Here is a 72,089-nt window from a genome sequence, read left to right on the forward strand (position 1 = left end):
GTTTGACACCTGTGTTTTATACTATACTATATACTAAAGATGCCACAAGAGTTTTACTTTTATTTCAGTTCCTGAAATTTATAATAAAAGAAATAGGACATATAAAGGACATACTTCTCCTTCCTACTGGTTCCACTACTAACATGATCAAAAATTTACAAAAAAATTGTAATATGTGACTTCAGCCAAGTGGAGAACTGAGAAGAGTAGGTTAGTAGTGATGTGGGAGCCGGTGAGAACACACTCTATCTCTTCCTGTAACTAAATACGTACACATGTCAAGTGGTATTTACAAGTATAGACTGTCAATTCCCAGAACACCATTTACATTTTTTTAACCCTTTCCCAGTACAAAGTTGTGGTGGTGGTGTTTTTTTTTTCTATCTCTGCTGTTCCGTGAGCCATAACTACAACTTACTGTACCATCTTATGTATTGAAAACATATACAGCAGTACCACATTTAAATCTTTTCTCCTAGGTGTTCCTACTTAAATGAAAGAAATTGGTATGCATCACTATATTCCAACACCCCCAACTTTTTACTATTTTTTTTTTCTTGGAGAAGACTAATTTTTTAGTACGTATGTACTTTTGGTGACTTTCAATTTCAAAACTGTACAGGTGCACTGGTTACATCTACAGATCAAGGAGGGTCTGAGTGTTCAAAACTTTTAACATGTCTTTATATGTCAAAAGTTGTTTTTTTTTTTTTTTTTAAGTGATAAGGACAATGTAACCTTGGGAAATATAGGATTGGAAAAATAAAACCTAGCAGATCTACCATGAGCGGATAGAATAATAATAAGAACCACTATTTCCTGCAAAGTCATTACTTTACACCAGGGGTGGGGAACCTCCGGCCCGCGGGTCGCATCCGGCCCCTGACACCTCCGGATGCGGCCCGCGGCACCCCTGTGACATGCGCTGCTCTGGAGGAGAAGGAGCCGGCATTCACAGCTTCCTCCTGTGTCTGTGACAGTTACCAGACACAGGAGGACGCTGTGTATGCCGGCTCCTTCTCCTCCAGAGCGGCACACGTCTTCTGCGGTTTGCGGCTCTCCTGTCATGTGCGCCGCGGTGGTGAGGCAGGAGCCGGCATACACAGCATCTTCCTGTGTCTGTGCCGGCTCCTTCCCCAACAGAGCGGCGCACGTCTTGTGACTCCTGCGGGCCGCGCGCGATGACGTCATTTCACCGCGCGCCGCCTGCAGGAGAAGACCGGCACAGAAGAGAGGAGGGAGAAGAGGACCTGGATAGCGTGGGAGCGGAGGAAAGGTGAGTGGGATGTTTACTTTTTTTTTTATTTGGGGCAGGCACTGGGGATTAACTAGGCCACCAGGGACATGACTGGGGGGATGGGGGGTTAAGAAGGCCACCAGGGACCTGACTGGGGGGTTAAGAAGGCCACCAGGGACCTGACTGGGGAGTTAACTAGGCCACCAGGGACATGACTGAGGGTTAACTAGGCCACCAGGGACATGACTGAGGGGGTTAAGAAGGCCACCAGGGACATGACTGAGGGGCTTAACTAGGCTACCAGGGACATGACTGGGGGGTTAACTATGCTACCAGGGACATGACGGGGGGCTGACTAGGCTACTAGGGACATGACTGGGGGGTTATCTAGGCTACCACGGACATCACAGAGGGGCTTAACTAGGCTACCAGGGACATGACTGGGGGTATTAACTAGGCTAGCAGGGACATGACTGGGGGGATTAACTAGGCCTACCAGAGGCATCATTGGGTGTGTGTGTGTGTGGGGGGGGGGGTAATTAGGCTACCAGGGACATGACTGGGGGGTTAACTCAGGCTACAGGGTATCACTAAGGATTCACATCAGGTACAAGGGGCATCACAGAGGGTTAACTACAATAGCAGGGGCATTAGGGGAACAATACTTTGCCTTGCCCCGGGTGCTGCAAACCCACGCTACCCTGCTGTGCACAGTATGCGGCCCTCGAATGATTTTATAAATGCCCGACCGGCCCTCGACATGGAAAAGGTTCCCCACCCCTGCTTTACACGTTGAACCTGGGACTGTCCCTATAAGGGTTTGCACTGTATTCGTATAGTTTCCGTTCACCCTATAAGGAGATGCTGAGAGGTGTAAAGCCTGTACTTACTTTATAGATTATTGGGTTTTTTTACCATGAAAAGTCTGGTTTCGGGACTAATATTTTCTCAATTAAAACATCACCAAAGCTCGCCATTTGCCTCTTAGTTTCCATAGAACGTCTGCCTCTGCCTCCTACAACTTACTCATTCTCACATTTATGAGGAGGGGGATTTACTTGAACGTCTCTTCTCAGTTTCTGTCTTTCATCCTCCTTATGACTTTTCTACCTATCACATATACATACTCCACATACCATTAAAGGGGTTAGAAAAACATGGCCACTTTCTTCCAGAGACAGCACCACTCTTGTCTCCAGTTCAGGTGTGCTTTGCAGTTAAGCTCCATTTACTTTAACGGAACTGAGTAATGCTGGGTTTACACGGAGCGATAATTCGCCCAATCGTACGACTAACGATTTCTAAGTAACGCTTTTTTTTTTATAACGATCAGCGTTTAGATGGAACGATATATCGTACAGAAAATCCGTTTTCCGATCGTTTTGCGATCACTTAAGCCTATCTCGCACATAGGTAAAATCAGTGAACGACTGTTTACACGGAACGATCGGCAATTTTTTTTACGAACGACGATTTAAGAACAAGTTAAAAGATCAAAATGAACGATTTCTCGCTCGTCGTGCGATCGTTCACTGCGTTTACACGTACGATTATCGTTCGAATTCGATCATTATCGTGCTAATTCGCACGATAATCGTTCCGTGTAAACCCAGCATTATGGTCCATTTACACAGAAAGATTATCTGCCAAAGATTTTAAGCCAAAGCCAGAAATGGATTTGAAAAGAGGAGGCTTTCCTTTATGACCTGATCTCTGTTTATAGTCTGTTCTTGGCTTTGGCTTCAAATTTTTGGCAGATAATCTGTCAGATAATCTTTCTGTGTAAATGGACCCTTACAAAACCTGCACCCAAACTGGAGACAAGAGTGGTGCTGTCTCTGGAAAAAAGTGGCCATGTTTTTCTAACGCTGGAGAACCCCTTTAGGGTAGGTTCACACGTACAGGATCCGTAACAGATTTAATGGCGCAGATTTGATGCTGTGTTCAGTTATTTAGTTACATTGATATAAAGTCTGCTGCAGATCCCGCACATGTGAACACACCCTTAGGGTGCGTTCACACCTACAGGATCTGCAGCAGATTTTATGCTGTGTTCAGTTATTTAAATGAAATCTGCTGCAGAAAATCAGCTGCAGATCCTGTAGGTGTGAACGCACCATTAAAGGGATTTTCTGGGCGGATTTTTTTTCCCACTAAATGCCTTTGGGTCCTGTAAAATCAAATAATAGACCAAGTAAGAACATAGCCAAGGATCTACTCATTTTTGTATTAACTACTACAGTCCTGCCAAAATATGCACCTCCTCCAGCACTGTGCACTTTCATTCACTTGGAGGACTGATCGCATTCTTGCATTGATAATTTGTTCTTTGTTCTTACTCACCACGATAATCTCAGGTCAACCAAGTGCAACCATCACTCAGAATTATACAGTAGGAATGATTGTACAGTATTTCTGCCAATGAGTCAAATTCAGATTACAATGGGCAAAAAAAGGGAAAAATATTAATTGAAGAGATAAGTTCTAAGGAATAATTATCTTATTTACTGCAGAATCCCCCTTTCTTTTTTTGGTAATGGTTAAAGGGGTTATCCAGCGCTACAAAAACATGGCCACTTTCTTCCAGAGACAGCCCCACTCTTGTCTCCAGCTTGGGCGGGGTTTTGCTGCTCAGTTCCATTGAAGTGAATGGAGCTTAATTGCAAACCGCACCTGAACTGGAGACAAGAGTCGTGTTTTCTCTGAAAGTGGCCATGTTTTTGTAGCACTGGATAACCCCTTTAAGTCCAAGGTTTCCTTTAAAGTTTCTGGGCCCAATGCCAAATGAGGACACCCCCCCTATTATTAATGCTTCATTTATAGTATCCGCTTTGGCATGAGTAACTTTATGGGAACCTGGCCCTGTCTACACACCCTATTGCTATATCCTTGGAGCAAGAAATAATTATCTATATAATAAAAATGAAAGTCTGTCTGTCTGTCCCAAATAGACTTCCAAACGCCTGAACAGTTTTACCCCAAATTTGGCACATAGATACATTGGGTGCCCGAGAAGGTTATTGCGAAGGTCCCGTCTCCGCCAGATGTACAGGAGGGGAGGGGGAGGGGGAAGAGCGGCGCCCCATAGAGATGAATGGAAAAATCTCCACACTGCACACACAGGTGATATAATTAACTGCAGCTGCCCAGCAGTTGGCAGTTGGGAGCCTTAGCAACCAATAGGATTACTACTTTCACAGGGAGCTGGAATGTGAATAGTTGCTAGGGCAGCTGCCTCACAACAAATCCACAGAAATAACTTGTAGACCCCCTACTCCATCTATACAGTACATGTATACAGGACCTCCTACTCCATCTATACAGTGCATGTATACAGGGCCCCCTACTCCATCTATACAGTACATGTATATACAGGGCACTACAGGTATACAGGACCCCCTACTCCATCTATACAGGTATACAGGGCCCCCTACTCCATCTATACAGTACATGTATACAGGACCTCCTACTCCATCTATACAGTACATGTATACAGGGCCCCCTACTCCATCTATACAGTACATGTATATACAGGACCCCCTACTCCATCTATACAGTACATGTATATACAGGGCCCCCTACTCCATCTATACAGTACATGTATACAGGACCTCCTACTCCATCTATACAGTGCATGTATACAGGGCCCCCTACTCCATCTATACAGTACATGTATATACAGGGCACTACAGGTATACAGGACCCCCTACTCCATCTATACAGGTATACAGGGCCCCCTACTCCATCTATACAGTACATGTATACAGTACCTCCTACTCCATCTATACAGTACATGTATACAGGGCCCCCTACTCCATCTATACAGTACATGTATACAGGACCTCCTACTCCATCTATACAGTACATGTATACAGGACCTCCTACTCCATCTATACAGTACATGTATACAGGGCCCCCTACTCCATCTATACAGTACATGTATACAGGGCCCCCTATTCCATCTATACAGTACATGTATACAGGACCTCCTACTCCATCCATACAGTACATGTATACAGGACCCCCTACTCCATCTATACAGTACATGTATACAGGGCCCCCTACTCCATCTATACAGTTCATGTATACAGGGCCCCCTACTCCATCTATACAGTACATGTACAGTGGCGGTCTTTGGAACCAAGCCCCCAACATCCAGGGGGGCCCCCACACCCCGCTCTTGTGCTCAAGACCGCTGGACAGGGCCGCTGCCCCGCTTGCTGCTGCCATCTGAACTGTAACTATGAGCACTCATAATGAGCGCTCATAGTTACATGCAGCAGCACTGACAGGGCGGGAGGCATTGACTCCCTTCCTGTCAGTCACTCTTGTGGCCGCAGGAAGGGTTTTCCCTGCGGTCACAAGTGGCAGCTTTGTCTTTGTGGTGCCGGGGCTCCAGTGACACTGGAGCATCGGCGCTAGGACAAGGGGAGAGCATACCTCCTGGGCACCTTAGAACAAATCTAATTAACACACTGACACTTGATAACCGGGCAGCGCCAGGTACATTTTCTAGTAATATATAAATAAATGTTATCCCTTTGGGGCTCTGTGTGTATGCCATATATATACATACAAACAAAAAAACTATATAAGAATAGGGTACCATAGAAATAAATTAAGCGAGTGGGCCAGGAATAGTGTACATAGGTAACACAATATTGCATATTATAGTCAGTGTAAGCATCAGGACGCCTCTTTAGGGTATGATCACACTGAGTAAATGAGGCGGAGAGCGGCGGCATCGGAGAAGTGCACGCTCTCCCATAGACGGGCTATGGCACAATGAGACCACCGTGGAATTCTGCCTAATTGAACATATACTTACTACTGATGGATGCCAAGAATCAAAGCTGCTAAAGCATAAATAATCCCAAAACAAGTACAAGTACAGTCAGCGAGCCCCAGGGCGTATCCTTATCTCATCTATGATACAACCGGAATTGATGGTAATTGAAGATGTTATATCTCCTTAGAGATGCAGCCAAATTTATTTTTTTCCTAGGGTTTTCCAAGATCCAAAATCATCATCAGAGCTGTATGAAGGTTTTTTTTGGCAGGACCAGTGTGTCCTGGTGCACGGGGTACAGTACATATATGTCTGATGAGCATCAAGGATTTTTCTTTTATAATGTACACAACACTGCGGATCTCATTGTGCAAAGATTATAACCTTCTAATCTGTATAAATCCATAAGAGCTAGCTCCCTCTAGTGGTCACCACAGGCAGTTAGAGTTTAATCATTCAACTCTCACTTATCTAATGATTGAGTGTAGAGAAGCGAAGGATGTGGGAAAAAATACAGGGGTTGAAGGTCGTTCTCCAACAATTAGCAAAAAGTCTGGTCCGGCAACGAAAACGCCACTCGCAGCATGGGTCTTCACTGAAGCGTCTGAGTCTCGCACTGAATCGACTACGTGGTGCTCGCTAACCGAGAACGGATACAACATTGAACAGTTTCTGCAAAGATCGTTCTCAGTTTTACGATAGGGCAGGATGATGTGAATAACACCTTGTGGGATGTTGCAATGCGTTGCTTTCAGTTTTATACAGTCAGATATATGTATCACCTTAGTCAGAGGTTTAGTGAGCTATATACCACATCCTCCCTATCTAATCAATAGGGTCAGGGGTCAGTGATATTGCAGGGTGTACGTTATTACCGGAAAATGACTCACCTGTCATGGTGGTATGTTATCTGACACAATGGGAACATCTGGCAATGGCTCCCGGACTTACCTTGGTTAAACTCACAATTATAAAATTTATATCCGCCACTTTATGGGAGTTGCAGAGAGGTCTGAACAGCCTGAAGCTTTATGGGATTTTTTATAATTATAGTCATTGTTCTGAATGAGCACAAATCCAGCAGTATGCAACAAAACATTTTCATATGATAAATTTTACGGATTGTGTGTGTCCCAAAAATAACTATCATTTGTGTCCAAAAATGATTTATTACTTTTGTATTATTTGTGGATAACAACAAATTGTATCATGTGTAACCATAAAGGGCTAGTTTACTAAAAATGTATTCCATGTGAACTTGTGCCAGAGATTTGTAATTTACTTTTATTAAAAAATCTCAGTAATTCAGTACTTATCAGCTGCTGTATGTCCTGCAGGAAGTGGTGTATTCTTTCCAGTCTGGAGAGCAGGAGAGGTTTTCTATGGGGATTTGCTGCTGCTCTGGAAAGTTCCTGACATGAACAGAGGTGGCAGCAGAGAGCACTGTGTCACACTGCAGAGACACTTCCTGCAGGACACACATCAGCTTATAAGTACTGGAAGACTTATGGAGATTTTTTAATAGTAGTAAATTACAAATCACTGGCACTTTCTGACACTAATTGACTTAAAAGATTTTTTTTTAATAAACAACCCTTTTAAATAATTATATCAATTGTACCTCTAAATATTTTGGGTCTCACAAATAATTAGATTAGTAAGCCTCCCAAAAATATTATTTTGTACCCCTGAAAAATTGTATCATGTGTCCCCGCGTAATTGTGTACGATATAGAGACCTAATAAATGTAATAAATAGCACCCCCATAGTACCAAGCAGAGTGCCCCACCATAATAGCATCCCCAAAATACCAAGCAGAGTAACCCCACCAAGTATATTGCTCTTATGGTGCTCAACAAATAATATAACCCACCTTAAACATACTCATCTAACCCTGTTAACACATTTAACAGTGGTGACCAATGGTCATTCAATGTAGGTAGGATTATCCTTTCACTGGTTATACATTCATTGGTGGGATGAAAGCTATTGAAACGGCATGGACATGGAAAAGAAGGGGGGCCCTACATGCTTTAAAAAAAAAAACAACAATTAAATAATAATAATTTTTTTTTTTTTAAAAAGCATGTAGTCCCCCTATTTTCTATAACCAGCCAGGTAAAAAACAAACAATAGCAGTCTAGTAATGTGGCGGTGGGTACTGGGTACGGGCTAACACTAAGGACCAACTTAGAAATGGACGCCATCTATCAGGATGCTTCCACTACCAAGCTTATAAAGTGTGTAAAAAAAAAAAAAGTACACCAGAGAGGTGTTTTATATTGAAATACCCACCATACACACACACACACACCTCATTGACCATTTTATATATATATATATATATATATATATATATATATATATATATATATATATATATAAAAATCTGCAGTCAACAGCTAATCCACCAAATCCAATGTAGTTCTCAGGATACTGGTAAACTGAAAAACAAAAGAGAAAGAGAAAAAATATTAGTAAATGGAGGGCAATGGCTAATGCTAGCTGGCACAGCTAGTGCAGCAGAAAAGATCACCTGCAATGTGCTGAATGGCTTTGTTCACACATTGCATTTTTAAAATTAACTCAATGTGCTAACAAACTCAAACTCCCAACTACTGACTGTATGGCATCTTCCTCTGCACTGCAGCCTCTAGTGATCATGTGAAATTCCCTAGAGGATGCAGTACAGATGAAGACACAACCTGGAGTGGGAAGGGGTAAGTGCTGTGTGCTGAGGGACAGAACACCCATCATTTTCACATATGTTCTGGTCCTCCTCAGTATGCAGCATCTGTACATATAGCCACTTACTCTCTGGCCCCCATGGGGTTAAGTGGAGATGCCACTTAACCCCCTAGCAGGAAAGACTATAAGTAGTGATCTGTATAGATCACTACTGTCCCCCTCTTGCTGTGCACACTGCACCTGGCCCAGCAAGGAGCGAGTTAAGTTACTTAGAGCACTGCTGTTTCCTGAGCATCTTTATCCACAAAGTCTTGGGATTCAAAAAAAATACAGCACGAACCATAGAAAGTGGTCCATATGAGCTTACACTCTAAACCAAAGATGTTCCTGATGTTCAATACATCTTGTTTAGGACTGAATATATGACATGGCTTATTTCCAGTAGAAATAGTCAGATAATGATGTGATGATCATACAGGAGAATTACTCATTGCAGTATGTATATCAGAGCTGTGTCCATCACATGACCTGTGTCCATCTCATGACCTGTGTCCATCACATGACCTGTGTACATCTCATTTCGCATGAAGAACTGATTCAGAAAGTACATTTGGGGAAACCATTATATTTCCATAATTTACTTCTACTTAAAGAACTCATTTCCCATCAATTCTTCTGTCACACAATTGAGAAATAAGGAAGAGGATATGACCTAAAAAAATCATAAACTATGTAATATTTCTGTCCAGTCACATCCTTAGTATGACAATGCTATTTCCTGTGCCTGGTATTTCTTAATACTTTACATACCATCTTAGTGACCATCAATTTACTTGTCATCACAGAAGACCCCCACGAACCCCCTATACTTGGCACAGACTGCAATGTGTCACAGAGAGTCCTGGGGTTGATCGGTGACCGCTTCTTTGTAGGATATTCCCAGGTTGGGATCCCTGAACCTAAGGTCGGAGCAGGCAATTGTTTCTGGAGGCTGAATAGGTGACTTCATCAGAACAGAAGCAGAATTTAAAAAAAACTGAAAACTTTCTCTGCAAATTGAAAATCTTTATCACATTGCATTACAGTGCGATAGAGATCGCTCAGCTTGTTACCCCATTTCAATATACAAAGTGGTATCTGAAGGGCGACCTCAGTGGCAGGCTAGCACCCCGTTTGGTTAACCACTAGTACTTCACAGGGACGCTAGGTCTCTTACTGAATCAAGTGATGCCCCCCCCTCCTTTTTTTCCCTTTCTATCTCCCCCCCATTCTTCATTTTCTAACCTTTTTCCCTTATCCCTCTTCTAAATTAAGATTCATGGGGGGACCCGACCTGTTGGATGGACTTTCATGATACTGAGTTTAGATTAAATGTTCAATGATCTGTTTGTTGTGACCCACCACTGGTGCTGTCTATGGTGCTGTCTAAGTCACTCCCTCAGGTTCACACAAGTGGGAGATGTAGTATTGTGTTTTTCCCACTAGGTGTCACTACTGTTTCTACTTAAACTATTGCGCAGCTGAAGGAGTGAAAGGGTTAATTGTTTGTACCACATGTTATGTGCTGACCAATCTCAGGTGCTAGTTCTCTTCTATCCTACCTCTTCTTTTCTCTCTCTCACACACTCACCCCACCACTCACAGGAGGGTTTATTTTAGCCCCTATAGGAAGAGTTAGCTTGGTGGGAGGAAGTGGGGAGTTAGTGGTTAGAGGTCCAAGCAGACGGATGTGTGAGACCCTACTCAGTTGTAACGTTCTCCTACTAGACACTAGGACAACTATGCAGTGCTAAGCTCTACTAAGGGGAGACAAGCCACATAGGAAACACCTTGCCCATGCCAGGAACCTCTCTAAAATGTGCAGGTCAGTTACCTGAAGCAAGAGGAACTGACCCCAGTAGGAAAAAACTACTGTGCAAAGGTCTAGGTATCCTACTGCGCAGCGCAAGGCTACTGGGAAGCCTCTGAAGTCTGCTACACCCAGATAACCAATGACTGGGGCTTGTATTACTCACTTAGGACGGTTATCCCGCAACTAGGGGGCATAAGGCGGTTCAGAGCCAGTATAGGCATCCGTGAGTACGAGTATCTTATCTCTTCTATTTCTACACCTGTTACGGCAGAGCACATTTACTACTTTGGGAAGGGCTCCTCTGGCAACTCCTCCCCTCTTCTCTCTCTACTACAAAGCACCTACTACTACAAGCAGCAGTTCTACCTCACTCAGCACCTATGTTCTATGTCAAGATTTGCACTATTTCCATCACGTGTACTGTACACCCTGAGTTATTCTTCGGTAAAGTATTATATTTTTACTAAAACGCATCGGACTCTGGTCTCCTCTGTTAGCACCTGCACCTGCACACCATCTTACACTATGGTTATCTCCCCTTTCTGTCACTGGCGGCACCAACAACCCGTTGTGAGTCTACTACCGTGACAAGTGCCCAAGTGACCCTAAACTCCCGACCATAGGGGCAGCTGGCGGCCTACCATCACATGGTAACCTGCATTTCCACTATTAAATGGACACACTGTATTGCACATATCTGTACATATGCGGGAAGAAGTATGAAGAAATAGCCATGATTGTTTAATTATCTTCGACTTGTTGTGATACGTGACTGTTAACTTCTGTATTGATTTATGTTAAAAAAGTATTTTTAGGAAAAACTTTAATAAACATTGAAAAAAAGAAAAAAGAACAAGAGCAGAATCAAAGGGGGGATGGTCTGAATCATGAATCAGTGTGAATTGAAATGGCAAGCAGCATGCGGCATATAGTAGCTAGCCCCCACAGTGGTGTCCCATATAGTAGCAAGCCCTCACAGTAGTGTCCCATATAGTAGCTAGCCCCACAGTAGTGTCCCATGTAGTAGCTAGCCCTCACAGTAGTGTCCCATATAGTAGCTAGCCCCCACAGTAGTGTCCCATATAGTAGCTAGCCCCCACAGTAGTGTCCCATATAGTAGCCAGTTCCCATAGTAGTGATTAGTGTCCCATATAGTAGCCAGTCTACACAGTAGTGCCCCATATAATAGCCAGCCCTCAAACTAGTGCCCCATACATTAGCCAGACCCACAATAGTGTCCCATATAGTAGCCAACCCTCACATTAGTGTGCCATATAGCAGCCAACCCTCACATTAGAGTGCTATATAGTAGCCAGCCCCCACAATATTGCCTCATATAGTAGCCAGTCCCTACAGTGGTGATTAGTGCCCCATATAGTAGCCAGTCCCTACAGTGGTGATTAGTGTCCCATATAGTAGTCTACCCTCACATTAGTGTGCCATATAGTAGCCAACCCCCACCCCCAGAGTGGGCTGCACTTACCTTTCCTGGCTTCCACGCTGCAGGAAGTGTATGTGATGATGTCACCACGCAGCCTGTGCTGTCGACATTGTTTCCTGGCACAGGCAGCATGGTGAAGTCATCCATCTATGCTGCAGGTCTGAAACTGCCTGCGGCCTAGAAGTTAGGACATAGCAAGTATGGAACACTGCCCATATTATAATTTGATGCAATGTCTTATCAGTGGGTGAAAAAATAATGGCACCATGGGCCAAAGTTTGACATGTCTGGTCTAGATTGAGATTACAGCAAATTAAGTCAGAGGAGATGAAATATTTACACAGACCAGAGCCATGCCAAGGTGTCCTAGAGACAAGAAATACTGCTAACTACCAGAGGAAAAATGAGTAAGCACCGAAATACTGTGACTCATCTATAGTATATGTTGGGAGATGACACTACCGCCCATTATCTGGCCGCAGACCACACAAGTGAATACAGTACTGATAGCACATTATAACAGCCTGATTCTACTCCCTATACGGCCACCAGTACAACACCAGAGACACCATTGGTATTGCCCCCCCGGATACATACTTTATAGCACCAATACTGTGCCCTATGAGTTATAGTGTCTTCAGTACCATGTCCCAGAGGAATATAATGTCCCAGAGGTATATGGTGCCCTAAAAAGTTATAGTGCCACCAATATTCTGTCCCAGTTATATACTACGCTCCATAGTTATAGTACCACCAATACCACAGGACCACGTTGCAGAGATACGGACGTGGAGAGAAAGTTGCTGCAGCACCTCACACCTATGGCTGACACCAATGCCTCTCGGCTACATTTTAAAACCAACGCCAGGATGTTGGTATATAATTTGATCAAACCATATTGCCCCATGGGTAATGTGCAGGTCCCCTGGCCCACGAGTCCCTACATTAAACCAACACCAACCAGGGACTCATGTGGGCCAGGGGACCTTTGTGGTGACTGCCCTGTCGGTGAGCACTGACAGACGGCCGGTCACAGGGTAGATGGAACAGCGTGACTCCACTGGTGTAGTGGTTGGCCGAGGTATAGCCCTGCCCGGTGGTAATTTGTCGGTTGGGCACACAGGTATGCTGGCACACCTGCTTTTATTTTAAATGGGCTGGCTATACCTTGTTCCCCTGTGGACAGTCACCTACCAGGCTGTTTGGGGGTCCCTTGGGCAATTATCACAGTGGTCTGGAAATGAAGTAGTGACCCACCCAGACTATTGGCACTGCCATCCACAGAAAGGGGAGAAAACCCAAGGAAGCAGAGATTATGGTGTAGGTGCTTGGTGAAGAATCACAGAGTCCCTTTAAAATAAATATACTCTTGTTTACTGTGAAGATACTTGATACAGGAAAATACTTTTGTCTTGATAAGTTACTTTTAGACTTGAGAGTCCAGATCTGTACTGAGAGTGGAAAGGTGACACAGCTGTGCTGGCTGGGTTGTGTGCTGAGAGATAAAAGAGGTTCAGAAGAGTAGAGAGGAGGATGTCAAGAGAGTCCCAACCGAAGTAGTACTATGCTCTGCCGGAACTTTGGAAGTAGAATAAGTAGAATACTTGAAAGTAGAGAGAATACTTGTGCCCGTGTTTTGGCATTTTGGTCTTTGCACCACCTATTGCCCACCAGTGTTGTGTGACCGGTCCTAGAGGGTAACACAAGCCCCAGACCTCGTTACCTGGGATGAGCAGAGTGGTCAGAGTTCTCTGATTACACTTGCGCGAGTGAGAATACTTAGGCTTCTAGCAACTTTGCTCTATCTGGATCAGTTCCTTTACTTCTTGTGGATACTGTCCTGCACTGTGTTACGATGTCCACAGCGTGGGTCGGGATTATCCCTGACTTGTCCTCTCTAGTAGCGGCTTAACACAGCATAGTGTGTAATAAGGTTGCTTGAGGAAAAACTGTGTCTAGGTCTCGCATATACGTGTGCTCTGCTCAACGTCTAGACCACAACTCTGGACTGGAGACCTGGCAGGAGCCAGGGCCCAACTTGACTGCTGTAGGGATCGTCCTAGCTTGTGTCCATTCTCTATAGAATCCTACACTTCCTCTACCCATGTGACTTCCTTCCTACAGTGTATGTAAACTGTGCTGTGAGTAGGAGAGGAGTGCGTGTGAAAGATGTAAAGAGAAAAGTGATAGGTTAGAAGAAGAAAGAACTCTCATTGGTGTAACGATCCATGTGGTACATAAAAAACAATAACCCTTTAACTCTTACAGCTGTGCAATATCTGGAAATAAATACTTGTAACATCGACATCTAGTGGTAAAACTTAGGTACTGCTACATTACCACTTACACTGATAAGTACAGACTTTTGCGAAGGGTGTAACCAATAGCAACATTCATGGTTGGACACCACACCTGCAAGTGGTATGTGGTTTGATCAAATTATGCACCAACATCCTGGCGTTGGTTTTTAAATGTAGCCGAGAGGCATTAGTGTCAGCCATAGGTGTGATGTGCAGCAGCTCCTTTCTCTCCACGTCCACATTTCAGAGATGTATATAATGTCCCAGAAATATACTGTGCTCCAGTTACGTTCTTTTAACAAAAGGGCTTTGTTTGCTGTGTCCATTATCAGTAGAGGTCGGCCAGTGTAGACAATGCTCTGTGAGCTCTATAGCCTGGACCCCAGACTGATACATTGTACATAGCTAGTCCTGCTCTCAGCTGTATCCAGTGTAGACAATGCTCTGTGAGCTCCAGACTGATACATTGTACATAGCTAGTCCGGCTCTCAGCTGTATCCAGTGTAGACAATGCTCTGTGAGCTCCAGACTGATACATTGTACATAGCTAGTCCTGCTCTCAGCTGTATCCAGTGTAGACAATGCTCTGTGAGCTCTACAGCTTGGACCCCAGACTGATACATTGTACATAGCTAGTCCTGCTCTCAGCAGTATCCAGTGTAGACAATGCTCTGTGAGCTCTACAGTCTGGACCCCAGACTGATACATTGTACATAGCTAGTCCTGCTCTCAGCTGTATCCAGTATAGACAATGCCCTGTGAGCTCTACAGCCTGGACTCCAGACTGATACATTGTACATAGCTAGTCCTGCTCTCAGCTGTATCCAGTGTAGACAATGCTCTTTGAGCTCTACAGCCTGGACTCCAGTAGGACTGGCACATTCTCTAGTCTAAGGGCCCTATTCCACAGGAAGGATAATCGGCCGAATCGGCCCGATTCAGCCGATTATCGCTCGGTGGAATAGAGAGAGCGATCAGTCGATGATCATGTCGGCTGATCGTTCATTTAGGGCCAGACCTAAAATGATCGTTTCCCCACCGCGCATCACTATGGTGGAATAGCGGTGCGCGGCCGACGATTTGAGAAGAGCAGCATACATTACCTGCAGGGCTTCTCCTCCACTCTGTCTTCATTCCCGGGTCCCGCGCGCTCTAGCTTCAGAATGACCTGTCAGCTGACGGAGCGCTCAGCCAATTACAGGCCGGGACCGCCGCGGCCTGTGATTGGCTGAGTAACCTGTCAGCTGACAGGCCTTTCTGCAGCTAGAGCGCGCGGGACCCGGGGAGGAAGACAGAGCGGAGGAGAAAACTTGACAGGTAATGTATGCTGCCCTCGCTCAATGATCATCGGGCCGTGGAATAGGCCCAGTAAACGAGCGGCGATCTAGCAGATTGGCGCTCGTTTACATCGTTCATTGGGCCCCCATCGGCCCGTGGAATAGGACCCTAAGTTTGCATTGTCTTAGAATTAAACTCTTTTAGTCAATCTGCCCAAATAATCTGGCAAACCATCAAGTTATAATAAAAAATCTCACAAATTTCATGTATCCCCAATATGGTTCTAATATAATACGGTCCGGGGAAGAAAAAGAGTGCTGCACCTCACACCTATGGCTGATACTAGTACCTCTCGGCTGCATAAAAAACATCAGAATTCTGTATGTGAATTGATCAAGCCACACTGCCCCATGTACCGCGTGCAGGTATCTGAAACACATGGGTCCCTACACTCTGCACGCCTGCGGGGGTGGTGGTCGCTGACCGGCACAGTGTGGACTTAGTGTAGGGACCCATGTGTATCAGATACCTGCACGAGGTATATGGGGCAGTGTGGCTTGATCAATTCACATACAGAATTCTGATGTTTTTTATGCAGCCGAGAGGTACTAGTATCAGCCATAGGTGTGAGGTGCAGCACTCTTTTTCTTCCCTGAACCGTATTTTGTTTCTCTCTTTTCTCCGTGTTTTGCACTCCTCCTGGTGAGACCCACATGACCGCAATTAGCAGGAGACACCTGAGTGCTCATGGTTTTAATCCCTCCTGTCTGTCCCATTCTATCTTTGATAGCTATGGTGAGTGCAATACCTTATCCAGACTTGTGCTGTTTGGGGGCAGCTTCCTCCGCCGGTGGTGCTGGCTGGGTTTTGGTGTAGCATTTTTGGGTCTGGTCCTGTGGCATGGGGGTTGCAGGGCCGTTCCATGGCCTCCCTTCCCTGACTGTGCACGCCTGCGGGGGTGGTGGTCGCTGACCGGCACAGTGTGGACTTAGTGTAGGGACCCATGTGTATCAGATACCTGCACGCGGTACATGGGGCGGTGTGGCTTGATCAATTCACATAGTGAATTCTGATGTTTTTTATGCAGCCGAGAGGCACTAGTATCAGCCATAGGTGTGAGGTGCAGCACTCTTTTTCTTCCCTGAACCGTATTATGGTTCTAATATAAACTACGTCTTGTCCCAGAAACAATGAAACAAGCCCCATTGATGGGTCCAGCAGCCACTAGGTCAATATAAAAGTGTATGTAACATATGTATAGTATGTAATAGATGATGACTTCCTGTTCCTAAGCTAAATATACTAACAAAGTCCACTAATAGTTACTGTAACCTTAGAGTAAACTGTAATAATGGGTACTGTGCTATGTACCTACCATGCACATGACTCCAACTATAACAATATAATAATACCTCAAGGACCAAACAATACACCATAACGACCAGTATACACCACGGACCTCAGGGCAGGCTCCTATAGGTCTTGATAAATGGCACATGTTATATTACTGCATGTATAATAGATTAAATAAAACTGGGTATCCTGGTACCAAGTAAGGGAAGCAGCGATACTCAATGTCAGGCAGGAGCTGCAAAAGTTGTATAAAAAAAATACCCTGTTATCCCAATGTAAAATTTTCCCTCTAAGACATATTATAAAAAGGATTATATGAGAACTGGAGCTGGTTAAGATAAGACTGGATATTATAAGAAGAGGCTTGGAAAATTGGCTTCAGTTTAGAAAAAAAGATAAAGAACCCACACAGGATTTATTATTTCCAAGGACTTAAGAAATGGCCCGGGAGCATTCATTATGTGGAGAGGAAGGAGATAAACAATGGAAAGGGTTCCTAAAGGACAACTCCGGGCAGGGCTATTTTTTGTACAGGTGTCGGGGAAGGGGAAGGCTGAAAGAGATAATGTGCTCTTACCTCCCTGGTTCCAACGCCTACCGTCTCTCCATTCCCCCAGGTCCCTGACCACTTCCTGGTTAGAGAGGGGACCCAGGGGTGACACGTGAGGGTACAGCCACTGACTGGCTGAGCGGCCCTGCTACTTGTATATAATCTAACACAAGGGATCAATTGTCATAACCACCTGCTTCTCAGAATTGGTAGACACTTTACAAACCCATCCCTGGCTCCAATATACAAGAATATAACTACTATAATACTGCTCCTGTATACAAGAATATAACTACTATAATACTGCCCCCTATATACAAGAATATAACTACTATAATACTGCCCCCTATATACAGGAATATAACTACTATAATACTGCTCCTATATACAAGAATATAACTACTATAATACTGCCCCCTATACACAGGAATATAACTACTATAATACTTCTCCTATATACAAGAATATAACTACTATAATACTGCCCCCTATGTACAAGAATATAACTACTATAATACTGCTCCTATATACAGGAATATAACTACTATAATACTGCTCCTGTATACAAGAATATAACTACTATAATACTGCCCCCTATATACAAGAATATAACTACTATAATACTGCCCCCTATATACAAGAATATAACTACTATAATACTGCCCCCTATATACAGGAATATAACTACTATAATACTGCTCCTATATACAAGAATATAACTACTATAATACTGCCCCCTATATACAGGAATATAACTACTATAATACTTCTCCTATATACAAGAATATAACTACTATAATACTGCCCCCTATGTACAAGAATATAACTACTATAATACTGCTCCTATATACAGGAATATAACTACTATAATACTGCTCCTGTATACAAGAATATAACTACTATAATACTGCCCCCTATATACAAGAATATAACTACTATAATACTGCCCCCTATATACAAGAATATAACTACTATAATACTGCCCCCTATATACAGGAATATAACTACTATAATACTGCTCCTATATACAAGAATATAACTACTATAATACTGCCCCCTATATACAGGAATATAACTACTATAATACTTCTCCTATATACAAGAATATAACTACTATAATACTGCCCCCTATGTACAAGAATATAACTACTATAATACTGCTCCTATATACAGGAATATAACTACTATAATACTGCTCCTATATACAAGAATATAACTACTATAATACTGCCCCCTATAGACAAGAATATAACTACAGTGGTGCCTTGGATTACAAGCATAATTCATTCCGGGACTGTGCTTGTAATCCAAATCCACTCTTACACCAAAGCAAATTTTCCTATAAGAAATCATAGAAATGCAGACAATTGGTTCCACCCCCCAAAATAATGATTTTAATTCTGAATAACATGTAAAACAGATGAAACAAACATTCAGAAACAGCAGAATATGTGATATTATAAGTTACTGTACAGTAATGGAGAGGATGGGAAACACAAGGACTGACAGAGACTGCAGGGAGCATGAAGGAATGAGCAGGACAGATGTGGGCACATACATGCAGTGCTCTCTGTCCAGGGAGAGAGGGGTTACAGCTATGGAGAGATTACCTCCACAGTCCTGTCCCCTGATGCAAGCCCCAGCCTGAAGTGGATCTGCTATGATTTGGAAGGTGAGGGAGACTTCCTGGGTCAGAGTACAGAGCTGTAGACCCCACTATGCAGACCATGCCCCTCCTCCACTCCCCCTCCCACCCAATACAGGAAGCTCTTACACCAAAGCAATGCTCTTACACCAAGTCACAATTTTGAAAAACTGTGAGCTCTTAAACCAAAATGCTCTTAAACCAAGGTACCACTGTCCTATAATACTGCTACTATATACAAGAATATAACTACTATAATACTGCTCCTATATACAAGAATATAACTACTATAATACTGCTCCTATATACAGGAATATAACTACTATAATACTGCCCCCTATATACAAGAATATAACTACTATAATACTGCTCCTATATACAAGAATATAACTACTATAATACTGCTCCCTATATACAAGAATATAACTACTATAATACTACTCCTATATACAGGAATATAACTACTATAATGGTTCAGGGAAGAAAAAGAGTGCTGCACCTCACACCTATGGCTGATACTAGTACCTCTCGGCTGCATAAAAAACATCAGAATTCTGTATGTGAATTGATCAAGCCACACCGCCCCATGTACCGCGTGCAGGTATCTAATACACATGGGTCCCTACACTAAGTCCACACTGTGCCAGTCAGCGACCACCACCCCCGCAGGCGTGCACAGTCAGGGAAGGGGGGCCATGGGACGGCCCTGAAACCCCCATGCCACAGGACCAGACCCAAAAATGCCACACCAAAACCCAGCCAGCACCACCGGCGGAGGAAGCTGCCCCCAAACAGCACAAATCTGGATGAGGTATTGCACTCACCATAGCTATCAAAGACAGAATGGGAAAAGACAGGAGGGATTAAAACCATGAGCACTCAGGTGTCTCCTGCTTTTTGCGGTCATGTGGGTCTCACCAGGAGGAGTGCAAAACACGGAGAAAAGAGAGAAAAAAATACGGTTCAGGGAAGAAAAAGAGTGCTGCACCTCACACCTACGGCTGATACTAGTACTGTACCTCTCAGCTGCATAAAAAACATCAGAATTCTGTATGTGAATTGATCAAGCCACACTGCCCCATGTACCGCGTGCAGGTATCTGATACACATGGGTCCCTAAGTCCACACTGTGCCAGTCAGCGACCACCACCCCCACAGGCATGCACAGTCAGGGAAGGGAGGCCATAGAACGGCCCTGCAACCCCCATGCCACAGGACCAGACCCAAAAATTCCACCCCAAAACCCTTCCCTGACTGTGCACGCCTGCAGAGGGGGGGGGGGGGGGGGTGATGGTCGCTGACTGGTCACTTAGTGTAGGGACCCATGTGTGTCAGATACCTGCTGCACGCGGTACATGGGGCAGTGTGGCTTGATCAATTCACATACAGAATTCTGATGTTTTTTATGCAGCCGAGAAGTACTAGTATCAGCCATAGGTGTGAGGTGCAGCACTCTTTTTCTTCCCTGAACCGTATTTTGTTTCTCTCTTTCTCCGTGTTTTGCACTGCTCCTGGTGAGACCCACATGACCGCAATTAGCAGGAGACACCTGAGTGCTCATGGTTTTAATCCCTCCTGTCTGTCCCATTCTATCTTTGATAGCTATGGTGAGTGCAATACCTTATCCAGACTTGTGCTGTTTGAGGGCAGCTTCCTCCACCGGTGGTGCTGGCTGGGTTTTGGTGTGGCATTTTTGGGTCTGGTCCTGTGGCATGGGGGTTGCAGGGCCGTTCCATGGCCTCCCTTCCCTGACTGTGCACGCCTGCGGGGGTGGTGGTCGCTGACCGGCACAGTGTGGACTTAGTGTAGGGACCCATGTGTATCAGATACCTGCACGCGGTACATGGAGCGGTGTGGCTTGATCAATTCACATACAGAATTCTGATGTTTTTTATGCAGCCGAGAGGCACTAGTATCAGCCATAGGTGTGAGGTGCAGCACTCTTTTTCTTCCCTGAACCGTATTATGGTTCTAATATAAACTACGTCTTGTCCCACAAACAATGGAACAAGCCCCATTGATGGGTCCAGCGGCCACTAGGTCAATATAAAAGTGTATGTAACATATGTATAGTATGTAATAGATGATGACTTCCTGTTCCTAAGCTAAATATACTAACAAAGTCCACTAATAGTTACTGTAACCTTAGAGTAAACTGTAATAATGGGTACTGTGCTATGTACCTGCCATGCACATGACTCCAACTATAACAATATAACAATACCTCAAGGACCAAACAATACACCATAACGACCAGTATACACACTGGACCTCAGGGCAGGCTCCTATAGGTCTTGATAAATGGCACATGTTATATTACTGCATGTATAATAGATTAAATAAAACTGGGTATCCTGGTACCAAGTAAGGGAAGCAGCGATACTCAATGTCAGGCAGGAGCTGCAAAAGTTGTATAAAAAAATACCCTGTTATCCCAATGTAAAATTTTCCCTCTAAGACATATTATAAAAAGGATTATATGAGAACTGGAGCTGGTTAAGATAAGACTGGATATTATAAGAAGAGGCTTGGAAAATTGGCTTCAGTTTAGAAAAAAAGATAAAGAACCCACACAGGATTTATTATTTCCAAGAAATGGCCCGGGAGCATTCATTATGTGGAGAGGAAGGAGATAAACAATGGAAAGGGTTCCTAAAGGACAACTCCGGGCAGGGCTATTTTTTGTACAGGTGTCGGGGAAGGGGAAGGCTGAAAGAGATAATGTGCTCTTACCTCCCCGGTTCCAACGCCTACCGTCTCTCCATTCCCCGGGTCCCAGACCACTTCCTGGTTAGAGAGGGGACCCAGGGGTGACACGTGAGGGTACAGCCACTGACTGGCTGAGCGGCCCTGCCACATCACGACCCCGGCTCCAGTAGAGGATTATAATATGTCCGTTTTGGGCGGTAACCCGGGCCCTGAGCTCCTGGGGGGCCCATGGCCACCCAAAAAGACTTATACTTTCAGTGGTGTATTGTCTTCTGGCTACAGTTCTGCCATGATTTGCAAAAAAATTGCTGCTTTTTAACTGCAATTTTGCGCAAATTAGGGCATCATGACATTATCTATCCTGTATTATGCTAGTGTTGCCATAGTTACAGTGGTGTTGGGGGCCCGGGGCCTATGGTAAAGTTAATCCGCCACTGCCCGGCACAACGCGGCATCAGCACTGGAGCCGGGGAGGTGAGAGTATGTTATTTCTTTCAGCCTCCCCCTCCAGGACACTTTAACAAAAAAATCGCCCTGGCTGGAGTTGTCCTTTAACAGTAAAGGTGGCCATCCGTATTCAACAACTGTTGGTCAAATGGTCTTTCTCTCGCTTAATGTATATTGTTCTCTATGGATATAAGAGGGGTAAGCCACAGCCAGACAGCTCTGCCACAGGCTTATGCCTCTAAAAACAAAAGGGTCAGGGGTGCTGTGAAGATTCAACATGGCTGACCTCTCTCCACTGACATATTTTGCCAGTGCAGAGCTGGGGGGCCCTTATACCCCCCATCAGTGGTTTCCAGTTTGGACTGACTTTAGTCGGGGTCTGAGCATTCACAATCGGAGAAAGTAGGGAGCCAGGAAGAGAAGCGCTCAATGGCTCTTAATAGGAGTCTGAACTTTCCGACCTGAACCGATGAAAACTTTGGCGGTCTGTGGTGGAAACGTGTTTCTATAATCACAGGGAAACTTTTTCAAATGAAAATTTCACTCAAAATATTTATTACTTAACATTTCCATCCCCAAAACTTTCACAAAACCAGCTAAAGCTTTATAAGAGAAGTCTCTGTACTAGTGTTTCCCCGGTGATATAAAAAGAATGCAAATGACAAGGGCGTCTAATAATAATACACAGCTACCGTAAGTCTATAGCAAGCGCTTTTACTATCAACATGTGTAGGCTCTTCCTGTTCCATTTACCATACCGTGCTTGATAAGTTTTACTTCATTGAGGACAAACCTATTTTGGCCTTAAAGGGAAACTGTCAACTAGAAAAGACTCCCTAAAGTGGTGAAGTGGCTACATAGCAGTGTAAGCAGAGAGGCTATCCCTATCTTCATTGTATTATTCCAAGGTAGCAATCACCTAAAAATATGCTTTCTGTTACCACTCTAAAGTGTCCTAGAGGCGTGGCCAAAACATATCAGTGCCCTGGCTACGCCTCTATGGCTCCAGATGAGAAAATAAAAATAATTTCTTTAGGTTATTGCCACCTCGGACAACTACAATAAAGGTAGGGATAGTCTCACAATTTTCAATGATCAAACAATTTTTATCTTTGTGTTGTTTTAGCCATGTTATTTAAATTCCTGCGGACATAGCTCTATGAAGGGCTTCTTTTTTCAGAATGAGTTATGCTTTTCAGTTTCTTCAGTGTCGTCCGTATATATAGTATATACAGTATAACTTGCACAAAACTTGGGGGGAAACAGTCATTCCGCAATTGTTCAAAATTTTTGTCTTTTAACACATTGACCGCATTACCTTTCCTGTGTGAGTTGCTATGATAAACACCTGTCATTCGACTACTATTGCAGTAGTAAAAAGAATAGTTTTGGGGTCAAAAATATCAATATATATATACAGTGGTGCCTTGGATTACGAGCATAATTCGTTCCAGGACGGTGCTTGTAATCCAAATCAACTCTTAAACCAAAGCAAATTTTCCCATAGGAAATCATAGAAATGCAGACAATTGGTTCCGTTCACCAAAAATAATGATTTATAATTCTGAATAACATGTAAAACAGATGAAACAAACATTCAGAAACAGCAGAATATGTGATATTATAAGTTACTGTACAGTAATGGAGAGGATGGGAAACACAAGGGCGGACAGAGACTGCAGGGAGCATGAAGGAATGAGCAGGGTATAGGATGAGCACAGTATAGCAGCGCTCTGTCCGGGGAGAGAGGGGTTACAGCTAGGGAGTGATTACCTCCATAGTCCTGTCCCCTGATGCAAGCCCCAGTCTGAAGTGGATCTGCTATGATTTGGAAGGTGAGGGAGACTTCCTGGGTCAGAGTATAGTGCTGTAGACCCCGCTATGCAGACCATGACCCTCTTCCACTCGTGCTCCCACTCAGTACAGGGAGCTCTTAAACCAAAGCAATGCTCTTAAACCAAAGCAGTTACTCTTAAACCAAGGTACCACTGTATATATATATATATATATATATATATATATATATATATATTATATCTACCTTGGTTTAAGAGTAACTGAGATTATGAGCGTTTTGCAAGAAGAGCTCACAGTTTTTCAAAGTTAAAACTTGGTTTAAGAGCATTGCTTTGGTTTAAAAGCTCCTATCCTCTCCATTCCTGCTATAATGTGCCTGCACTCACACTCAGCTATACACACTGCTGCTTTGATGTGCCTGCACTTACTGCACTCACACTCAGCTATACACACTGCTATAATCTGCCTGCACTTACACTCAGCCATTCACACTGCTGCTTTAATGTGCCTGCATTCACACTGCTGTATAGAGAAATAAAGCAAGAGAGGGGCGCCTCCTAGTGCAATAAAATACTGAATTAGTGTGTCACATCAAAAGGTAGATAGACGCACTCACCTTGTGGAGTTGTGCAAGATATAGGCATAACTGTACTGTAGGCGTATGGTGTCACTTGGACCATGAACCGCAGCTGTCCCTCGGGTAGCCACCAGCGGTGGGTATAGAGATGCAGGAGAGTGTCCCAGAAGGGTCACAGGAAATACCGGCACTAGGATCCTGCGGCCATCACTTACACATGGACTTCATACTGTGTTATATGTTTTTACCTTTTAACTTATTAACTGATCTATTTATGTATTTATTCAGTGCACTTGGCACTTTACTATCAGGGCGCTATATATACGCACTTTATATGCATTTTTACTGTTTATTGTTTACAAGCTTTTTTCATTTTTACTTCTGGGGTCACTGACCTGAAAACTATCTGTCATCTGCATCCTCCATTGTTTGGTATTCCCTTAAAAAGACCGGTGATGTGTACATTTCCTCATGCTTGATAAAAGGTCTGTGACCCAATATACAGACCGAAATGCATTGCAGCAATAAAAAGAATACTGAGTCACACCACCGTGCGGTGGTTTGTTCGTGACTATGCCCACATCCTGGATATTTACCTGTGCTTACCCTCCTATGGGGGCACCCTCCTGTGTCCCTTCTGGGACGCTCTCCTGCACTGCTGTATAGTGAAGTTTCTGTCACTGTCCTCCTGCACAGCTCTGTGATTTTCTGATTGGTCCTTGCTGAACACACGCCCCTTCCCCATTGCTGTCATGTGACCACACAGACCTCTGACAGCAGCCCTGCTTCTCTATTCTAGCCTGTTGTACTACACTACTGCATTGTGGGGATCTGCATCTCCATCCTGTATCTACAAACTGCTGCTGTGTTATCAGGTTTATGCAGTTACTATACATTATACTCCACATGCTGCATATTTTATACAAGTTTATCATTCTCTCAATGTAGCCTTATGTGTGCATGTTTTTTTGAGAGACAAGATGTAGTTTTGATTGATTCCATTCTGGGGTTTTTACTAACAGTGGGTAATAAAGCCAGAGGTGCATGCGCCCAACGCAACAAATCTGCACCTGCGAGCAGGTGAAAATCATGATAAATCTGGCGCAGGATGAAGCCCTTGCCGTGTGCCTTCTGCCTGCCCATCAGGCGAGTGAGAGATACGGCCGGTGTACACCAGGGAGAAGGGGCGAATCTGCGTAAATGTCCCCTACAGTGCCCAACTGCTGTGCCTGACAGCTTCAAGGGACTGGGGTGGGCTTATAAAACATAAGGGAGCGGACAAATTCCCTTTAATCCCACTCTGTTTGAATGGTCACTGTGGTTTCGGCAAACTTTGCATAAATCGATAATGGATAAAGCTTTGTGCTTCTTTCTCCTATTATCAGGCTTTTTTTTTCCTGCTTCCTCTCTCCCCTTCACTGTGAATAGCAGCTCAGGTCAATCTTGAAGGAAGAGATGAACTATTAGCTTACTGAGGGATTAGTTACATTCTGCCCATACAAGTCTATGAAGAATAGAAAGGGGAAGAGAAGAGAGAGGAGTGGCTGCATATAGTCGTGATCCCCCCTAAATAGTGCTCCAGAAATTCCGTGCAGAACCTCCGCACACGGAATTGGCGCACAATCCTGCCTGCTATCTGTTTGAATGGGAGGGCTTGCGCCTACACTCTACGTGCCTCTCCGCTGAAAGAATTCAAATGTAGTGTGAACGGGCCCTTATAGGAGCAATAATCGACCTTATTTGGCTAATTATCGGTCCGTGTAAGTGGCTAAACCAACATCATATACAGTATATGGAGATGAGCCTTCCCCTGGTATATGGGGATGTGTTCTCCTGTTCTCTGCACTGGCAGAGTGTCGGGAGCTGCCACGGCGCAACTCAAGATAAGGGCCGTACAGTCACGGCACCTTTAACCTCACTATACCATTATATATTTGTATAAAGAGTTCTCTAAGGGCCTCTCATTCCCCATGTGTCACGTTATAGTAACAGGTACTGGGGGTAATCTGTTTAAGGTCTTTTGTAACCAAATTTAGGAAAACTTCTATGCAAGAGATGTCCCCTATTGGTGGGAACTTTGTGGTCTTAGGTTTTCAATCAGTGAAAGGGCCACAGCCTCTAACTGTGTCATTGCTGTCTAGAAGGTCTCTAACCCCTGGTAAGTCCTCTATGTTAATGCCCAACTCTTGGCACTCCTTTCTATCCTTTATTTTGTATAATTTATGCCATTTCAGTTTTCTCGCAAATAAGGGGAGATCTTTAGTCCACGTAAATACATCAAAATGTGTGGTGGGTGACAGGACTTGTGGGAAAATGGGAATACTGAAGGGAAATAATGGGGTAACTACTGTGTGAGGGCTACTGCTTTATGGAGTACTATTAGGGGGTACTATTAAGGGAGTGAATACCGCATGGGCTACACAAGGGGGAAATTTAAAAATTTTGGCCACTATGGATGGGGGACTTGTATATAGGTGGGTAGGAGGTGTTATAAAAATGCAGCACCTAAGCTGAACTATAGATATGACATGAAGTTCTGCGGGCAGCCCGGTCCGTGCATCAGGGGCGGCACATGCAGCAGTGATGTGGACGTTAAAAAATGATGCACATATGCTTCAAAAAATATCAAGGTTGGCCTGCAAATTATGGCCCACTGTGTATTTGAGTTCTACACTTCTGAATTACAGTATGGAAACACAAAGGTAGGGTCTAACTACTGAGTGGGGGCACAAAGCAGTACTACTGTGTGAAGGCTAAATGAGTCACCATTACCTTTTGGGGAGTTTATACAGAGCTGAGTAAAACATTTGTATGGCAACTCTGCAGACATGAGTACAACATTACTAGTTGGGATGGGGGGGGGGAGATTTCATGATGCCGCCTCCAATGATCCCCTTCTTTCTCCCCTGACCTGAGGTTCATGTTACAAGGAAACAAATGTTTCAGTAAATTTTTATACAATATCTCTATTCCTCATTCTACAAAAGGAAACAGGAACATTTCCTCCTATCCTATCTGATAACTGGAAAATGACTATACCTGGTAGTGATGTAAACATTTAACCCCTTCCAGCCTGGGCAGGGTTCAGCGATGACATTTTCATTTTTTATACCCATCTTATCAGCGCCATAACTATTATTTATCATATACGAAATACATGGAACATCACTACGTAACCTGGGATGAGTTCAAAGCTCCAGGAACAAGAATTAAAGAAATTATGTTAAAGGGGAACTCCATGTAGAGGTAATTCTATATTGTGTGGTTGTACTTCCTGGTCAGTTGTACACAGTACCACAGGTTCCAGAATGCAATGCTTTCCCTCAGCTGTTAATCACAGTCCCCCACCCTGCCCATTCCCCGCCCAAATCTGTTGCAAAACATCTAGGCTGTGTTCACACATTGCAGTTTAATTGTGTTACTGAATTATTTGAAGTACTTTATAAATTCATTGTGTTCCCACCCGCACAGCACACTGTATTCTCTACCTGTAACACCACACAGCACGCTGTATTCTCTACCTGTAACACCACACAGCACACTGTATTCTCTACCTGTAACACCACACAGCACACTGTATTCTCTACCTGTAACACCACACAGCACGCTGTATTCTCTACCTGTAACACCACACAGCACACTGTATTCTCTACCTGTAACACCACACAGCACACTGTATTCTCTACCTGTAACACCACACAGCACTGTATTCTCTACCTGTAACACCACACAGCACGCTGTATTCTCTACCTGTAACACCACACAGCACGCTGTATTCTCTACCTGTAACACCACACAGCACGCTGTATTCTCTACCTGTAACACCACACAGCACACTGTATTCTCTACCTGTAACACCACAGCACACTGTATTCTCTACCTGTAACCCCACACAGCACGCTGTATTCTCTACCTGTAACACCACACAGCACTGTATTCTCTACCTGTAACACCACACAGCACGCTGTATTCTCTACCTGTAACACCACACAGCACGCTATATTCTCTACCTGTAACACCACACAGCACACTGTATTCTCTACCTGTAACACCACACAGCACGCTGTATTCTCTACCTGTAACATCACACAGCACTGTATTCTCTACCTGTAACACCACACAGCACGCTGTATTCTCTACCTGTAACACCACACAGCACACTGTATTCTCTACCTGTAACACCACACAGCACGCTGTATTCTCTACCTGTAACATCACACAGCACTGTATTCTCTACCTGTAACACCACACAGCACGCTGTATTCTCTACCTGTAACACCACACAGCACACTGTATTCTCTACCTGTAACACCACACAGCACGCTGTATTCTCTACCTGTAACACCACACAGCACACTGTATTCTCTACCTGTAACACCACACAGCACGCTGTATTCTCTACCTGTAACACCACACAGCACTGTATTCTCTACCTGTAACACCACACAGCACGCTGTATTCTCTACCTGTAACACCACACAGCACACTGTATTCTCTACCTGTAACCCCACACAGCACACTGTATTCTCTACCTGTAACACCACACAGCACGCTGTATTCTCTACCTTTAACCCCACACAGCACGCTGTATTCTCTACCTGTAACACCACACAGCACACTGTATTCTCTACCTGTAACACCACACAGCACACTGTATTCTCTACCTGTAACACCACACAGCACGCTGTATTCTCTACCTGTAACACCACACAGCACGCTGTATTCTCTATCTGTAACACCACACAGCACACTGTATTCTCTACCTGTAACACCACACAGCACACTGTATTCTCTACCTGTAACACCACACAGCACGCTGTATTTTCTACCTGTAACACCAAACAGCACTGTATTTTCTACCTGTAACACCACACAGCACGCTGTATTCTCTACCTGTAACACCACACAGCACACTGTATTCTCTACCTGTAAAGCTGATATTGGAATAAAGTGAAGAACTTTAAAGTGAAGAATTAAAAATTTTTTCCTTCTTATCTCCACGCACATATTATGATCAAGCATCTTTTATCTTTGAAGTTGAGCCCCACAATAAGGACTTCATCCTATATTATCTTACATGGAATATACTGTTTATACCTCGTTTTTTGTCCAGGTGGGATTGGCAGTGCCGTTTCTGATCCTATGTGCCGTCTAGTATTATTTAATTGTGTTACTGCATCATTTTTGTGAATATGCAGCAGTACTGCAATAAAACTCTAACTACTACGAAATTGCAGCACCTGCCTCTGGGCGGTCAGAGATGGTGAATCACTCAGGGGATTGGGGATCCAGCCCCGCCTCCTGTGACATCACGCCCTGCCCCCTGTCTGCATCATCAGCCTGTGCTCAGCAAACACACACAATGTGAGACAGAGGCATGGAAGATTTGTCTCCTAAGGGGGAAGAGCAGAAGGAGCAGGAGACAATGTGAATTGGCACATTATTCTTCACTTCCTGGATCTCTATCAGCTACCAGTGTGACAGAACCGTACAGATACAGTAATACATTGTATAGACACATCTATATAACTTTTAATGTACTTTTAATAGAAAACAAGTTTTCCTTATGTGGAGTTCCCCTTTAAGGGGAGGTTATCTATGTCTACTTTCATCCAGAAAGAGTGCAACTCCTGTCCTCAGTTTGTATGTGGAGTTTTGCAGCTCAGTTCCATTTAAGTAAATGGAGCTAAACCGTAATACCGCACACAACCTGAGGACAAGGATTTTGCAAAAACATAGCTGTTTTTTTTCTAATCCTGGACAACCTCATATATATATATATATATATATATATATATATATATATATTAGCTTCTAGTGTCCATAGATGCCTCAAAGAGACATTGCAGGGTTCTGTGTTTGGAAAGCTCTTCTCTTCCTTCTTTTTCCTTATTCAGGTTTTCCCATGTGAAAGCCAAACGGAATTAGGGAAAGAGTAAACAGACATTGTGTACCCTCTTTGTTTTATTTGGCTGCAATCATTTTATATTATTATTATATGTTGGAGTTGAATCAAATGAAACAAGGTGCGTTCAGTCTAGGATTACAATGAATGTTTTTGTCCACATGATTGTGGCATAGTATGTGATTATTGAACAAACCTCCATCTTCATAATTCCAGGTTGAGTTACAGATATAAAGCTGGCCACACACCTTCAATAACTGATGGCCGAATGATCATTTGCCTATCGGTTATGTCTTCCGCTCACCGCCCATCCTCCCCACACCCAGGAGCATTTAGCATGCCAAGCGTTCCTGTGTTCTCTATGGGAAGGGGTAAAACCACATCATAGATGATCCTTATCACCACCCCGTCACACGTTGGATTGACGCCCAAACCCACCACAAGCAGCCAGTATGGACGACAATACTCTAAAGTTTATGGGAACCTTAAAGGAATGCTGTAAAACAAAAGGTCAGAGAAACCAATCCAGAACCCCAGACGTGGGATCAGTCACCAAATTGGTGCCAAAGACAATTGGGCTCCTGTAGAAGGTCAATGTTATTTCAAAAAATTTCCCTCCAGTTATTAGCCAATATGATCGGTAATATATTCATAAATCACTTAATTTACTAAAAATACAGAAATAAGGATATCCAAGATAGAGTGGCGTGCCCTTGAAGAATATAGCGGATTTCTTGGCCCTGTTCGGCATAATAGTGGTGGTATCTGAGATCACTGTGGAGCCATATACAATAAAGAAGTAGCTTTGATTTTCTCACGGACTACCCAATTCAAGGGAAACCCTCTTTATCAGGTCCAGTAACCCAAGGGGCATAGATGGGTCCTTATGCAAAAAATAGCAACTTTTTGCCTGTCTTCACTAGGTGCAGGCCTTAATGCATATGCCCTTTAAGCTTTATTCTCACGTTCTATGTTTCACCTTCAATGGATGGCACGTACTTGAAACACGGGACGTGTGTATGAGGCCTTAGACTTGATGCATTGGCCCCAAGTGATCATTAACTCTTTGATAGGCTGCTTACATAAGACAGACAAGCACAAGACAATTGGTTGTGTCAGATTGTCAACAACTTTCCACACATCTCTCCGTCCCCCAGTGGATGCGGCGGTGGTCTATGAAGGTTGTATATGACCCTAGTGCCGATATCTTGGATCGCTCGATAGTGAAATATATCCAATGGGGAATTACATTTCAGTCTAACAAAAATCCTGCAATACAATTTGATCTTTCACTTCTATATATAAATTGAGGCTTAGATCAGATCCCAAAGGAATTGCCGGTGGTAAATTCAAACGATCGGACAGGATTTGTATATACATGTCCCTGACCACTGATGATGCACATCAGAGAAAACACTAATCCATGAGGATCACTGAATACTGCATTATTCCTCTACTGTGACATCACTGTCTCTATTATTCCTGAACTATGACATCACTGCAGTAGGGAAAGACCTTGTGCAGAGTAAAAAAGCCTTTGGACATAACGTTTTGTTCTGAACTCAATGCTGATGATGCTCATGGTGGAGCGGGACCTCATTCTACGTTATGTTATAGGGCCCCATGGTTACTTGTTACATTTCTGACATAGTCAAACAAAAAAAATCTATCCAGATCCACCTAACATTACACAATTACACAAATGAGAATCCTTCATTGTATTACCGTATACTTTGGGGTTTTCTAATGGTATGAGGAACAGGAAGAGCAAAGACAGAAAAAGACAGGGTTACAAATGAGGACGTTGTTTCCTTTAAATGACGAAGAGTTCTTCTTTCCCTGGACTTTGCATCTGTCACTTGTAGTTCTATTTCTGGCTCTGACTCTTGGCTCTATTCCTGGACACTCTTCATCTCTTCCTCTGATCTGTCTTAGAAAAGGAAAAAAGATATGTTTTGATGGAAGAGGCCACTTAAATATGTATTTTTTAGGGTTGGCCTTAATTTGACACCACCAAGATAAAAATAACCGCACCCAATAGTGAATTAATATATTTGTTATGATACTGGTGTACCACCCAACAGGTGTGGACCTGCTATGTTACATTACCGGTTTGACTGTGGGCCAAGCTTGGGAGTGGAGTTCCACCAAGCGTTCACTCATTTCCATGGAACGATAATCGTTACTTATGATCGTATTTGCGATTGTTTTTTCTTCGCTATTTGTTCGCTATTGCGTTCGTATCTACTGTGAACGACCGAACAACGTCTTATTCAATGCGAACGTTTTGCGAACAAGCAGCGATAAAAATAGGTCCAGGTCTTATAAAGCGATCTTATTAATCGTTAACTGCATTTCAACCAAACGATTTTAGTTTAGATTCGAACAATTTAACGATAATCTGAACGATAATCGTCCGGTGGAATAGGGCCCTTAGATATACAGTATAGCTAAAGACTCAAGAGAGTGGTCCAAAAAATTAGGAGAAGAGAACAAGGCAAATGATACAAAAGATATCAAAGGCACTAAATGCTCCTATAGATATGGTTAAAACCATAGTAGGCAAGTGTAAAGTTCAAGGCTATACTACCTGGATGTGGCGGAAGGAGAGTCCTATCACCACTTGCCACCAGATTCCTGCAGGTAGTCAAAAACTCTTGAGTAACTGCAACCAGTATTTGGTGTCAGCAGGCACTAAGGTTTCTCTTTGGATGGTAGTAAATCATACTAAAAGCTTGAGGTCCTAATGCCCAAACTCCTATACGACCTTCTTTAATGACTTAATTAGCACTGGAAAAGATGGCACCAATATTCTCAAAACCATATAAATAAGCCATGAAAGTTTTGGGTTTCTGTTTTGGGGAGCAATGAAACAACACTGGAACTTTTGGGGCTTATGACTCAGTGGTATGTCTGAAGGAGGAAGAATGAAGCAGATGTCAAAAAGGACAAAGTGTCCTTACAGTAAAGCATAGACATGGCTCGGGAATGCTCTGATACTCCTTTGTTGGATACCTGCAGTGTGAAGAGGACAACATAAATTCAATGAAGTATCTAGAGAACAGGCCTTCAGAAGGAAGCTCAAGCTTGGCGATTATTGGTTCTTGCAACAGGACAGGACAACCAACCTTGGAAGTCCTTGGTTTCAGAAGAGGTCATGGAAGATTCTAGAGTGGCCATCAAAGTCATCTCAATTGATCCCCAAAGGAAATATTTTATAAAATTAGAAGGCAGTGACATCACACAAACCCAAACAGTTTGACTGGTCCGCTCAACACTGCCGGCTATGCATCACGTTTGCAGCAGGTCAAAACATCTACTCAGGTCTGTAGATGCTTGTTCCAGTGGGAAGTTTTGAAAATGTTATACTATACCGAATTGAATCGTTTTGACACTGTAAATTTTCACAACTGTAAATTTGAAACTTGATGGGAATAAAGCTATGAGAGTCCCTGTTCTCTCTTTTAATAATGGGTTCTTCAGAGAAGGGGGAATGAATGACTACATTGACTCTCCATAGGATCTACTATTACGACCACTTGTGGTTTTGACTTGAACAGTTAATAAGAAAGTTATCAGATTTGTCAGACTGGAATGAATAAGTCATGGTTACTATTACAAGCTGAAACAGAACCCAATTTCTTTTTTTTTTTTTTTTAATGCCCTGGCATGAATCTTGTACAAAATTGCCAAAATCACATAGAGCCTCGGGATGTGCTAACTTTGTGTGCTAGACAATGGGTTCCTAAGGAATGTTAAGTTTTCGGTTATATCCTACCTACTATGAATCACCAACCATCTAACTCCATGGCATCTTGGCAACATGGCAATGTCTGCTCTGGCAGAGATGCATTAATTTTTTTTCCCGTTGTGCAATAGGTAAGATAGTGAAATGTTTGGCTCATGGCTGCTAGGAAACCTTCCTGATCCTGAAGCCAAGCATTCTTAGTATGAGTAAGACGACTTATCTAAGATATAGATTTATGTGCCATAATAATACATTGCACCCTTGGCTTATCCGTATGGGAACAGGCAGAGTATGTGTGGGGTGGGGTAGAGATTTCAAACACACAGATAATTTTTTTTTAACTTATTTTTTACTCATTTTAAAGGACAACTCCCACAAAAAATTTTTTTTGCTCATTTAACACACATTACAAAGTTATATAACTTTGTAATGTGGTTAAATACCCGGCCTGGCCCCCTTCCCCCACTTTCGGACCCCCGACCCCCCACCCCGGAAGTTAAGGAATGTATACATTACCTATTACGATCGTCACGGTCCTCTTCTCCGGGGCGGCATCTGGTGAAGACGACGTCAGAGCCGAGGGGCGGTCCGGGTCTTCTTCCTCCTCGGCGTCTTCATGCAAAGTGAATGGGGATGAAAAGGCTGCTGGTGCACATGCGCACCAGCAGCCTTTTCATTGGCTGGAGCGCATCACATGGCTTCCAGCTTGCTCAGCCCTGATTGGCTGAGCTTGCTGGAAGCCATGTGATGCGCTCCAGCCAATGAAAAGGCTGCCGGTGCGCAAGCGCACTGGCAGCCTTTTCCATCCCCTGGACCCGGAAGTTGGAGACATCGCTGGATGGCGGAAGGCGGCGACGGAGAGGCGGACGGCGGGCGAATCGAGTGGCGATCGTCACCGGAGAGATGGTGAGTATGGTGTCTGTGTGTGTCTGTGTTTTTTTTTTTTTTTGGGGTCCCGCGGGAGTTGTCCTTTAATAATTTTCATAGATATGGAGTAAATTTTAATCGTGAAACAACTAAGTCCAAAGGCCTGATGGAAAAGAGAGGCGAACAGCAAAGAACTGGATAAAATAATATATATGCATAGGGACCCACTGACTAGAGATGAGTGAACTTGCCAAAAGGTCAGGTTCGCACAAACTCAAATGGACAGCATTTGAATCCTGCTGCCTGGAGAAGGTGAATGCAGGCTAAGGACTACCTGAAGAGGGTGAATGCAGCCCGAGGATTGCTTGGAGAAGACAAATAAAGGCCGAGGACTGACTGGAGATGTATGGAGCCCGAGGACTGCCTGAGGAAGGTGGATGCAGCCTGAGGACTGCCTAGTTAGGGTGAATGTGTGGTAGGTCTGTACTACTTGGCCAGTGGTGGTAATTGTCCTGACGCCAGTGCTAGTCCAGCACACAGGTGTGATGTTGATGCCTGTTTGTTTTGTATGGCCAGTAGTGTTCCCTAAATGGTCGGTAAGCTGGCGGGTTGTTGCTGGTCCCTTGGGCTCTTGTCACGGTGGTCCTGAGTGGCAGCTGACCCACCTGGACTGTCGGTACCACCACCTACAGAAGGGGGTAAAATAACCCAAGGTGTGCGGTGCTGTGTCTATAGGTGCCGGTGCAGACAGAAGATGACAGAGTCCCGATAGTATAAAAATATCACAGTAAATAAATCTTGACACACTTTTGACTGCTGAACCTTAGTGCTTGAAGGAGGTGCTTAAGAGAAGTAAAAGAGGTAGTAGTAGCGGTGCTTGTAGAGTAGAAAGTAGAGGAGAGGAGCCCTAACCCAGTTTAGCTATGTACTAACATAACCTTTAGTAGATATCTTTTCAATAGTGAATACTTGTGTTTAGACTGTGTCTAACCACTTTTGCCCCCTGGTATCGTAGAACCCGTCCCAGTAGGGTAGTCCAAGCCCCAGTCATGGTTATCTGGGTGTAGCTAGGTTTCCGAGGTTTCCCAGTTACCTGCACTGGATACGTAGGCCTTCTGTACTGGCTGCTTTGTCCTATCGAGGCTAGTTCCTCTCTTGTCAGGATACGGCCCTGCTCTTTGTAGGCGTGTTCCTGGCGTGGGTCAGGCTCTTCCTTGGTTACTACTCTACCTTGGGTATGCTTAGTATAATAGATATAGTAGTAGTTATAGAAGAAGCTTTGGTCTCTAAATGCATCTGTACGCGTTGGTGACTAGACTAGACTGCATACTTCCTCCTACACCGAGTTAATTAATTCCTCCTACAGGGGTGAGTGCGTGTAGAGAGTCAGGATAGGTTGAGAGAAAGAGAGCACCTCCTATTGGTCAGCAATAAACACATGGTATAAAACAATATTAACCCATAACTTTCTGCAGCTGTGCATATTAGAACAAACAAATGTAAAAAACACTGACACCTAGTGGTGAAACTTTAGAATACCTCATTCACCACGTAACCTGAAAGAAAGCTTTACGACAGGTGCATAGAAGAAGAAAAAACACCAGAAAGTGAATGCAGCCTGTGGACTGCCTGAAGAAGGTGGATGCAGCCATAGTCTCTTTGTATGTGCATTTTGTCCAGTGCTATACTTATTCCCATTATGTTATTTTATTATTTTTTCCCCCATCATAAACATTTATGACATATCCATAGATGGTGGTCTATCCTCCATCAATTTTGGGGGGGTTATTGCAGACAATCTTCTATGCTTCCAATATTCCCCCCATAGAATTACCATACAGTATGGCTACATGGGGTATATTAACTACTGGGTGGAGGTGATACCTACTAGTAGGTATAATTACCTGGGGGGGACTACCCGCAGGGGGATTACCTATAGAGGGGAATGCCCATATGGGGGATAATGACTACTAGAGGGGCTACCGACACAGAGAGGCCTAACTACAACATTGGGGCATAAAGGGTCTTAATACTATATGAGGGTTACACAGAGATGCCTAACTACTATATTGGGACACATTGGGTCTTTGCTGTTTGGTTTGCCCAGAGGGGCCTTAATACTTTATGAAAGCACAAAGGGGAACTTAATATATAATATACTTACTATATGTGGTGGATTAAGGAACCTAAAATGTTTCTGCAGAGAAGAATCGTGTCTTGGGCTGGATGGAAGAGAAAAAAAAGTGACTCCAATCTAAGAAGATTCGGTCAAATTAGTCACTGTCACTGCAGAGAGTAGGTATCACTGGTATCTACCAATATAAGGTCAATGTATAGGGGGATAAATACATATAGCCTATCTGAATATCTGTTTATATACCCACGTATACCGGGAGGGGGGCTCCTTTCTATAGTTTACCTTGGACAGCAGAGAGGCTTGATTCACCCAGAGACACAGGCCGCCTATTTTCATGATCACCCTATTTTGTTAAAACTTGATAACTGTCATGTCTATTGGATTTATATTTTACATACCTCCCCCCAAACGCTCTACCCCCCCGCCATTTCTTAGACAGACTGGTTATAATGGTTCCCACTTTGTTTTAGGAGTAGAAATTCCCCAGTAACCACTTCTTCAGGGAAGTTTATTTAGTTCCTGTAGGAAAACGGAACCTGAAAGGGGAATTCTCAGCCACAATGTGTAAATTATACAGAGAATAATGAATGGATGATTCCACTTTATTGCCAGCGGTGTGTAACATATCGCAGACATTAGTTCCTTTTTCATGTCTGACTTAAAGGAAAAGTATCACCCTAGATGCTTATTTGTATTATTATTGATCAGAACCCTGTTCTTTTTTTCTAATCCCCTTCTATTTTCTGATTGGAATTTTTTATGTAAATAATTTTGTACAATATTATGGGGACAGCCATCTTGCCTGAGCTGCTTTTAACAACATTTAGAGACATGCTTTACAGCAAGCCCTATGGACCAGAGGCAACATTAGACGGGACCTGTTCCATTGAATGAGAAATACTTCTGCACATGCTCAGTGACCTTTATAGAGGTCATAAGAGAAACGGATCGCTGACCTAAATGAGACCAGCCAAACGATAACACTGCCGGTTAAAGCGCTTAAAGGGGTGCCCCCAAATGCCCCCAATGATCCCAAACCTAGCTGTTCTTACTCACCCCCTAAGTCCCCCTGAGCCGTTTCCCGCCTTTCTAGCTGCTGCCATTCCCGAGAAAAGTTTTTTCTATAAAAGCCGTCTATATCCAATATGGCGCCGGCCAGGAAACTACATTTCCCATCATGCAGTGCTTCTCGCTGCTTGCTGGGACCTGTGGTTCTACAGAAGATCTGTGACCTGAAATATTGTGATGTGGATGGATAGCAGCTTGATGGGACCTGTAGTTCTACACAATATATCAGGTCACAGAACTTCTGTAGAACTACAGGTCTCAGCAAGCTGCTATTAGTCCAAATCAGAAACTGTGTGACCTGATATACTGTGATGTGGATTGATAGCAGCTTGCTGGGACCTGTAGTTCTACAGAAGTTCTGTGACCTGATATATTGTGTAGAACTACAGGTCCCAGCAAGCTGCTATCCATCCACATCACAATATATCAGGTCACAGATGTAGATGGATAGCAGGATCACGGGGGGCCGGGTGACTTTTGGGGGGGTGGCGGGGCTGGGGGGTGCTGCTGGCAGCCAGGTGAGTTCTGGGGGGGCGGGGGGATGTGCCGGACCTCTCACTTACCGGGTGAGCTCCGGGGGGGGTTGGGGGGGGTGCCGCTGGCACCCGGGTGAGCTCCAGAGAGGGGGGTGCTGGCCGTGCCACCTGCCGTGTGAGGCTCCGGGGGTGGGGGGATGCCGCTGCTGGCTGGGTGAGTTTGCAGTTCCTGGGTGAATTCAGACTACGTTTCGGGGGGGCTGCCGGCCGTCTCACTTGCCGTGAGAGATCCGGGGGTGGGGGGATGTCGCTGGCAGCCGGGTGAGTTTGGGGGGGGGGAGGGACAAGTGCCGCTGTGTCGGGGATGATTGTTTTGAGGGCCGGTGCGGGAGAGGAGCAGTTTTGGGGGGGAGGTGCAGGGTGGGTTTGCTGGATTGTGGTGCCGGGTGAGTTGCTGGGGTGGGGGGGGACTGCTTTCACAGAGGGAGACAGTGATCAGCAGCTGTCACTGTCTGTGTCCTCCCTCACTTCAATGGGCAGGGTTAGAAGCGCTAACCCGACCCATTGAAGAAACTGAGGACACGTGATGCTGTTTAGGAGGGTGCGGGCCAGGAGCAGGGAGCGTGTCGGGTTGGACTGAGGTCTGATGATTCTATGCAATCCGTGGGGGTGGATGCATCTAGATAACAGCAAAACTCTGCAAAATCCATAATAACTTTATATTGGAAAGATGGAAAGCTACGGGTGAGCAACATATTAATGCAAAAATAATTTTGGGGGGAATACCCCTTTAATGCAGTGAAATCCTAGATGCATTGCTCCCTGGGAAACATTAATATGCAAAAGAAGAGCCCGTGGAGCCTCATTGAAGAGTCTCAAAACACAGGACTAGCCAGATATCCCTCCGGGAAGGACCCAGCCAAGGGGCCGCTCCTGTAGGAAAACCACCAAAACCACCATATTAAGTGGCCCTATAAGTCAATGTAATGACAAGGGAAACACCAAAGCCAGGTATCCATCCACAGACAGCTGTTTCAGGGTGTTGCCCCTCATCAGTGTGGAGCAGGATTCTGGCTAGGTGGGAGCAATGGGACTAGTAAAGCCATGAGAGAAACAGATCGCTGATCTCAGGGAGACCAGCTAAACGACAACTTTGCCGGCTGCTAGTGAAAGCGCTCAATGCAGTGAAATCCTAGGTGCATTGCCCCCTGGGAAACATGAATATGCAAAAGAAGAGCCCGTGGGGCCTCATTTAAAGGTCTCAAAACACAGGACTAGCCAGATATCCCTCCGTGAAGGACCCAAGCCATGGTTGTTTTGGTGTTTTCCTTACAGGAGCCACCCCCTGGCTGGGTCCTTCCCGGAGGGGTATCTGGCTAGTCCTGTGTTTTGAGACCCTTAAATGAGGCTCCACGGGTTCTTCTTCATAGAGGTCGTACTACAAGGAGGGGGAGTTGTAAGTTGCAGCCATTGTGTGTACCTCTGTTATCTATATACTGCTGTCACCTGTCACTGTACTTCTTTCTGTGTTATCTATATACTGCTGTCACTGTACTCCTGTCTGTGATGATAAGGAGGGCACTACTGGGAAATTATCTGTACTGAACAGGAAATCACAGCTTATTTGTAAGCTTAGTGGTCAAAAAGAATATTGCAAGGTTTCCGAATTATGTTAAAATGTAGGTAGTTTAATAAAAAAATTTGAAATAAACACCAAAAATTAAGCCTTGATTTAAAGGGGTAATCCAAACTTAGAAAAAGATGTCCGCTTTCTTCCATAAACAGCACCACTCTTGGCCCTTTTACGGTGGCTATACATACTGGAAAACCTGATTGAAAAGACCATGTAAAATTGCATTAAAAAAATGTGTTTTATATGGAGGTGGTCACACAAATTGTCCCTATGCATAAGGTCTGATGGACTAAACACCTATCAGGTCCAGATAAGGGGTTTGGCCGTCTTTAGGCCCTATTCCATGGGCCGACGGAGAGGAGCAAACGTTTTCTCCTCGATCCCCGCTCGCTGCCGCTGCTATTACGCAGACGAGTGAGTCCGGGGGGGGGGGGGGGTGATAGGGCGCTGGGAGCTGCAGGGGGGGGGGGGCTGCCCGGGTGATCGCTAGATCATCCGGGCAGCCCATAGCATACAGCAGTGGTCTGCTGCTGCTGCTCCGTGATCAGCTGAACGTTGCCTTCTATTCCACGGTACGATATCAGCCGAATGCGGCCGATAATAACAGACAGCGATCAGCAGATATCGTCATCTTCTATTACACAAGACCATTATCGGCCCTTTTTGAGCCCACATGTTAACCAGCTCACACTATGATCCCCTATTGCAATAACAGAAGAATATTGTGCAAAAATGTGAATGATGTCAGCCGCTTTCTCATGAACGCATGATGCTGGTATGTTCGCTGACTTTAAAGATGAAAGAAATAGAATAGACTGACTGTTCAAACTGAGAGTGATACTAGAGGGTGCTAGATACCAGAGAGTAAATTATTACATTCCTGTTACATACTAGAAATTCCTAAGTCATGATAAGAGAAGAGATTGACCTAACATGCTTCTTCTTCTTTTTTTTTTTAAATAGTATCCAAAGGGGCATCCAAGGGTTACAGGTCAGGCTTAGGGCCCTATTCCACAGGCCAAGGAGGGCCCGATCAACGATGTAAACGAGCACCAATCTGCTAGATCGTCGCTCGTTTACTGGGCCTATTCCACGGCCCGATGATCGTTGAGCGAGGGCTGCAGGGACATCGTTACCGATGTCCTTGCAGCCCTTGCAGCATACATTACCTGTCAGTTCTTCGGGGTGGGGGAACAATGATTTTAGGTCTGGCCCTAAATGAACGATCAGCCGATGACACGATCATCGGCTGATCTTTCTCTCAATTCCACTGAGCGATAATCGGCCGAATGGAGCCGATTCGGCCGATTATCGTTCCTGTGGAATAGGGCCCTTAGAGAGAGCCCCTACATCGTAAAGAAGCAATGATGACAACAACCAAGCAGGAGGGCCCCAACAATTAACAAACACCTCGTCCACCAACGTATGGCAAACAAATGCTGGCAAGTTCAAACAAAGTAAGAAAAAAACGCATACACCATAATTATGGTGAAATATAAGGGCGGCTTGAAAGACACTCTACATTGTCCATATTTATTGTGTTGGGACAAAAATTGCAGAAGGAACTTAACGGGGAACAGTCCGCAGCAACAAATCCACAAATGAAAAAATCTTCCAGCAAAAAAAGTGCGTAAAAACACTTACTTTATTGTAGAAAGAACTTCCATAAAACAAATGCTGGCAAGGCTTAACTAAAATTAGTGCCCCCTTTGGGCCCCTTAATACCTGAAGGGATCCACGGACATGACTGTAACATAAGATGGTTCTAGTATTATCAATGGCACATCATTTTGAGCAGTCTGGGTTACCAGGGCTTAGAAAAACATGGCCACTTTCTTCCAAAAACAGCACCTCTCCTATCAGCGACTCTCAGTTTGGGTGTGGGGTTTTGCAGCTGAGTTCTATTAAAGTGGATGGAGCTGAATTGTAATACCACACACAAACTGAGGGGTGGCGCTGTTTTTGCAAGAAAGTAACTGTGCTTTTTCTAATCCCGTATAACCCCTTTAAACTGGCCATACATTTTAGGTAGCCATCTCCCAATCCCCACATACACATGTACACCCAGCAGTCATGCATTCTCAATAGGGAGAAGGGAAAGCCACTGCCAGATACCTATGGCCATGACTTACCTCCCCCAAAACAGCAGGGGTGGATGTATTGAAGTCCAAAATGCCTGATCCGTTGCTCTCCTAACAACTGGCATAGCGGAAAGTGAGGATTCCCCTGTGCAGGTTAGATGGTAGGCCAAAAGCAGTGGGGTCAGTAGACAGTAAAGAGGTTATCCAGGATGGAAAAACATGGTTGCTTTCTTGCAAAAACAGCACCACATCTGGCCGCAGGATGTGTGTTGTATGAGAACTCAGCTCCATCTACTTCAATAGAACTGAGGTGCAATACCATACATAAACTGAGGCCAAGAGTGGTGCTGTTTCTGGAAGAGATCCCTTCAATGTAATGTATATGACCGGCTTTACTTCTCTCTCCATATTCAGATCACATGCTTGGTTGAGTCTTTTTACCCCTCAACCAACATAAAACTGAGAAATTCAATGAAATGAGGATAAAACATTCCGGATGTGCACATTGCGGATTGAATGCGGCCTTTGTTATTAGTAAATCATTTAGGGACTTTTCAAGAATTAGAATGAATTAAGAAGTAATTAGTTCTGTCATACAGAAAGTCTTTTCACTTCCTGAAACTTTTACTTTCATTTCTTCATTATAAAGAATTTAGTGAGAGAAACAGAGAGTTACAGTTGTGCTCATAAGTTTACATACCCCGGCAGAATTGTGGATGAGGCTCTTTATTTTCTCAGATGGCAAATCTGCCCATTCTTCTTGGCAAAAAGCCTCCAGTTCCTGTAAATTCCTGAGCTGTCTTGCATGAATTGCGTGCTTGAGATCTTCCCAGAGTGGCTCAATGATATTGAGGTCAGGAGACTGAGATGGCCACTCCAGAACCTTCACTTTGTTCTGATATCCAAGGAATTGATAGTGCCAGTCAGCAGTGTTCAAACTGTGATTAACCAAATAAAATAAGGGGCTCTTTAAAAACCAAACCACAGTCAGTTAGACCAACAAAGATTTAGGCCACACCTACCAGGAAAATAGTTTGGGATGCACAGAAAAACCCACAAATAATATCAGCTGAAATACAGGACTCGCCGTTTCAAGAAAAATGGGCTGCAAGTGGCCAGAAGAAAGCCATTACTGCGGAAAGGCCACAAAGTATCTCAACTACAATACGCCAAACAGCACAGAGACAAGCCTCAAAACTTCTGCAACAAGGTCATTCAGAGTGATGACACCAAAATCAAACTTTTTGACCACAACCATAAATGCTACATTTGGAGAGGTGTCAACAAGGCCTATGCTGGAAGGAACATCATTCCTTCTATAAAGTGTGGAGGTGGACCGCTGATGGTTTGGGGATGTGTGAGCTTCAAAGGTGCAGGACACTTGGTCAGAGTTGAAGGAAAGATGAATGCAGCACATTATGAGCAAATACTGGAAGCAAATTTGCACTCATCAGCCCGGAATCTGCGCATGGGACGTACTTGGACGTTCCAACATGACAACGATCCAAAACACAAGGCCAAGTGGACCTGTCATTGGCTACAGCAGAACAAAGTGAAGGTTCTGGAGCGGCCATCTCAGTCTCCTGACCTTAATATGATTGAGCCACTCTGGGGAGATCTCAAGCGCACTGTTCATGCAAGAAAGCCCAGGAATATACAGGAACTGGAGGCTTTTTGTCAAGAAGAACGGGCAGCTTTACTATCTGAGAGAATAAAGAGCCTCATCCACAACTACCACAAAAGACTTCAAGCTGTCATTGATATTAGAGGGGGCAATATACAATATTAAGAACGGAGGTATGTAAACCTTTGGTCAGGGGCATTTGGATGTTTTTGGTTGTCACTAAACATGGGGAAAAAAGTTTTTGTGTTATTCATATTTTCTGAAAAAAGGACAAGCAAAAGCAAAAATTCTGTCACGATATGTAAACTTTTGAGCACAACTGTTTATCAGTGGCATCCATGTTGTTCCCATTCACTGACAGCAAGCAGTGTACTAAAGGAACTGTATAACATTACTCATATTTAACGACAAATTAACCCATTAACAACCGTGGGCATATATTTACGCCCTGCGGCCACCTCGAAGAGTTCAGAGCGGGGCTGCGCAGCGACCCCGCTCTGAACCGCTGCAGTGCCAGGTCCGGCATGTAGCCCGGAACCGCGGCAATTAGCGGGCGCGGTCCGATCGCCGTGCCTGCTAATTAAGAATTCGGATGCAGCTGTTAAAGTTGACAGCTGCATCTGAATCATTTATGCAGCCGATTCCCTGGTGTTTAGTGGGGGGGATCGCCCCCCGAGATGTTGTCCCGGAGGAGCGATCCACACATCCTTTACCGGCCGGAGTCAGCGTCATAATTGCGCTGATCCTGGCTCTGCATTTGATTGCTTCCGGCTGCAGCAGCAAATATTAACAAATATTAAATTCTTGTTCCTTCTATATTTTTAGTTTGCACATAGATTGGATATAGTTCTGCTTTCTACTTCTAAGAATGTGGAACAGATAGAGAACAATTATCTAATTTATGGTTCTTTAATTTTTAAAAGGTGGTAACATTGTGGTATCCCACCACAGGTGTTGCTGATTTATACACCCCTCACAAAAGTCTGTACTTCAAGTAACTGTGGTAATGAAATAGTACCTAAGTTTTGCCACAAGATGTCACTATTGTATGTAACTGTACTTATGTTTTGCACAGCTGTAGGTAACCGAAGGGTTATTCTTTATTGTGATGTGTACACCAATAAGGTTTCTTGAAAGCAGCACTTCCACACACTATGCAGTGTTAAGCTACTCAAGGGAGAGGATAAGTCAGAGAAACCCCAACCCACACCGAGAACAAGCCTAAAAGTGCAGGACAGTATCCTGATAATAGGAGGAACTGATCCGGATACAGCAAAGTTGCTAGAAGCCTACAAACTCTATCTTGCAGCGCGGGTGAAACCAGAGAACTCTGACCACTCTGCTCACCTCAGGTAACAAGGTCTGGGGCCTGTGTCACCCTCATAGGACTGGTCACCCGGCAAAAGGTGGTATAGCGACAAAGGTCGACACACGGGCACAAGTATTTTTTGTATACATTGTACTAATATGTGTTGAGTAGCAGCAGTAAGGGTGACACAGGTGCTGGTGTATGTAACTACAACAGGTTCCTACTGGTAGGTATGACTACTATTAGCAGGTTAGACGAATCTACCCTGCTGATATGTCCTTACTGCACAGGAGACGCCGAAGAGGAGAAAGATATGTCTCTTACCTTCCTCCTCGGAACCCTTCTGGTGCAGTTAGTAGTTTGCTCCATGGTCCAGTAAGACTGTTAGGAGCACTGCCCACCCCCATGGTGCCAATCCAGCTCACCCTCAACCAGCCCGCTCCATGCATTATCATTAGAAAGGGGTGAGCCGGACGGGGGCGGATCCACGCTATGGGGACAGGCAGTGCTCCTAATGGTCTCACCGGACTGTGGAGCACAGTAACTGCACCGTAACGGCACAGAGGAGGAAGGTATCAGGCATAGCTTCCTCCTCGTTGTATCCTGTGCAATAGGGACATATCAGCAGGTTAGATTCGTCTAACTTGCTGGTACTTCTCCTTTAACATGATACGCATGTAGCCACCCTCATGCACTTAATGACTCAGTATAAGGTCATAGATGTCAGTAACACATGTGCCATATAGAAAGGTTAGGTAAATGTCACGCAGCACTTATCTAAGTTTCTGTTCTCTCGTACATCTTGCAACATTGAAAATATTCCGAACCCACATTAAAGGGTCACTCCTATTCTCTGGCCCGATCTGATACTGAAGGATGTAGTGGGCATGCTGAGCAGTACTGTGGTCCCAGCCTGCTGTCTGCATCTCTCCACACTGAGCACTGCGTTCCATGGATGGAGTGGTGGCCACACAGAGTGCTCCAGACATTGTGGGGCATTGTGTCCCCTTTCCCGGGATCGGTGGGGGTCCTAGTGGTTGGACCACCAGTAATCAGTTTGTTAAGCTCAGATGGGAATGATCTCTGGGATCTATACTGATTCAGAGAATGTATGGTCCCCCAAATGAATGGGAACCCCTTTAAGAATCAGAATGGGACCTCTATCTGGCGGCCGTACAGCAGGTTGGGTTGGGCTGGTGAGGGTGTGTGATGTTGGATGTTGGTGCCATGCCACTCAGCAATTGTTGATCATTCCTGATGATCATTTTTACCTTAAGGGTAGCTTCACACGTACTGACTCGCAGCGCTAATAACGCTGCGAGTCGGCTAGGTCCTGGCAGATCACTTTCACTACATACACGCAGCGGTCTGAACGACCGCTGCGTGTATGTAATTCTGCCGGCCGCTTAACCCCTTCAGCTGCCGCCCGGCTCCCGCTCTGTGTACATTACCTGTCCTCGTTGCACGGGGTCCCGGCGTACTGCTCTCCCGCCCGGCCAATCAGTGTGTTGCCCTGCCGCAGCCACTGATTGGCCGGGCGGGAGAGCAGTACGCCGGGACCCCGTGCAGGTAATGTATGAAGAGCGGGTGCGGAGCGGGTTAAGCGGCTGGCAGAATTACATACACGCAGCGGTCGTTCAGACCGCTGTGTGTATGTAGTGAAAGTGGTCTGCCAGGACCTAGCCGACTCACAGCGTTATTAACGCTGCGAGTCGGTACGTGTGAAGCTACCCTGAAGAATTATTAAAGGTTGTAGATTCCGGTTTACAGCTCACCCGGGAGGGACAGTGCGTGGCCTCAACTCCACACAGTATATAACAAACAAGGGTCCATGGTCAGCGCTCCACCTTTAAAATTTTCATGCGTTATTCAATAATTCTTTAAAATCCAAACAGGAAGAATCATGTTCACAGACAGCGCACAGGAGAAGCCTGATCAGTGACCGACGCGTTTCAGCCCTGAATAGACCTTACTCATGGTATTAGAATACATGTTTCAGTGGAACTCATTGCTTAGTTTTCTTTATAAACCAATGGATTAGACTAATATTAGTGAGGAGCTAAGTTATGAAATAGGGATTTAAGGAGGAATACCCGACCCCTAGTGCATTTCTCCTCTGTCGGATGCAGTTGACACACAGTAACCATCTGTAGATTACAATGTCCTTAAAGGGGTACTCCAACATCAGGTAATGAAACAAACATGCTGCAGAAGTATACAGCATTACTTGCCTGTTTACCTCAGTAAGGGGTGTAGCTAGGAAACGGGGCCCCATAGCAAAAAAACTGTACTGGGCCCCATGAATCCTCCCCCCGAAACACATACTCACCTGGCCCGGCGCAGTCTCCCAACATTGCTTCTTTCTCCCAGCTGCGAAGCGTCACTTGTGCAGCAGGGAACTGGGACAGAGAGCGGCCTCTTGTGGCTGGAGGTGCCGCTGATCACAAGAGAGACTGGCAGGGCAGGGAACAAATGGCTTCTTACTCTGTCAGTCAGAGTACCGCAGCATTTAATTGTGAGCGTTAAAGGGCCAGATGCCAGTTTGGGCCTGCGGGCCCCTTCAGTACATGGGCCCTGTAGCAGTGGCGTGGTCTGCCTTAATGGTAGCTGTGCCATTGTTCTCAGTTCCAATCCATTTGTTTTGGGGTCTTAGTTCTGTACTTCCTGGATGAGTAGTTGCTCATTACTACAATTCCCAGAATGCATTGCTTTACCTTAGCTCTCCATTACAGTCCTCCCACCCTGCCCACTCCCCTCCCCCAGCACTGCCAGTTCCCCCAGATCAAAGCTGTTGCAGAACATCTCATCTCACTTCAGACTTGCTGCATTCATTCCTAGCTGCTCTGTCTGTGGCATCATCCATTACAAATGTCCCAATAAATATATATGTGGTAGCCACCGCTGGGAAGCAGCTGTGACCGGTCACTTGCTAGATGGTGCTGTGTGACGCCACTACTGTGGTGGTTGGTCGGTGGAGTATAGTGCAGCCAGTAAGGATTTTGTTGTGACGCCAGTGTTAACTCAGCACACAGGTATGAAGGCACACCTGCTTTTAATGTGTGGCTGGCTATACCTTTCCCCAATAGTCGGTGACCTGCCGGGTTGTGATGGGTCCCTTGGGATGATATAACGGTGGTCCGGAGTGGAGAGATGACCCACCTTGACTGTCGGTACTGCCACCCACAGAAAGGTGAGATGACGGTGTAGCTTGTGTGTAGGTGCTGGTGTGATAATCACTGAGCCCCAGTAGAACAAATCAAACTTTTCTTTACTGGCAAGTCTCTGATAATATAGGTGATTAATACGTGACTGATACAGACTTGCTCTCACTGGATCTGTGCTGAGAGATACTGACGTAGGGTGTAGAATAGCAGTGCGGACTTGGTTTGGTGCTGAGATGAGTAGAGAGTTCAGAGAAGTGGAGAGGAGTTTGTCTTGAGAATCCAAACCCAATGTAGTACTGTGCTCTGCCGGAACTTAAGTAGAAGTAGAATACTTGAGAAGAATACTTGAAAAAAGAAGAATACTTGTGCCCGTATTTCGACCTTTGTTGCTATAACCACCTTTTGCCGCATAGTGTCAAGCTACCTGTCCTACAAGAGTGACAAAAGCCCCAGTCTTGGTTACCTGAGTTGAGCTAAGTGTCCTAAATTATCCGGTGTCACCTGTGCAGCGAGATAGAGTACGTAGACCTTGACTATGGTTGCTTTGCTCTATACGGATCTGTTCCTCAGTCTAGGATACTGTCCTGCACTGTGTAGAGACGTTCACGGCGTGGCCTGGGGTGTTCTCCGACTTGTTCTCTCTTTAGTTTTTAGCACTGCATCTTGGGTATACGTGTTACTTTTCGAAAGAAAGTCTCTGTGTTCTCCATACGTGTCTGTACACTATAGCTGGTCTCTCCCGGACAGGCTAAGCTCAGCAGGGATGCCTGATCTGTGTGTCTTGTTCCACTGAGAAACAGAAAAGAACTGACTAAGTGTGGGTCTACACTTCCTCTTCCCATGTGACAACTTCCTACAGGGTGTATGCAACAGCTCCTGTAAATGGTGGAGAAGAGAGTGTGAGAAGGAAGGAGAATAGAGATAGGTAGAAAAAGAGCTGCACCTTTCATAGGTGTACAGAATCCCAAAATACTATACAGTAACCCTTAGCTTACCGCAGCTCTGCAATATATACAGAAACATATAGACAGTGACATCTAGTGTCAATACTTCATCACCTTTTTACTTTTGAAGTACAAGGCTTTTGCAGCAAGGGTTGTTCAAAGCAGAAACACCTATGGTGGGGCAATATATATATATATATATATATATATATATATATATATATATATATATATATATATATATTAGAGCTCAGAGACAAGAACCAGCCACACCTCCTAGGACATTGAAGAAAGATTTTGTTATTTCCACAGTTGTTTCTTTATTTAAATTTCCTGTAAAGTGAATCATTCAAAACCCACAGGAAGCCAGTGCTATTAGTGCTAGTGGTATATTAGTCAGTTATATTCCTGGGGGGATAATTCTATTTGAATACAATTTACAGAGACTGGAATACCGCTTGAAGATGTTTTCCTGACATAACTAACATAATGCCCTCTGTGCCTTCTTGTGCTGTATAGAATTTGTATATAAAATTTCAGAAAATGAACAGCACAAACATTTTTTATTTACAAAATTCAAAAGACGGAAGTTGCGGTTTGGCCCCACAACACGGTACATTTTTCACTGTCAATATCCATATACATGCAATAGGACACTGCCATCTAGTGGTGAATTTGGTAAACACAATTTGGTAAAGTTGGTGATCCATTTAAATAGTGCCTGCCGGGTTGGGGGGCCCTTTGGCGTTTGGTCCTTTGACATTGGGGTTGCAGGGATATTCCGTGGCCCACCTTCTCTGCTTGCACACGTTTTGCGGGGATTGTGTTCACTGACCGGCACAGTGATGTTTTTTGGTTAGGGACTCGTGTATCAGAGACCTTCACGTGGTACATGAGGCAATATGGTTTGATCAAATTATATACTAACTTCTGATGTTGGTTTTTAATGTAGCTGAATAAGCTTTCGGGTCAGCCATGGGTGCGATGTGCAGCCATTTCTGTCTTTTTGGCTTGTCCATTTAAATAGTATGGTTGCACATTGGCGGTGTTATAGAGGTCAAATCAGCCCTACATAGATAGATAGATAGATAGATAGGAAATAGATAGATAGATAGATAGATAGATAGATAGATAGATAGATAGATAGGAAATAGATAGATAGATAGATAGATAGATATTAGATAGATAGATAGATAGATAGATAGATAGATAGATAGGAAATAGATAGATAGATAGATAGATAGATAGATAGATAGATAGATAGATACAGCACAGGTGTTCCACTAAGTTTCCTATGCACCTGGGCGAAGTAACTCACTCAGGTTCTCACAGTGGCATGAAGGAGAAGTGTCTGTTGTATTATTTGTGTATATTTTAATGAGCACAGCTGAAGGAAGCAATGGGTTAATTTGTTTTATGTCACATGGTTGTTTTCCTCCTGTCACAGGTGCAGGTCTGTTTCCCTCTTCTTCTATCTTATCTCCCCTCTTCTCTCTTCTGCAAACAATCCCACACTAGCTAAGGGAACCCTATAAAAAGGAGATAGTTAGTGGTGGGAGAGTCTTCTGCTTTAGCCAGTAAAGAGAACAAGAAACACAGAGACAGTTCCTGCTGCAGTCAAGCCATTGCCTGGCTCAGGCCAGGACCCTTGTCAGGGACCAAGAAACAGATTTCTTTCCATGTTGTTAACCACCACTAGCATGCAGTGCTAGACCCCTCAGGAGGAAGGACGTCCTCTGAGGAGAACCTTGTCAACACCAGGGATACTCTCTACACTACACAGGGCAGTATACCTGAGACTAGATACTGACTTCAATAGGACAAAGCTGCAGTTAAAGCCTACATATCCTACTGTAACACATGGCTATTCTAGGAAACCCAGGAAAGTCTACTCAAATCAGTGCAGGGACCTGGGACCACGTACTACCCTAGCAGGACAGGTAACCCAACACTATAGGGCAGGAATGGGGAACCTTCAGCGCTCCAGCTTATGCAAAACTACAATTGCCATCGTGGGAGTTGTAGTTTTGCAATAGCTGGAGGGCCGAAGGTTCCCGATCCCTGCTAAAGGGCATAAGGCGGTCAGATCACAGATATCTATACGTGAGTACGAGTATCTTCTTTCCATCTGCAAGCGAGCGAGCTTAGGTCACGCCTCCTGGCCAGAGGCTATCCCACAGAAGTCATCAATGACGGTTATGGGAGAGCTGCTGCTTGTAGTCGTGCCTCTTTACGTCAGTCAAAAAATCGCACTAACAGTCACGATTCAAACTTTAACAAAAGATTAGTTTTTGCTTTGCAAAACTCACCTATGAATCAAACTATTATTGTCTTGTATTGCACTGAAGATTCTCAGTAAACTGACGTTTTCCTGTTTAAAGGGGTACTCCAGCGGGGGGGTACTTTTTCGCTGGGATCGAGGAGGAGGTGGCTGAGGAAAAAGATGTCCACTCACCTCCCCGGTTTCAGCGGCGGGTCCCGCATCGCGGCGCTCCGCTCTCCGGTTCCTGGCCGCTACCTGGTGTCTGACGCGGCCCAAGACAATACGTTTCAGGTCCGCTCAGCCAGTCAGTGACAGAGGCGGGATCTGAGCGGACTTGAAACGGATCCCGCATCCTTCTGACTGGCTGAGCGGACCTGAGACGTCAAGCGGCCGGGCACCAGAGCTCCGCGATGCAGGACCCGCCGCTGGAACCGGGGAGGTGAGTGGACGTCTTTTCCCTCAGCCACCTCCCCGCTGGAGTATACCTTTAAGCTATCGGACGCTGGTCTGCTATTTTTGCACCTACACCTAAACACCAGGTTACACGTGGGCTACCAAAGACTTATAGGAATCCTTTCTTCTCTGTTAGTTTTGACCATCTCTCAGTGGGACCCCATTGCATTGTTGTCTATGGTGCCTATAGGTATCAGTCTCATGTTCTCATGCAGGAAAGACTTTTGCAGACAAGTAAGAAGATACCCGTGATAACCTCCATGTCACTGCGGTTCTGGGTGTGGAGTATATTTGGGTCACTGAGTCATGTTACTGTCATCCAATACCCACGCCATCGTACATGCTGCAGAAAGTGAGAATCCACCTTACCTATCATCACCTGTTGGTGAAAAGAGACACCAAGCTCCATCTGTCATTGCTGTTTTGCAAGATGGATGATCAGTGAATCAGTAGTGCAGATCCCTTCATATATTTACTCTCTGTGACCACAATATTTTTTTTATAGTAAAATGACGATAAAAACTAGAGAAAGGTTAGTAAAATGTACCAGCAAACATGATGCCTTTTTGAGAACAAAAACATAAATGTAGGTGTAATAACATGTGGCCCCACTAGGGGGCCTACAAGTACAATGCTCGAACCAAGAAACGCTACTAGTGATGAACGAGTACTAAAATGCTTGGGTGCTCGTTACTGGAGACAATATCTCCCGATAATTGAGTGCACGTTTCGAGTAACGAACCCCATTGAAGTCGATGGGAAACTCGAGCATTTTTGCAGGGGACCCAAGTCCGGTAGAGGGAAGGTCGTGTGAAAACCTGTCAACCTCAGAAAATGATGGAAACACAACGGAAATAGACAGCAAACAGCAGGGGCAGCATGTATGGATGCCTCTGAGGCTGCCTAATCGCACCATTATGCCAAATTCTGGGAAACAGCCTGGTAAAACAGAGGTAGGCATATGAACCACCCAAAAACTTAGCCTGACACAGCATGGCAGTGAGGACACAGAGAACCATTAAAAACAGAGTTTATACACAATAGTTCCAATGGACATTAACAACAGTATATTAGTCTCTAACTAGCAGGGTTAATTAACCACATTGAGTTCTGTCCACAACTATACCAAATAGAAAGGAGAAGGAGAAAGCGATCTTACGCGAAACGTGCGTCGGGGTTACGGACGCCAGAATCCACTATGGGTAAGAGACACTGTACCTTGGATAGATAGTCTCGGGTTGTGCAGGTCTGCGGTTGCGACCCTGAGGCCATGTGGATACACTGCATGTGCTGATACCTATGTCTTAGTGACGCTTGCCCATATATATGTAGATTATTATATCATTGTAGTACTGTGGTTTCGGTTTGTCCTTGCTGGATTCCTTTTTGCACCATGTAATGTTTTGAGATTTTTTAATCTTATTAATAATAAAATTTATATTTTTAAATGTTTAGCCTTGTTGTGTGTCAGTCATTAAAAACAGAGGTAGCATATGAACCACCCCAAAATTTAGCCTGACACAGCATGGGGGTAAGGACAGAGTAATCAAGGTAAAAGCGGTAGCCAGTGAGCCTCCCCAAAATTAGGCCAGACACATGGCAGACAGCATGGCAGTGAGCACACAGAGAACCATTAAAAGTGAGTAAGGGAGCAAGTGAGCCTCCCAGAAAATTGGAGTGAGGCTAGGGGCTGGGATTTATAGTGGACACAAACCTAGGTGCTGACAGCTTACTGGCTAGGCCAGCTGTCAGTCACCATCAAGGGTACACCTTATGCCGATTGACCGGGGGTGGTGAAGCCCTGGCCGTGGCTACACAAAAAAAAAGATAACACAGCTAGCTGGTTGCCAGGGACGCGATCGGCGGGCCCCCAGCAACCAGTCTCACCCCTCCGCAGACGTAGTGACGTCAGAGCATGGCAGTCAGGACACAGAGAAACATTGAAAGTGAGTGACGTAGCAAGTGAACCTACCAAAAATTAGGCCAGACACAGCATGGCAGTGAGCACACAAAGAACCATTAAAAGTGAGTGAGGAAGGAAGTGAGCCTCAAATGAGCCTCCCAAAAATTAGGCCAGACAAAGCATGGCAGTGAGCACACAGAGAACCATTAAAAGTGAGTGTAGAAGCAAGTGAGCCTCCTAAAAATTTGGCCAGACACAGCATGGCAGTGAGCACACAGAGAACCATTAAAATTGAGTGAGGAAGCAAGTGGGCCTCCCAAAAATTAGGCCAGACATAGCATTGCAGTGAACACACAGAGAACCATTAAAAGTGAGTGTGGAAGCAAGTGAGCCTCCCAAAAATTATGCCAGACGCCGCATGGCAGTGAGGACACAGAACCATTAAAAGTGGATGAGGAAGCAAGTGAGCCTCCCCAAAAATTGGAGTGAGGCCAGGGGCTGGGATTTATAGTGGACATGAACCTAGGTGCTGACAGCTAACTGGCTGGGCCAGCTGTCAGTCACCATCAAGGGTACACCTGATGCCGATCGACTGGGGGTGGTGAGGCCCTGGCCGCAGCTACACAAAAAAGAAGATAACACAGCTGGCTGGTTGCCGGGGACGCGATCGACGGCCCCCGGCAACCAGTCCCGCTCCTCCGCAGACGTAGTGACATCAGAGCATGGCAGTCAGGATACAGAGAACCATTAAAAGTGAGTGAGGTAGCAAGTGAGCCTCCCAAAAATTAGTCCAGACACAGTATGGCGGAAGAGGACTTGGCTGTTGGCTGAGAATTGAAGGAGGAGGAGAGGAGATACCAAAAATCTTCATGTTGAGCTGCTTTCCCCGGGTGGACAGTTGAATTCAGGTGAAATCCAGGCTTTGTTCATTTTTATAAATGTCAGCCTGTCAGCGCTGTCAGTTGACAGGCGGGTGCACATATCAGTGAAGATGGCACCAGCTGCACTGAAGACCCGCTCTGACAACACGCTAGCGGCAGGGCAGCCCAGCACCTCCAAGGCGTAAAGCGCCAGTTCGGGCCACGTATCCAGTTTTGCAACCCAGTTGTTGTATGTAGCAGAGTGATCGGGAAGGACGTTGGTATGGTAAGCAAGGTACTCCCTCACCATCTTCCTGAAGGCTTCCCCCCTTACTCTGTCTAGACTGGGGATGGTTGACATAGTCTTGCTGGGGTGCTATGAAACTGTCAAAGGCCTTGGAGAGTGTTCCCCTGACCCCTTGACAAGCTGCCTGCTCCACCGCTCCTCTCCCCCGCTCTTTGGACCACAGAAATACGTCCTCTGGCGCTAGTGATGTCAGATGGGAAGTACATTTTCAGCTTCTTCACCAGGGCCTGTTGATATTGATTCATACTGCTTTCCTCGGCAGGAATAAGAGTGGCAAAGTTCTGTTTGTACCGAAGGTCCAGGAAGGTGAACACCCAGTAATCAGTGTTGTTATAAAAAAATTATAACCCGAGGGTCACTGGAAAGAAAGCCTAACATAAAGTCAGCCATGTGCGCCAGGGTCCCAACACGCAAGAACTCCCTCTCCTCAATAGGCTCAATTTCCTCCTCCTCCTCCTCCACCAATTCATCCTCTTCAGGCCATACACGCTCAACAACTAAGGATTGAGCATGGGTACCCTCTTCAGTCGCGGCAGCAGTCTACTCCTCTTCCTCCTTTTCTTGATCCTCCTCATCCTCTACTCCGTGGTGAGAAACTGACGTCAGGGTGGTCTGGCTATCTAGCGGCGGCTGTTCTTCAACCGTCTCCTGAGACGTAGGCAAAGTGTCAGACTTCAGGCTGAGCAAAGAGGATTTAAGCAGACACAGCAGCGGGATGGTGATGCTGATAATGGCGGCATTGCCGATGACCATCTGTGTTGACTCCTCAAAGAGGCCCAGTACCTGACAGATAGCAGACATCCACGTCCACTCCTCATTGTAGATTTGAGGTAGCTGACTGACCTGACTACCGCTTCGCACCGAGGTTGACCGGCAGTTGCAAGCGCCTTTGCACTGCCCTAAGGGTGGCAGCATCTGTGGTTGACTTGCGGAAATGCGCACAGATGCACTGCACCTTGGTGAGCAAGTCAGCCAAATTAGGGTTAGTCTTAAGAAACCGCTGCACCACTAGGTTGAACACGTGGGCCAGGCATGGTACATGTGTGAGGCTGCCGAGTTGCAGAACCGCCACCAGGTTCTGCCCATTGTCACACACAACCATGCCTGGTGCGAGCCAAAGATCTGTCTGCGCCGTGATGCCCTGCAACAGCCCTGGGCCGTGTGCCTCTTGTCGTCTAAGCTCAGCAGTTTCAACACCGCCTGTTGGCGTCTACCCACCGCACTGCTGATGCTACGAGATAGAGGCGACGTGCTCGTGGAGAGAATAGAGAGGAGGAGGAAGAAGAGGAGGAGAAAGAGGTGTACAACTCATGAGAGACCGCGACCGAGGTAGGCCCCGCAATCCTCGGTGTGGGCAGCACATGAGTGGAACCAGGGTCAGACTCTGTCCTAGCCTCCACCAAGTTGACCCAATGTGCCATCAGGGAGATATAGTGTCCCTGCCTGCCAGCACTTGTCTACGTGTCAGTGGTTAGGTGGACCTTGTCGCTGACTGAGTTGGTCAGGGCACGGATGATGTTATCCGACACATGCTGGTGTAGGGCTGGGACGGCACACCGTGAAAAGTAGTGGCGGCTGGGGACAGAGTACCGAGGGAAGGCCACCACCATGAGGTTCCTAAAAGCCTCTGTCTCTACCAGCCGATAGGGCAGCATCTCCAAGCTCAGCAGTTTGCCTATGTGCACATTTAGGGCTTGTGCATGTAGGTGAGTGGCAATGTATTTGCGCTTCCGTTCAAAGGTCTGCTGCAGGGACAGTTGAACGCTGCGCTTGGACACCTTGCTGGAGGGTGTGGAGCAGAGTGGAGGTGAAGGGTTGCGTGTAGGATGGGAGGCGCTCGTGCCTGGGGCCTGGGCGGGGGGACTAACAGAGCCAGCACGTGACACAGGGGAAGGAGCAGGGGTGCAGTCACTGAACGGCCTTGGTTCCACTGAGTGGGGTGTTTAGCACTCATATGCCTGCGCATGCTGGTAGTGGTTAGGCTGGTAGTGGTGGCTCCCCTGCTGATCCTGGCGTGGCACACATTGCACACTACAGCATACCTCCCAACCGTCCCGGATCCAGCAGGACAGTGCCGGTTTTGGGGTCATGTCCCGCTGTCCCGGAACGGCCCCCATGTGTCCCGCTGTCCCCCACCCCGGCCCTGGTTCGCACCGGCAGCTGCAGCTCTTACACTGTGAGCGCTCCTAATGAGCGCTCACAGCGACACCTACTGGCCGGGCGTATGCCCCCCCTGATGCCGCTCCTGACGCTGAGGAGGTGATGCACAGGCTTCTGGTGCAGGCTTCCTCTTCCAGCCCCGCGGCGCCCGCACTCCTCTCCTGCCTGGCACAGATGGTGTGAGAAGAGTGCGGGCACCGTGGAGCTGGAAGAGGAAGCCCATAGTTGCCGACAGGTATGACCCGGTAAGCCCCGCCCCCGTCGGGGTAAGCCCCGCCCCCGGCACCCACCGCGGGGCTAACTAACCAGCAGAGTACACAGGGCCAGAGAAGGAGAGACGCCATGGACAGCAGGAAATATGGTAAGTATAATGTCTCTTACCATGTCAGTCTCTTACCATATTTCTAGTTGTCCATGGCGTCTCTCCTCCTCTTGCCCGGTGTACTCTGCTGGTTAGTTAGCGCTGCAGTGGGCGCCGAGGGCGGGGCTTACCGCGATGGGGCGGGGCTTACCGGGTCATACTGTTGGCAACTATGCAAGCCTGCACCAGAAGCTCCACGAGATTGAGAGAGGCATATTAAGGGGGTACTAAAAAGGTACTAAGGGATATACTAAGGGGCATACTAAGGGGGTACTAAGAAGGTACCAAGGGATATACTAAGGGGCATACTAAGGGGGTACTAAGGGGGTACTAAGAAGGTACTAAGGGATATACTAAGGGGCATACTAAGGGGGTACTAAGAAGGTACCAAGGGATATACTAAGGGGCAATAAGAAGGTACTAAGGGGCATACTAAGGGGGTACTAAGGGGGTACTAAGAAGGTACTAAGGGATATACTAAGGGGCATACTAAGGGGGTACTAAGAAGGAGCTAAGGGTCATACTAAGGGGGCAATAAGAAGGTACTAAGGGGCATACTAAGGGGGTACTAAAGGGCATACTAAGGGGGTACTAAGGGGCATACTAAGAAGGTACTAAGGGGGTACTAAGAGGCATACTAGGGGAGTACTAAGAAGGTACTAAGGGGCATACTAAGGGGGTACTAAGAGGCATACTAAGAAGGTACTAAGGGGCATACTAAGAAGGTACTAAGGGGGTACTAAGGGGCATACTAAGAAGGTACTAAGGATAAAAAAAAAAAAAAAAAAGAAGGTACTAAGGGGGTACTAAGAGGCATACTAAGGGGGTACTAACAAGGTACTAAGGGGCATACTAAGGGGGTACTAAGAGGCATACTAAGGGGGTACTAAGAAGGTACTAAGGGGCATACTAAGGGGGTACTAAGAGGCATACTAAGAAGATACTAAGGGGGTACGAAGGGGCATACTAAGGGCATACTAAGGGGGGTACTAAGAAGGTGCTAAGGGGCATACTAAGGGGGCAATAAGAAGGTACTAAAGGGCATACTAAGGGGGTACTAAGAGGCATACTAAGGGGGTACTAAGAAGGTAAAAAGGGGGGTACTAAAGGTGTACAGCCTCATCTACCGCTATATGGTCATTACTGAGGGAGAGTATGAGGGGCGTGGCTATGGGGGGGCCTGGCACATTGCCCTTACTGTCCCTCTTTCCTCTGCGCAAAAGTTGGGAGGTATGCACACTACAGTCCGTCGGTTATTCTGTAAAAAACCTCCAGACTTGGGAACATCTAGGCCTGGCCACGGGAGTTTGACTCCTAGAAACAGCTGCTGATCTACTCGCTCTGCCCCTGCCTCTCCCTCTGCCCACCCCTCTTCCAACCGGTCCTGCGGGTGATCAACTCCCAGCTATACAGTGCAGTACACCAGGACCACCAGCCACAAAATCATAAAATAGTACTGAGCACTTCTTAGGGGTCTGTATGCAACACCTAATGTCCCCTTTCTGCCAGCAACCGGTCACCACAGTGTGCTGGTTAAATCGCGGTAGCAGCACTGCAAGTCCCAGCCAGCAGTCTGTAGTAATATAATTTTAAAACGATTTGAAGCTCTTACAAGGGCTGTTTGTTTGTATTGCTAGTATATACCCTGCCTACTGGAACGCTAAATCCTACACTGACACTCTCCCTAACCAGCAGCAGCTCTGTCCCTGATCTCTCACAGCATGCGTCTGAAGCGAGCACTGCCGGCGCTGAGTTTTATATGGCAGGGTCATCTGATCTGGCCAACCTATCGCTGCTATCGACATGTATGGGTCCCACGTGATCGCAGGATGCACCAAAGAGTCTCCTGCATGTTTATTGGCTGAGAAAAAGTGTGCAAACTTACAGGAAACGGATGATGAGATTTTCTCGAGTATCACGAGATGCTGGTCCGAGTAACGAGTACCATTGAGTACCCTAATACTCGATCGAGTACCAAGCTCGGACGAGCATGCTCGCTCATCACTAAACGCTACTGATGCTACCAGATGGGTGTCACTAGTTAGTACACAGAAAAAATTAGATATCAAATTTCAGGTGTTACAATATGTGACCACTAGAGGTCCTCGTGGTACTCAGCATACATATTAGAAGAGTAAAGGCTGAAAAGACAATTTAGAGAACTACACGGTCAGGATAGCAGGGCTTAGATGTTCCTAAGAAGAGGATGGACTGTGGCTGGCGGCACATGTTCTCTATGATGTGTTTAGTTTGTGTATTATAAGCATTGCTGACAAACTGTAGTAGTTTCTTTTAGTACCACGAGGACCTCTAGTGGTCAAATATAATAATACATCCTGTAGTTTGATGTTGTTCTTCCTACTCACCAGTGACATCCAGTGGTGTATACTGATAGTGTTTCTTGCATTGTAATTTAGGTTTGCCTCTTTGTGGACCCCTAGTGGCCACATTCAGTAATCACACCTTTATTCTGCTGAATGTCTGATTTTTAAAGGGGTTATCCAGCGCTACAAAAACATGGCCACTTTCTTACAGAGACAGCACCACTCTTGTCTCCAGTTCAGGTGCGGTTTGCAATTTAGCTCCATACACTTTGATGGAACTACAATGCAAAACCTGCACCCAAACTGGAGGCAAGAGTGGTGCTGTCTCTGGCAATGTTTTTGTTGTGCTGGATAATCCCTTTAAGTTGTAGCTTCAATGCCCTGATGCAAAATATGTAACCGGGCCACATGTCTCTCTGTGCCATATATAATACTAGTGTCTATAGGGTATAGGGCCCTGGTGTGACTGCAACCTAAGCTACCCCATAGTTGTACCCCTGTTTGAGGTATCCTTCCATTATCAGTAAGAAAAAATTATCTTCACTGTTTCTATTTTTTCCCCTCATTTTAACCATTAAAGGTCTGGTCTCAAATATATATATATATCGTTAACCTGAAATCGTTCACCATATTACACAGAACGATAATCATTGGATACGATTGTTATTACGATTGTTATTGTGATCGTTACTATTATCGTTTATTCCTTCTGATCTCAGGAAAACAATGAACAATGTGCAATTACACTGTACGAGTAGTGAACAAATGTGGAATTACAGCGAACGATATAACGATTTTTCGCACGATAATCATCCCGTGTAATAGGGCCCTTATAATGAGTTGTGATGTCCGTCATTCTGATACAACACTTTACCTTCTTGTGAAACCTTAGATTTCACAAGAAGGTAAAGCATCATATAAGAATGACAGCGTAAAGAATTGTCTCAGTTGCCCCTAGCAACCAATCAGATTCCACCTTTCATTTTCCAAGGAATCTGTGAAGAATGAAAAGTGTAATCTCATTGGTTGCTAGGGGCAACTGAGCCAGTTCTGCTTTACACTTTTACACTTATGCTGCATTTACACGTAACGATTATCGTGCGAATTTGCGCGATAACGGTCGAATTCGAACGATAATCGTACGTGTAAGCGCAGTGAACGATCGAACGACGCACGATAAATTGTACATTTTGATCTTTCATCAGGTCATCAAATCGTCGTTCATCGTACGCAAAAAATTCGCAAATCGTTCCGTGTGAACAGTCGTTCGCCGATTTAACCAATGTGTGAGATAGGCTTAAACGATCGCAAAACGATCGCAGTGCGAATTTTCGTACGATATATCGTACCATCTAAACGCTGATCGTTATAAAAAAAAAATCGTAAATCCGACATCGCTAATCGTACGATCGGGCCAATAATCGTTACGTGTAAACGCAGCATAACAGTTTAATTAGCATAAATTACCAGTATTTTGCATTGGATTGCGCAATTTTTGCACAAAATGTCGCTAATTAGGGCTAACTAAACTATCCTTGCTGCCCATAGCAACCAATCAGAGCTCTGGTTTCAATTTACCAGAGCAAATGTGAAAGCTGAACTCTGATTGGTTGCTAGGGGCAATGATAAATTGGGCCTATATGTCACTTAAAGGTCCAGATCTAGTGGGTCAAGAACTAGGACAGAGCCCAGCCTGAATTAATCATATTGAAATATGATCAGGGTCCTACTGTGCGTTTTCTATATTCCTGTCATGGATAATATAACACAGTCAGGTCTCTGTATTACAGGCAGGCACTATAAGTACCAGCGTCCTGTGAGATCTGACATAGGGGTGTATATATCTATGAGTCGCAGTCTCGCACCACGATGTCGGCCTACCTCCATAGACCTCTCCCTGACCTCCATTAAAAACATGTTTGCCTTAGTTTGCGGGAGTGTTACAAGGCGGCACACACCGCTCTCTTGTGTCTACACTATGGCACCACTGCTTATTTCATTGTCTACTGGTTCTGCTCAATGTGTGTAATGTGCAGAGCGTCCTCCATCCACGTAAATTCAGGACAAAGCTTTCGTTTTGGTTGTCCAGGCTCGACGGAGGCCACAGGCTCCTCACCGCTATAGAAGGAAAGTGACAGCTGCCTCCGCTATGTATTTTTGTACAACGATCAGAGCGTATAATACTAAGTTACTCGGAAATTACCTGACATTTGTACAGACAGCCGCTTATAGACAAAAATGTTCCGAGCTTTTCCATGGTTCAGAGAACTTTATCTCTCGCCGTCTGTACAGACTAAAAATAAACATCTTGAATCTGTCATTTCATGGAAGATGTTTTTTTCCTATTGCGGAAATGGTAAAATTCTACCAAGTACTCCTCTGGGCTCAAAATTTAAAGGGGATCTCAATGTATAACTAAATCCATCGGCTCCTATGCGCCTTCTTGCAACTTTTACGTTGAGATACGTTAAGGCTCATGTAGAATAATTGGATAGAATAAATGTTTAATGAATTCCTCCTCTATTACATTAGATCAGGGATCTGGGGTGCCCAACCTCCACTCTGCAGGTCTCATGAGGCCACTCGAAGTAGTTCCCAACAGTCAGGACACAGACTTGCTTCTCCATGTCCAGTTTTAGAAAAACATGGCTGACAAAAGGTCCAGGGAACATTATTGTGCTATACATATTGCAGGCTGGAGAGAGCGATGCATGACACAAAAGTGCCTAAGTTAGAGGTTTGTTGAGTCTGAAATGCCTACTCAAAATCACTTGGGATAGTCTTGGTACCTGAAAGAAGTCCTGAGTTGCAGCCTAAACCTGTTATTTAAAGGGGTTATCCAGCGAAAATCTTTTTCTTTCAAATCAACTGGGGTCAGAAAGTTATATAGATTTGTAATTTACTTCTATTAAAAAACCTCAAGTCTTCCCATACTTATTAGCTGCTGTATGTCCTGCAGAAAATGTTGTTTTATTTTTAGGCCGAGACAGAAACTCTGTCTCAGTTTTCTATGGATCTACATAGAAAACCTCTCCTGCTCTGGACAGTTCCTGTCTCGGCCAGAGATGTCAGCAGAGAGCACTGTGTCAGACTGAAAATAAAGCATTTCCTGCATGACATACAGCAGCTAATAAGTATGGAAAGACTTAATATTTTTTAATAGAAGTAAATTACAAATCTATATAACTTTCAACCCCTTTACCTTTTGTGACGTTCAAGGAGAAAGGCACCATCAAAGACAGTCTGTGAGGGGACGTTGTACAAGGACCTAATAACTCTTCTTGTAGCTGCACAGACTTCAGGCCAAACCTCAATGCCACAGTATGAATTGCAGCAAAATTGAGTACTTTAGTATCTTATACCAACACCAACTATTTTAGGTACCAGCTAATTCATTCCAACACCACTACATCGGTTACCCCTTCCTTTGACTTCTGTTACCTGTAACTACTTTCCGTTGACACAGAATTAAGGAGTGTACCAATAAGTCTGTCAATGAGCTTGTTCAGTCAATTGTGTTGGGTTTAACTACTCAATAATTTGACATGAGCGAAACTTAAGTATCCTTGAGTCCAACTACTTGCCATTTGATACTGTACCAGGGTATAACAACCTCTTGCAAAAAACAAAGAGTGGTCAGCACTCACAACAAAGTCTTCACATACACATGTCTATAGGTATAAGATAAACCCATGTTCAAGTAGTACCTAGACATATTTCTATGAAGTAGGAACCAGATAGGCACATTCAGGACACATCATATAAGAGGGTGTTTGTTTTTTTTTTTTGTTTTTCTTTTTTCCTATCCTAGCATTTTCATTCCAGTTTTCTTTTCATCCCAGTACTTTTTTCAATTCATACGTGACATTGCATGTTTTAATATTAACATTACTAATTTCATGTATTTGTTTTTGTGCATGTCATTCACATTTCTGTATGTATATATGCTTTATATGTGGGTTTTTTCTTTTATCTGTTTTGTTACTAACATGGTTGTATATGCAGATATGTATGTTCTAACACACCGTATTCCATGTTGTTTAGAGCCATGAATAAGGGCAAGAGAGCCCGAAACGCGTCGGCCTTTTAAACATTATACAATAAAGGTTTAAAAGTAATCAAGCGAGCTGGAGAGTACTTTCGTGCTTATACCTTATAACAACCTCTTCACTACCAGGTTAGCCGCTTTATCATTAATGCCAACCTAGGTAGTGTGCAGAGTCTTGTAAAACCCTCAAGACTGTGGCACCTCCCAGCTATTCCATTAGCTTAGGTCCCACCTAGGTCCAGTCACTACACTTGTATCTAAGTTTTTGCCTCACAATCCTGCAATACTATAAACTATTCTGGAAGCGACCAATGAGAAAATGGTTGCCCTAGACCATGGGTCTCCAAACTGCGGCACTCCAGCTGTTGCAAAACTACATTTCCCATCATGCCTGGACAGCTAAATCCAAAGCTTTAGCTGTCCAGGCATGATGGGAATTGTGGTTGCGCAACAGCTGGAGGGCCGCAGTTTGGAGACCCATGCCCTAGACTATCCAGTTGAATAAGAAAACGGTTGCTATACCATGCTGACCATAAAGATGGCGGTAGGAAGAACCCAACCATGATTGGAATCCAACTCCTGATACGGTAGATAACACAGCTTTATTCTTTGGAGAAATTAATATAGTTTTGGAACTTGTGAACTATGTTTGTTCTCTTTCTTGGCAACCAACACAACTTAGTCCAGAAGAATTGAGTAAGCTGGAAGAAATTCAGAGAAGCTTTTTTATTCAATCCCAAATCCAGTAAAAAATAAACATATAAAAGTATCTCATGCCCTGTTATTCATTATCACGCTTCCTTATCGGGCTGAGAAGCGGTCGTATCTCTGACATCTCACTGAACTCATCCCATTCCCAAACGTTGGCTATAGGGAATGGCTTTGTTGGGTTTACAGGTTGACTTCGAGTTTCTCGATGTAGCTTGATCATCGGTAAATGACATTTAGCATTTTGGGTTTTGGAGACGGCAATTTTTTTACTTTTTTTTTTTTTTTACCATTGAATCACTCAAGGAACTTTAACTTTTTTCCATTGGCAAGCTAAGTTATGACTTGTATCCATATTATTGTTCATTCATGGAGGTTGGGACGTCCACCTTGGATGAGGGCATGAAGTAGACAGCAGAGACTAGCATGGATGGTCAAAGTGAGTCAATGTGACCGCTCAGATATCAGCTATGATTTGAGAAATACCTTCACGTTCCTCGCCCGTGTGTGTGATGAGCCGCCATAGTGGTAAGAGATAGAGATGCTTGGTGGAGACATCAGCTGTGCTGGAATATGGTGAGCGTGTGAAGCTGATATTACAGAGACAAGTCCCGACCTGTGAGACTGCTTCCCATCAGTGACTGAGAAGACTGAGACAGTGAAGAGGCCTACTAAGAGTTCAGTGACGTCAGATGGAGAGACAATTGAGGCCAGAGGGCACCTGAAGCAGGAGTGTGACATCTCAGAGGCACTGTAGTAGTAAGACAGTAGTAATCTGCCCTTGTGCTAAGGCCTAGTTCTTTTAGACTTTTAGCGAGCGGCGGGTTCATCTGCGATTGTAAGGTGTATGGCAACTTTAGGAACCAGGCCATAGCACAGAGGGCACATTACTACTCCAGATGGGGGCCTTTAGACTATGATATTGAACTCTTGGTTCAAGAGTTCTTGACCCCTGGGGTACACTTGAATAGGGAGTCTTGGAGGGTGTATTAGGTCATGTGGGCAATTGAACAGTCTGGACACATTTGTTCCTTGCAAACAGGTAAATTTTATTGAAAGTTTCTGTGCAGAACTTAGGCTGGATGGTTTGAGTTGAGGTCAGCGTTCTCTTAGCAGTTGCTGTTTAAGTAGTTATACTGAGTTCGTTTCTAAGCCCTTTATTGAGATGTATACAATGCAATTAGGTTATACTTTGCTGTAGAGAACCTCTCACAGGTTGGCCAACTACAGTGTTGATTCTGGAAAAGAATAACGCTTAGGTGTGGCGAAAAAAAAACTACTGCATAGTGTTTGCTAAAGATAGAAAAGCAACTAGGCACTCACTATGGCTGGAGTTTATTGTTTGCAGAAGAGTCCTTGCACAGCTATATTCCCTTCTCAGTCTTGACAGTTCTCCCTCTGTGAGCAGGAACAGGATCTTTAGAGTTGATTTCCTCTCAGCGAGGACTATAGTAGGGGGTCATACTCAATGACTGACAGCCTACTGATTGCAGAGAAAGGGGTCAGTCACTGATTAGGACCGCCCACTGGACTCCATAGGCCAGAATGAGCAGAAATTTAGATGAATGAATTAGTTCTATTTGCTTAACATATCACAATTTAAAACATTATGCTGGGAGATCTGGCTGCTTTTTCTACGTGAAGGGCCAGTTGGGTCACTAGAAATGGGTGGGTGTTCTCGTCTCGGGCTCAGCCATACCCCCCAATTTTTTTTTTAATAGGGGTTGCAAGATGCAAATTTGACCATCCTTCCAGCCCCCGCCTCCTGGGCCTCTTTTTACTTTTCATCTTTTACTGTCAAATTTTTCTTTTCCCAAAAAAACAACAAAAAAAAGAAAAACGGGTTGACCTCGTTCTCTTATGTCGTCATCGTCTGCAGGGAGAGAGTATAGGGCTACCCGAGGTGATCGATATCAAAGGATTTCGAAGCAGTTCAACATATGAAGCTGAAATTCAGGCTATGTTTAGCTGTAATAGACCAGCAGTGAGAAGGCGGGGAGGGCGAGGGATTAAAGCGTCTGTACACTTTCCTCAGTCAGTCAAGGACAAGGCATTGTGCCCATTAGGTTTATGAATTCCAGGCTACGATAAAGCAGCGCAGAACTCTCACAAGACTGGCTTTCATATATATGTATATGAGGCTCTGTATTTTGTCTCTGATTAGCCATGCACTTTTATTTCCCTTCCAAATTTCTGGACTTTTCTCCACCCCCTCCCCCACTCCCAGCCTAGGAGAAGAAAAAAAAATGGCAAACAGCTTTTCTTCTCTTCCAAAAAAAAATTTAAAAAAAAATCTGGAAACTTTGGATATATGATCTCATCATACCGCACGCGTGTCTGCAAGTCTTAGAATGGAAATTAAAGGGACACCTCAAGGCATAATTTTGTGCCATGTAGAAAGAAAATTGTGCATGTTCCGACTGGCCCCCCCCCTCGAAACGTGCGAGACTGCTGCGTGTTATGTAAATAGTCACTCGTCCGGGAAGTCTTCTCCAGGTTCCGAATGTTCTTCCATGTTAATCTAGAAGGATCTGTTGTAATGACATATTATTAGAAGAAATGGCTGTGTTGATTAAAAAGGTGGCGCCCCCCATAGAAATTATATAAACAGTGGAGCGGCCTACTGAAAAAGAGACATTTTGGAGGTCTTAAAATATTTAAGGTGTATTCTTTATTAGTATTCATTCTACTTGTGGAGTCTTAAAGGGGGTACTCCAGTGGGGAAAAAAAATCTTTCAAATCAACTGATGTCAGAAAGTTATATAGGTGTGTAATTTATTTAGTCTATTTAAAAAACAAAATCAAGTCTTTCAGTACTTATCAGCTGCTGTATGTCCTGCAGGAAGTGGTGTATTCTTTCCAGTCTGACACAGTGCTCTCTGCTGCCACCTCTGTCCATGTCAGGAACTGCCCAGAGCAGCAGCAAATCCCCATAGAAAACCTCTCCTGCTCTGGACAGGTCCTGACATGGACAGAGGTGGCAGCAGAGAGCACTGTGTCAGACTGGAGAGAATACACCACTTCCTGCAGGACATACAGCAGCTGATAAGCACTGGAAGACTGGAGATTTTTAAATAGAAGTAAACTACAAATCTATATAACTTTCTGACACAAGTTGATTTAAAAGAGAGAGAAAAATCACTGTCATACCACTTTAACTCCTTCATTACTCATGGGTGTCAATCCCCAGACAAAAACTCTAAAAATATACGTCATGGATGTCATGGAGTCCCTAAGTTTGTACACAACACGATCTCCCTCTATATCATGCTACTCAGGGCTTGGTGATCGATTACTAGGGGCTTCAGCAGCCCTTAGTAATTGAGCACCGAATATGTAGATCAATGCAGTAAATATGTACAGCATTGATCCCTCTGAGCAATTAGCATATTGTTCATATGAATCCCCTAGGGGGACTACAAATTACTATTAATATAAAAAAGAGAAAGAGAGAGACAAAAGATTGTGAAGAATTTCTACTGGTCGATTCATCTATGTAGAAAAGTGTTCAGTCATTGTGTTGAACCTGTGTATGGCTGTGTCATTGCTCTCAAAACACTTGTGTCCCATTTTGTATCCACCAGACACGTTACACAGTGACTGCCCCAGGGTACAGAGACTATCACTACCAGTGCACTCCTCCATTATCAGTGTTGAGTCAGGAGAGCGTACTTGTGCAGGAGGTCCCTCTCTTGCCATCATGATAGCATATTAGATGACTGTCCACTAGCTTTAGGGTCACCATACTATTAGGATGGCCCACCAAATAAAGAACCTGTTCTTTACCAGGGGCTCTTACAGACAGGTGATAGTCTATAGGTGGTCCACAGGTTTTAAAGGGGTACTCCAGCAGGGGGGCACTTTTTTGCAGGGACCCGATCACCAGTTCCTGGCTGCTTCCGGGTGTCTGACGCGGACCCGAGACGTGACGTCTCAGGTCCGCTCAGCCACTCAGTGAAGGAGGCGGGATCTGTGTCAAGTCCGCTCAGATCCCGCCTCTGTCACTGAGTGGCTGAGCGGACCTGAGATGTAGAGAACCGGCTCCATTGTTTTATATATTCTTTCCATAGATTTGCTGAAAAATACAGGATATTGGCTGCCTGCAACTACCACCAGAGGGAGCTCCAAAGCTTACTGCATACTGTTAGATCACTTAATGTATATTTTAATAGTTTCAGTGCAGTTGGTAGTAGAGTATATTACAATACATTAATAGGGTTATCCAAGGTTAGAAAACCATGGCTGCTATGCTATCATATCCACGTGACACCCTGCAATTATTGCAAAGGAATGGCTGTTATCAGGTGACATCTAGCCACTTAGATGCCACAGCCATTATAGACAGTGGCATCTAGGAGGTTACATTACTGGGATCTGACTTATCTCTGGTCTCAGCCACAGCTGCTGGATGTCAGCTTTAGTTAATGGGGTACTCCGGCGAAAATCTTTTTCTTTCAAATCAACTGGTTTCAGACAGTTTTATAGATTTGTATTTTACTTCTATTTAAAAAATCTCAAGTCTTACAGTACTTGTCAACTGCTGTATGTCCTGAAGAAAGTGGCTTATTCTTTCCAGTCTCACACAATGCTCTCTGCTGCCACCCCTGTCCATGTCAGGAACTCTTATAGGTTTTCTATGGGGATTTGCTGCTGCTCTGGACAGTTCCTGACATGGACAGAGGTGGCAGCAGAGAGCACTGTGTCAAACTGGAAAGAATACACCACTTCCTGCAGGACATGCAGCAGCTGATAAGTACTGGAAGACTGGAGCTTTTTAAATAGAAGTAAATTACAAATTTATATACCTTTCTGAAACCAGTTGATTTGAAAGAAAAAGATTTTCGTTGGAGTACCCCTTTAACACCACACTTGATCACATTATAGACACAAAGGAGGGAGAGGAGGGGATGCAGCTGCAGGATCAGTCACTTTCAGTATGTTGTAAGAGATGGAAAATATAGATATACAGGAACCAGGAAGTAAGAATTTGCCGCCTGCGTAAAACCCCGCTCTCGGCAGCCTCTGGTGACCTGTATGGTAAATGTTTTATATTTTATATCCAGAAATCCCTGATTTAAAATCTCAGCAGGAAACATTTACGGAGGACCAATAAAAAGTATAATATAATATGGCCGCCCCCTCCCTCTTCCTCGCTCCTTTCTGTGAATGCGCTTTTGTACTTGGAAGTTGAATAGTTCATATATACCTGGCAGCGGGCCACATGTGCATGAGCGACGACCAGTCAGTTCCGTTCCTGAAGAATGGGGTCATAAAACAAATCTGCCTTGAGAATCAGGGGTTTTTTTTTATTTTTTTTATGGCTTCTATTACTTTTACCAAGAAGAACCCCGGCGGCTTATAAGGCGACCTGCTAATATAAGATTAGGAAACCAAGGAATTGTTTCTGGACATTCTCCTAGTAGTCGCAGAGAAAAGATAGTCTGACCATCTGAGAAGGGGAATGGACACATAGAGAGATGTGGCACAGAGGAGAATGGGGTTTAAAGGGGAAACTTAAAGGGGTTATCCAGCATTAGAAAAACATGGCCACTTTCTTAGAGAGACAGCACTACTCTTGTCTCCAGTTTAGGTGCAGGTTGTGCAACTCAGTTCCATTGAAGCGAATGGAGCCTAATTTGAAAACCACAACTTACCTGGAGACAAAAGCTGTGCTGTCTCTGGGAGAAAGTGGCCATGCTTTTCTAATCCTGGATAACCCCAAGCTGTTAGGCCAAGAAGAAACATGGAACCTTTCATATATCTGTCTGTGCTTCCAGAACATAGTTGGAGACAACAATATAAGGACTTCAGGACTGAGTAGATGGAGTCCACTTGGGAAAAGCCAAATAGGAGGAATATAACATGCCAACAAGCTTCTCCCTAACAAGAAGAGTTAGAAAGGAGATTAGATAGACAGATAGATAGATAGATAGATAGGAGATAATAAATAGATAGATAGATAGATAGATAGATAGATAGGAGATAATAAATAGATAGATAGATAGATAGATAGATAGATAGATAGATAGATAGGAGATAGATAGATAGATAGATAGTAGATAGATAGATAGGAGACAGATAGATAGATAGATAGATAGATAGATAGATAGATAGATAGATAGGAGATAGAGAGATAGATAGATAGATAGATAGATAGATAGATAGATAGATAGTAGATAGATAGATAGATAGATAGATAGATAGGAGATAGATAGATAGATAGATAGATAGATAGATAGATAGATAGATAGGAGATAGATAGATAGATAGATAGATAGATAGATAGATAGATAGATAGATAGGAGATAGATAGATAGATAGATAGATAGATAGATAGATAGATAGATAGATAGATATAGAATGAATGTAGCTAGAGCAGCACAACTGATTTGGGAGGGTGCCAGCAGGTGGTCTTGACCAAGACTTCCAAGTATATAAAAAATGATCGCCCACAGCACTCCAGGTAGGTTGGAAATTCAAAAGTGTTTTATTCCATGATAGTGCAGCACAGCAAATAAGTCAAAAAGTGCACTTTTTGACTTATTTGCTGTGCTGCACTATCATGGAATAAAACACTTTTGAATTTCCAACCTACCTGGAGTGCTGTGGGCGATCATTTTTTAGATAGATAGATAGATAGATAGATAGATAGATAGATAGATAGATAGGAGATAGATAGATAGGAGATAGATAGATAGATAGGAGATAGATAGATAGATAGATAGATAGATAGATAGATAGATAGGAGATAGATAGATAGATAGATAGATAGATAGATAGATAGATAGATAGATAGATAGGAGATAGATAGATAGATAGATAGATAGGAGATAGATAGATAGATAGATAGATAGATAGATAGGAGATAGATAGATAGGAGATAGATAGATAGATAGATAGATAGATAGATAGATAGGAGATAGATAGATAGATAGATAGATAGATAGATAGATAGAAGATATATGATAGATAGATAGATAGATAGATAGATAGATAGATAGATAGATAGATAGGAGATAGATATATAGATAGATAGATAGATAGATAGATAGATAGATAGATAGATAGATAGGAGATAGATAT

This window comes from Dendropsophus ebraccatus, chromosome 5 (genome assembly GCF_027789765.1).
Source record: "Dendropsophus ebraccatus isolate aDenEbr1 chromosome 5, aDenEbr1.pat, whole genome shotgun sequence".
Lineage (NCBI taxonomy): Eukaryota > Metazoa > Chordata > Amphibia > Anura > Hylidae > Dendropsophus > Dendropsophus ebraccatus.